The sequence below is a fragment of the Ambystoma mexicanum genome, chromosome 2p (genome assembly GCF_040938575.1).
Source record: "Ambystoma mexicanum isolate Mex_15411 chromosome 2p, UKY_AmexF1_1, whole genome shotgun sequence".
Classification (NCBI taxonomy): domain Eukaryota; kingdom Metazoa; phylum Chordata; class Amphibia; order Caudata; family Ambystomatidae; genus Ambystoma; species Ambystoma mexicanum.
This window is the reverse complement of record NC_090923.1, coordinates 1,236,164,273-1,236,236,361: the sequence shown is the minus strand read 5'-3', so window position 1 is coordinate 1,236,236,361 and position 72,089 is coordinate 1,236,164,273.

The following is a 72,089-nucleotide window of genomic DNA, read 5'->3' as shown; positions in this document are numbered from 1 at the left end:
AAGGAAAATCTAAATATCTAAATTGGATGTTGTGATTGTAGTGGAAGCTTCGTCGTCTCCCTGAAACACAGCACTTGCGTTAATAGGGAAGAAAGTATAGCAAATGGAATCACGTTATATGATCACGCATGATGGAGCTGTCAGTATCCATACCTCGTGCTGCTGAAGAATATCTATGGATGTTGCAAATGTAGTGCGCACTTCCGAAAGCTGTTGCGCCGATTCGTATACGCATGGTCCCGCTTCCACTTCCCCTGGAATTACTTGAATGTCAGGCTCTGCATCAAGTGCAGGGGTTGACACTCCATCAACTGCTTGAAACATAGTACTTGCATTAGTGAGGATTACAATAGTGAAAACATAAAACTCACCTGGGGTCGACAGCACAGGTACATATCAACGGCTAACCACGAATGAAACATTGTGTAGAACAATCAAATGACAAGAATTCCAGCTCTGATGATGACGCTCGATGGAGCTGTCAGTATCCATACCTCCTGCTGGTGAAGAACATCTAGAAATGTTGTAGATGTGGCGGACGCTTCAGCATCTCCCTGAAAGACAGTACTTGCATTAGTATGGATAACACTAATTATAACTGAAAACAAACACCAGTGGACGATAACTAAGGTGTATATCAATTGGAAAGCACTAACCAAACATTCGGTAAAATAATTACACAATAGAATAAAACTATTACTTGACATGCATAAAACAATTATGTAGCGGATTAGCCTAGTAAGATTACCTGATATGCGCTAGAAGTGGTTGATAACTGCGACCACGTCAAGGATGTAGAATGTTCTTGCTTCAGATTCAAGGGATAGTCAAGAAGTTGTAAAGGTCAATTAATGATTGATAATGAAATGCCAATATTAAAAATAGCCATGTAAGGCGACAGAATACTTGAAAAATGCTCAATAAAGCACAGTTCCCTGTTCCCATATATATATATATACATTGCATTTGTGGGTTATGAAATCGAAAAAGAATATATTGATAAATGTCATTATTCAAAAAACTATACACTCATATCAATATCGAAATTATTACAAGGGATAGAACACCTACAATATCAATGAATCCATTCGGCTACCTACACACTACCGCAAGGCATAAAGCTAAATCCGGACACTTGACTCACCGGTGGCAGAATGTGGACGAATAGAGTGGGAATAGCGTTTTCGAGCAATTTCCGTGTCGTTCGCCGTTTATTCTTCTTTGTTACCCAAGATGTTGTGTACATGTCCAAGGAAAAGTGCCAGCTGCAGATTCGGTATCGATCACCCCTCTTGTCCTGTAAGACTTGTTGGACTCTACTTTCCAGCTCATCCAGTGGATATCTGCAATGTCTGACCCATTCTCTTATTCGATAACAGTTTTCGGGAATACATGCATTGTAGTGCCTTCAGATTTCGCATGGGTCTTCGAAGGGCAACCGCTAATCGAACAGGCAGGCGTTGTTGATAAATCTGAAAAGTAAATATCGACATTATTATACAATCTTCAAGAATAAAGATTTGATACAAAAGTAAATGAATCATACAATGATCAATGCAAGGTTTGTTTTGGTTGCAGGAACTATACCAGTTCATTATGTGTGACTTAGTATTTGCATAAGTTGCAGAAATGTGTAAATGATGTGACTAAAATCTGAACATGTGACTCGTCCCTTGGATGTTCTGTCTTGCACGAGAAGTAAACATGCTTACATTATAGACTGGACCCCCGAAGGATGCAATTCGATGACAATAGACACAGATGAAAATAAATAGATCTATTGATAGCATAGCAATGGAAACTCAAGTCAATAGCAATGAGACCAATGAACATAGCACTATTGTGTACTCTACTCGCAAATAGATAGAAATTTAAAAATCTGCGAAATATGACTAGGATACATGGCCTTACCTTGACCAACAAACAGTTGGATTCAGCAAACAGAGCAGTATGTTGCAGGAGAATAGGTGGGTGGCCACAGGTAGCACACTGATGGGTTTGCTCTAAGCGGTCACAGAAGTTCACGGATAGCACGACGACGAGCAGATTAGCGTAGATCTCAGTGGTTGCCAGGTAGCATGTTCAGGAGTTGACTTGCAAAGCAAAAAGATGTTCTCATGAGACATATCAAGTGGTTTATAAAGTATTAGAAACAGGGGTGCGTTTGTGAATGAATGACGTATGTATGTCGTGGTTTTAGGGGGGCGGCCTGTTTGAAGGGGAGGTCTGGCTGGAGACGCGGGGTCTGAGGAGGCCATGTGACCGATGGCCCCTTGGCGTGGGATACCTTTTGAAGTGTACATGCAGTTTGGCACCTTGGCCTTTCGCGCCCCTGGCAGCGCGCATCCCCGGGTGCGAACCGCCTTTGATAGAGGGGGTGGGATGGATGGGCCTGGGGCGTGCAGATAAGGCACAGGAAGACTGCTGAATGGAGACACACTTATGTGGATTGCAGGGGGGCGGCCTGCTTCAAGGGGAGGCCTGGCTGGAGACACGGGGTCTGAGGAGGCCATGTGAGCAATGGCCCCTTGGTGTGGGATACCTTTTGAAGTGTACATGCAGTTTGGCACCTTGGCCTTTCGTGCCCCTGACAGCGCGCATCCCCGGGTGCGAACCGCCTTTGATAGAGGGGGTGGGATGGATGGGCCTGGGGCATGCAGATAAGGCACAGGAAGACTGCTGAATGGAGACACACCTATGTGGATTGCAGGGGGGCGGCCTGCTTCAAGGGGAGGCCTGGCTGGAGACACAGGGTCTGAGGAGGCCATGTGACCGATGGCCCCTTGGCGTGGGATACCTTTTGAAGTGTACATGCAGTTTGGAACCTTGGCCTTTTGCACCCATGACAGCGCGCATCCCCGGGTGCGAACCGCCTTTGATAGAGGGGGTGGGATGGATGGGCCTGGGGCGTGCAGATAAGGCACAGGAAGACTGCTGAATGGAGACACACTTATGTGGATTGCAGGGGGGCGGCCTGCTTCAAGGGGAGGCCTGGCTGGAGACACGGGGTCTGAGGAGGCCATGTGACTGATGGCCCCTTGGTGTGGGATACCTTTTGAAGTGTACATGCAGTTTGGCACCTTGGCCTTTCGTGCCCCTGACAGTGCGCATCCCCGGGTGCGAACCGCCTTTGATAGAGGGGGTGGGATGGATGGGCCTGGGGCGGGCAGATAAGGCACAGGAAGACTGCTGAATGGAGACACACTTATGTGGATTGCAGGGGGGCAGCCTGCTTCAAGGGGAGGCCTGGCTGGAGACACGGGGTCTGAGGAGGCCATGTGACCGATGGCCCCTTGGCGTGGGATACCTTTTGAAGTGTACATGCAGTTTGGCACCTTGGCCTTTCGCGCCCCTGACAGCGCGCATCCCCGGGTGCGAACCGCCTTTGATAGAGGGGGTGGGATGGATGGGCCTGGGGCGTGCAGATAAGGCACAGGAAGACTGCTGAATGGAGACACACCTATGTGGATTGCAGGGGGGCGGCCTGCTTCAAGGGGAGGCCTGGCTGGAGACACGGGGTCTGAGGAGGCCATGTGACTGATGGCCCCTTGGCGTGGGATACCTTTTGAAGTGTACATGCAGTTTGGCACCTTGGCCTTTCGCGCCCCTGACAGCGCGCATCCCCGGGTGCGAACCGCCTTTGATAGAGGGGGTGGGATGGATGGGCCTGGGGCGTGCAGATAAGGCACAGGAAGACTGCTGAATAGAGACACACTTATGTGGATTGCAGGGGGGCGGCCTGCTTCAAGGGGAGGCCTGTCTGGAGACACGGGGTCTGAGGAGGCCATGTGACCGATGGCCCCTTGGTGTGGGATACCTTTTGAAGTGTACATGCAGTTTGGCACCTTGGCCTTTCGTGCCCCTGACAGCGCGCATCCCCGGGTGCGAACCGCCTTTGATAGAGGGGGTGGGATGGATGGGCCTGGGGCGTGCAGATAAGGCACAGGAAGACTGCTGAATGGAGACACACCTATGTGGATTGCAGGGGGGCGGCCTGCTTCAAGGGGAGGCCTGGCTGGAGACACGGGGTCTGAGGAGGCCATGTGACCGATGGCCCCTTGGCGTGGGATACCTTTTGAAGTGTACATGCAGTTTGGAACCTTGGCCTTTTGCGCCCATGACAGCGCGCATCCCCAGGTGCGAACCGCCTTTGATAGAGGGGGTGGGATGGATGGGCCTGGGGCGTGCAGATAAGGCACAGGAAGACTGCTGAATGGAGACACACTTATGTGGATTGCAGGGGGGCGGCCTGCTTCAAGGGGAGGCCTGGCTGGAGACACGGGGTCTGAGGAGGCCATGTGACCGATGGCCCCTTGGCGTGGGATACCTTTTGAAGTGTACATGCAGTTTGGCACCTTGGCCTTTCGCGCCCCTGACAGCGCGCATCCCCGGGTGCGAACCGCCTTTGATAGAGGGGGTGGGATGGATGGGCCTGGGGCGTGCAGATAAGGCACAGGAAGACTGCTGAATGGAGACACACCTATGTGGATTGCAGGGGGGCGGCCTGCTTCAAGGGGAGGCCTGGCTGGAGACATGGGGTCTGAGGAGGCCATGTGACTGATGGCCCCTTGGCGTGGGATACCTTTTGAAGTGTACATGCAGTTTGGAACCTTGGCCTTTCGCGCCCATGACAGCGTGCATCCCCGGGTGCGAACCGCCTTTGATAGAGGGGGTGGGATGGATGGGCCTGGGGCGTGCAGATAAGGCACAGGAAGACTGCTGAATGGAGACACACTTATGTGGATTGCAGGGGGGCGGCCTGCTTCAAGGGGAGGCGTGGCTGGAGACACGGGGTCTGAGGAGGCCATGTGAGCAATGGCCCCTTGGCATGCGATACCTTTTGAAGTGTACATGTAGTTTGGCACCTTGGCCTTTCGCGCCCCTGACAGCGTGCATCCCCGGGTGCGAACCGCCTTTGATAGAGGGGGTGGGATGGATGGGCCTGGGGCGTGCAGATAAGGCACAGGAAGACTGCTGAATGGAGACACACTTATGTGGATTGCAGGGGGGCGGCCTGCTTCAAGGGGAGGCCTGGCTGGAGACACAGGGTCTGAGGAGGCCATGTGACCGATGGCCCCTTGGCGTGGGATACCTTTTGAAGTGTACATGCAGTTTGGCACCTTGGCCTTTCGCACCCCTGACAGAGCGCATCCCCGGGTGCCACCCGCCTTTGATAGAGGGGGTGGGATGGATGGGCCTGGGGCGTGCACATAAGGCACAGGAAGACTGCTGAATGGAGACACACTTATGTGGATTGCAGGAGGGCGGCCTGCTTCAAGGGGAGGCCTGGCTGGAGACACGGGGTCTGAGGAGGCCATGTGAGCAATGGCCCCTTGGCATGGGATACCTTTTCAAGTGTACATGCAGTTTGGCACCTTGGCCTTTCGCGCCCCTGACAGCCCCCCATGCCAGCGCTCGTCCACTGCGCGAACCGCCTTTGATAGTATATCGTTGCTTATCAATAACAAATGCCACATACCGGAGATTCTTGTGAGCACAGACCCACACTTCAACCGGTGTATTATAGTGGTCAAGACCCTAAGGCCTGTATAATCCAATGGTAATTGTTAGTATAGATATATGTGTGACTTTTATAGAGACATAACCTACTGAAAGACTTTGAACAAGTGTTATTTAGTGCATGCATTATCGAGAATATGTTATGTTAGCTTAGATAGATAGTGACCACCCTGCTTCACAGCGACCAGACCTTCACCCATTCGGAGCACAGATGTCTGACGTCCATCCTTGAATGGAGACACACTTGATTCATTTAAAAAATCGAAACAACCGTTGTTAAAATATATGTGGTGTTTTATTTTGTATCTTATTTTCATGACACAAAAATACAAGACTTTAAAGATTATACAGGTCCGGTTGCAGCACAGCGAGAGAAAATCCCCTGTACTGACCGCTGTCACTCGGGAACGTTTCTCTAATGGCACGAACGGCACAGGCGGGTATCACTCTTCGAATGCGGTGTCCAAGCCTCCCGTGGAGCCACCATGTAAAGGAACGATAGGCCACCAGCCTGTACCACCTGTGAAAAGGAATGAAACAAACTGTTTTTAAATGACCAAGATAAGTTTAATAAACGTTTGTTGTCAATGACAATTCTTGTAACTAATGGCATTCTGCACGGACAAATGCTATCTAGACAATGCACACTATTGAACGACTTACATGTGTTACAATGATATGTAGATGCAATTTTGGATATAGTAGAAGAACATGAAATAGGAGTGGCATGACAAGCAGAGTATACTTACTCGTTACTCGGATTACGAGGACGAACAGTTGCGCGAAGTTCGTGCATAAGCACCATCATTATCTTCAACACGGCCCGTGTGAGGCACGCTGCCCTGAAGTCTGGCTGATTGGTGATGCATTGGGGTCGTGGCTCGCCTTCCGAAATGTAGGCCAGGCATACCGAGTTTTCTCGGCAGCAGCAGTTCTCCTCCTCGGTTGGCATTAGCTTGCGCCGATTGCATGTGCACCAAGTGGAGACGCCGTCCATGCGACTAGGCCCAGGCTCTTCATCTGTTGATTCGTCCTGCCAACTGCCGTCCGAATCCCCATCGTTTTCACGTGCTTCCCTTTCCAGTAGTTCCTCCTCAGTATACTCGGGCTCGAACATGTAGGGCATTATTGTAGCCATTGTGTGGTAAACAAAGTAAAATAATTTACCGAGATGGTACAGGTGTTCACACGGGCTACAAGCGGCGAAGGTAGCTGACCAGAGCACAGAAACGAGTCACAAAATACTCTAAGTAACACAGAGAGAGGAATGGAATCTAAAATCTGCTGCTGTGTGTTGTTAAACGGTCTGTTTATACTTATTGAGGAAAGAGGCGTCCTGCCATTTCCATGGTGAGACGTCATTAGCTGAAGCGCAGCGAATGTTGACACAAGATTTGCTTTGGCGTTGGGAAATGGGCGGTACGAGTCTGCTGATGACAGGCTCAGAGGCGGGGGATATGATTTAGTGCCGCAAAAGCAGGTCAGGCAGGGCTATGGGGGAAATGATAGGATTATCACAAAATGGCGGCTCCCTGGTGCCTGTTTTCGCGTGCGTTTAATGGACGAAAACTCGGGTAAGGTCCATAGGAAAGTTTTCTAAAATCGAGCCACTTAGGCTTAAAAAAACAAGGCCGACCCGTAGGGACAATAAAAAATTTTACTAGACCATGCCTTTAATTACATAACACAGGACTCAAATTAGATATACTTAGATGGGAGTATAGAAAAAATAAAAGAAGGAAAGACGGAAGGAAAGAAAGAAAGAAAGAAAGAAAGAAAGAAAGAAAGAAAGAAAGAAAGAAAGAAAGAAAGAAAGAAAGAAAGAAAGAAAGAAAGAAAGAAAGAAAGAAAGAAAGAAAGAAAGAAAGGAAGGAATAATTACATACATCAGAGCCTATAATAACTGATAGAAACGGATTTTGGTGCATTGTGATCTCTCTCCCATTGTGATGGGCTGACATCAGAGGTAAGACAGCCTGCTGTTATGCTGCTCAGGCTTACAGGAGTGCAAAGACATTGCTGCCATTCATCGACAGGACTGATACCTTATTGCTCTGTCCATGATATTGAGTGACAGCAAGTAAGGCTGGTCCCCCTTTATTGAAAAAAAGATTGGCATGGATTTCAGTTTGTTTTGTCAGATCCTCCGCTGCATCATTCACTGGAATATTCCACAGATATGCACAACAGGAGCCAGTTAAACGTCATTGGGCTTGTGTTGTTTATCAGTTCAAAAAAGAAAATTAAGTAGGAATGAAAAAAAGAAGGGAAGGGAGAAGCAAGAGACATTGAGATGCACACATTAATGATGGAAAAAATGAAAGAGAGAGTGAGAAAAAGAGAGAAGGAAGGAATGGGAGACAAAAAGATAAAGCAGTAAAAGGAGAGCAAATATGACAGCAAGAAAGCGAATGTGAAAGAGATTGGGTGAGAACGAGAATACGAGAGAGAAAGAAAGACACAAAGCAAAAAACAATGAGAAAGAAAGAGAGAATGAAGGTAAGAACAATAGAAAGAATGATGGCATGTAGAATGGAAAGAACAGAAAGAATTATGGGAAACAGAGGAAGCAAAGACGTAGATTCAATGAAGGATAGAAGGAAATGAAGAATGAAGGAAAGAATTGTTGCTATAAAAAGGAAAAGAAAGAAAGAGCATAAGAAAGTTGAAAGGAAAAAAGAGAAAGAAAGAGGAGATGCAACGTAGGCAACAAAGTAAGAAATAGTGAGAGCATGGAAAAGACAGAACGAGAGAAGGAAAGAAATAGAGAAAGTGAAAGAAAAAGCGAGAAAGAGGAAAAGAAAAAAGAAAGGAAGAAAGAAACAAAGAGACAAAGAAACACAAAGAAATATGAAATGAAGGAAATGTGGAACAAAGTAAATAAAATCAGAAATAATTATGTAAAGACAGAAAGAACCAAAGAAATAGATTTAATGAAGGAACAGAAGAAATGAAGATTGAAGGAAAGAATGATTATATAAAGGCAAAGCAAGAACGATAAAGAACATGAAAGACAGTGCCAACCTTATGAGATGGGCAGGGACATCTTTGATTGTTCTGAGGGACTAGAACTCGCCTTCCGCCTCCAGAAGGTGGAAGAAGAGTTGTGGTGTCGACCCCTTATGAGCTGCCTACCGATGGCTAGAATTGATTTTATTCTATGGGCACCCGAGAAGAGGTCCAATTATGAGAACATGTAATTGCCATCCTCTGAAAGTTATGAAGACCCCTGAACAATACCTAAGGAACTTTAGAGAGCTCATGAAGAAAAGAAGTCAAAACTTTGAGGAGTATGCACATCAGTTCCTGAAATATGTGAGTGGATCGGTCACAGGTAACAGAGTTGACACTTTTGAGGCCATGCACAATTTGATTGAATGCAAAAATATGCTAAGAACCTTAAGATGAAGTTATGCCAGCATTGAGTAGACAAGAGCTTCACAGCACCTAGAGATCTGGTGAAAGCTGCTGACAAGTATGTACGCCACCACTTGCACTTGACACCGGCTGGCCGCACTTTTTACTTATTGCTTTTATTTATTCTATTTCTTTTTTCACTGTCGATCCCATGTTCTGCACTGCCCCCTTCCTCTGCACTTGCGCGATCTCAATGTCACCTGGCCTAGTAATATCGCTGTCTCTTTCTTCCCTCTGTTCCCTCTCCCTTGCCTCGTTTGCACCTTGTAACACTTGTGTAAAGGCGCGTTAAAAATGCCATATCATATCATATACGCACTTGAAACCAGAAAAAAAGCAATCGCACATTAGGTGACAAGGCACCTAATAATAACGAACTTCTTTGATGTAATTACTCATGCTCTTCATTCACTGACGAATGCAATTTGCACCACCTGCATTCCATTATGTGGTGTGTATGTAGCAACACACCCCATCGCTCTTGTATTTATGTATTTACCCTATACCATGATGTATGTATGTATTTACTTGCCTCACTGTCATGTACTCATGTATTCACTTTGCCAAGATGTCTTGCAATGCGCCCAGATACCTTAGGGTGTGGCGCGCTCTAGAAATAATAAACAAACAAACAAACTAGGAGGGAAAGGGCAAAGGTTCTGACCCTTCTTCAATTTAAGGTCCCCCAAAACATGATGGGAACTCCCAGTCCCATGGTAGGTCAACCCCCAGGGAAATGAAGAGTCATGTAATCACTGCCAACACTAAGATATTGCAGATGTATCATCGGGGCCCTTTTTCAATGCAAATCTGCCCCCGAACATTCCCAAAACTCAGCGGGAAACGTGTCAATGTTCTTCTGCGAGAAGATCAAAATCCCTCCCAATAAATATCGTAGGACTGACCAGAACCACCACAGAGCCAGAGGCTTTTATTTCTACCTCCAAACTAGTGCTCATGTCGGACTTCCCTACTCTATTCCAATGGCGTATAAATGAACGTATTCTCAGAGCAGGTCCTGATCGGCAAGACCATAAAAGAGAGTATTTCCACACTAGACCCTGCTCCAATTTACTTACCAGGTCAATAGATGCTTGACAACGGTTGTTTTCCTCACCCCTTTAAGAAGACCAGTGTCTCTATTCTCAGAATAAAGCAACCAATTACCCAAAAATTCCTACAAATGACCTCTTCTTAGCTAACATACCCTTCAACTTCAATATCCTTGAAAAAATGGCATGACAACAGCTGTGGGTGTGCCCTGACTGTATTATTCTCCTGCATAATCACCCATCTGGGTTAAGTCCTTCCAGGGGTATGGAATCATCTCTTCTTTATAAGGGATGACATCTTGGAGTCTCTGGACAAAAACACACATGCTATTCTCATTCTCTTGGATCTCCGAGTGGCCTTCAACACAGTCAACCAGCCCGTCCTGCTCAGTCATTTAACAAACTTCTCCATCAATGGTGGTGTCGCCCTCAAGTGCATTTCTTTCTTTCTGCCAGGTGGAGATCTTCAAGCCAGGCTTGTCTCTTTCCTCTCTGAACCTACCATTACTAACTGCGGCCTCTGCCAAGGATATAGCCACCTGGTTCTCAATGTTTTCCACAAACATCTTCCAAACATGGACACTGATTTCTCTGACGCTTTCCAAATCTATGCTGATGATGCTTAGGTTGCATTCAGACTCAGAGGCTTGTCTGTGAGCCTGCACTGCATCTCCACCTGCCTGCTTCAGATCCAAGATTGGAGGACTAACAACAATCCCTGAATGCCTTGAGAAGAGAGATCCTTTCATGTTGCTCTGTCATCTGTTATGACCCTGGCACTCCCTATCTCCTGGCCTCTAACACTAGGGAGTTCTCTCTCTCTCTTTGACCTTCGGCGAAGAATGTGGAAGCGGTGTTCAAAGGGCTCCTTACCATCCCTCAACTGATGAACAAGGTCAGTCAGAAATCTCACTTTCTATTAAATGTTCTTAAGCACACCCTTCTGCTGTTGAGTGTGTCACAGAAAGGTCAAGTAACTTCAGCGATGATGATCTTGCAGGTCACCACTGCAACAGTCTCTAAGTGTGCCTCCTTAAATGCCTAATACGTCAACTCTTTGCAATACAGAGTGATGCGACCACTGTGGTCCTGAGATGGAAACCTCAAGACTTGCTGCGCTGCCGATTTCCCAACACTGGCTTCCTTTTGCAGCCCACATACACTTCAAGGCACTTTGCATCACACAGAGAGCCTTCTGGATTATTGGCCAGGGCTACCTAATACAAAAGGGTATGCAGTGATGTTATCCAATAGAAAACAAAGAATGCATTTTTGAATGAACCCAAAACATCTATTAAAAAAAACATTTTTTTAGAAAACTATATATGTGGGGTTGGGGAAAAGTATTAAAAAACGGGGGGCTTGGGAGAGAGGGGGACCCCCTCAAAAACAACAACAAAATGATCTTTTTTGTAGATGTTTTTTTCTTCGTTAAAATTAATTCTTTGTTTTATCATGCGATAAAATCGCATAAAAGGTAAACAGTACTGTCCATCCAGGCTCCTTGGGCCCCTACATCCAACATCTCAACAGTGACAACCTTAAGGAAAAAGAAACAAAGTGGAACAAAAAGGGAAAACATTGGATGTAGCAGGAGAAGTGGCTTGGAATTATCTCCCAGTGGTCTGCAGATCCGAAGAGCATTGGCAGTTCCAGGAAAGACCCGAGACCCTTCTCTTCCAGAAGGCTTGTATGCGTGACTTGTGGTTTACAGTTAGTTCTCTGGAACTCCTAGCCTCCCCTTGATGCACTCCAACTACATCACCCTTAACCGAACTTGCTTTTGGTCTAGCACGGTGGCATGTCTTTGCTATGCTGCAATCGCAACGGGAGTCTTTAATGTGCCTCACGTACATCGCGTCAAAGTATCGTGCAGTAGGGGTAGTGCAGGAAGGTGAGTCTATGAGTGGGTTAGTGGGTGGGTAGGGGGGCAGGCTCAAGATCTCAAACTTCCAATGCAAATGAGGAGGAGGTGGGAGATCGAGATAAAAGAGAGGGGCGTGGGGCGGGGTGGTCAACAGGGTGGAACCCACCCTTCATGAGTGAATGAGACTGGGGTCTGGGGTCTGGGATTGAAAGGGCAGCGAGGGAAAAAGATCCAGTGTATTTTCTAACTGGAAAAGACCACACAGTAAATACACGTGACGAGGCAGCACATACCAGGGTTTCCCCCGTGAGACATTTCTACCTGAGTTTGCACTTATGTGTCTTTTTACACTGTACTGCGCTTATTTAACACAGGTTTATTGGACTTTCACCTTTCCCTTCACCATGGCAGTTTCCTTATCTGAATAGTTTCCAAAGCTGTGAGAGATCAGATGTTCTGTACCCTTAACCTTTCGTTGGGGGTGGCGAGAAGCAACTGTACGTGGATGGAGCTGGCACCATATACATCGTCAATAATAAATATATGCATGGTGCATTTAAGCAGTGTATGCTGTAATGTATATCATTTGGGAGTATAAATATGCGTTTTCTGCTCCTGGTCGGACTTGAACTTCCTGGAAAGCAGGAGAATCAAACCCTTGGACCACAAATGTGGTGCTCAATGATTGGCCAATACAGTGATGCGCAGGCCATCATTTGTGTTGGCATTTCGGGTTGTATGTGTATCTGGTGAGGAGGCGGAATTAGGCAGCAACAGGGGACGATGAGTTGAGGAGGAAGAGGTTAAGGAGATTGGGATGAATTGACGGGTGGTGGTACTGGCTCTGGGGATCCCATGGAAGGGGGCAACTGCTATAACCTGGGCATTTGTCCATATTTATACCAACATCATTGCTTAATCCATTCGCTACCCTTACCAACCTCCTTTGGAAAAAGGTGCAGAAAGAGACATCTTTCTTTAGTTGGCATTAAAGGCCGCAGATTTATTTTCACAACATTGCTAACAACTACTTGCTTCTAATCACTGCAAACCGAACTTTGTGAAAATAGTTCTCAAGATGCGGCGACCAGCCGACTGTAACATGTCCAAACCTTGCGTCCCCCTTTTCCAACAAAGTCCACTCTATGCCAAAGCTTCCCAAGCATTCTTGTCTGCGCCCCACCTGCCCTTGCAGGTGTTCCTGGGCTGGAGGAGTGCCGTTTTGCCAGGGGAACCCTAGCCCTCATCGATACCTCCAGTGCCCTTGCCGCTAGGCCTCAAAGGGCCGCTGAATGCTAGAAGAGCAAAAACCGTTCACACTTTCCCATGGGTAGTTAGTAGTTTCTAGATTGCCACTGGTCACAAAAACACTGCCACACCACAGGAAGGTTCTTGCCCTCCGTGGCTCCCCCCCTTCCTCGCTCATAACTCCAGCAGCTTTGTGCACAAGTTCCAGGAGAACAGATCCATGCCTGCAGGCAACAAATGTGCCCCGTCCCTCTCGTAGTACTCGGATGACTTTAGGTTGATCAGACCATGCCTGACCGGAGTGAAACCTCTGCCCCTGCAGAACTTGGCCATTTCCCCATTTAACTTTCTCCTTGATTTCTCCACCGCTGCATGACTTTCTGCTCCCCTCCATTCTTCCTGTAAGGTGCTCATTATTTCCCTCTCTGCCCAAGCTTGTCAGGTAATTTACACCTAGGTGATGATCAACACGTCGGGTCTGTGATGCATGCCTAACAATATATCCACGTGCCCTTGCAGCTGTGCCCATCTCCTTCCGGGCACCCTGTGCACCAGTTCCGATGCTCGCCAGCGGTCAACCTCTCTCTTTCCATCGTCCATTTAGACTTGGCCCTTGTCACAAAAGAATGACCCACCACCCAAATGGACCGTCTCCTCCTTCGAGCTGCTGTTATTTGGGAGGAGATGAGAATGTGGTACATTAAAATTACATCTTGTCTGGCCTTATATACCTCTTGAAACAGCCAGACTTCCAACCCCCGATTTCATAATTGCCTCAGGTCCCATGCCCTGCTCTGCCGCTGGCGTGGCTGCTCATATTCTAAATGAGTGGGTTGCAAAAACCCCCTCTGTCACTCCCATGTCTTTTAAAGCCATGCCCATCACACTCTTTAATTGGAACCTGCTCAAGGCCGACCCATCAATGTGCAAAAATAAAGGTGACCCAGACCTCACCGGCTGCCTGTCTCGAAGGTAAGCTGCTAGCCCAGTGACCAGACAAACTGTGCTTTCCTGGATACTATAGAGGGTGATCGCTCTCTCTTTCCCTTTTTGATCCGTTTTAGACCTCCTTAGGTGAATGTGCACTTGATCACCAGTCAACTCCACATCTTCCAGCATCAAAAACCCTGAACCCCAGCCATCCCTATTCTCTGGGACCAGCTTGCTCACTGTGAAAGCTGCAAAGGTGAATGCAGCTGTGAACAGAACCCTCTCTTCCTCACTCCGGCAAGTTTTGGGCAGGGTTCCTATTGAACTGTGCAGTTTTACAATATCCATGGGACACCTAGGGTCGGGCTTCCTCTCTGTGCGTTTCGCCCAACCTTTCAACACCATTGTGATGTAATGTTCTTTAGTTGGGTCGGGCTTACCCCCCAGTTTATGGTAGTGTGCTATAGCTGCCCAGTGATTAGCTATCTAGGATCTGGTTTTCCCGGTCTGCCAGCCCCATCCAACAAATGCACGTACTGGTGACCCCCCTCGATGCTCAGTCAATAACTGCTCCTTAAAAGTCAGGAATTGCTCCCAACACACTTTGTACCTCTTTCCTGTGTCTGATGCCAAAGCTGTGTCGATCAGTGAGCTCAGATCTTCCCAATCATGCCCCATCACTGGCCCTTGAATGGGGTCATCCTTTCGTTTGCCTCTGGACTTCTCCCCTGAAACCTTTCCCACTGTAAACGAGAGAGAGTCAGCTGCCACGTTCTTTACCCCAGGTATGTGTCGTGCTCTCACTTCAGAGTTTAACTTGAGCAAGCTTGTTGTCAGCTCCCTAAGCAACCTTAGTACCCTCAAGTTGCTGGAAGTCCCCTGATCTTTGATTTGTACTACTGCCAGGTTGTGTGACCAAAGAATCACCCTTTTATTAGCCAGTGCCTCCTCCCATAGCCTAAACGCCACTAAAATAGGGGAAAGATCCAGCAAAGTGATGTCCCTGGTAATGTGCTCCTTATGCCATGCCGTAGGCCAAGCCTGCCCACACGACTCATTCCCTAGAAATGCCCCAAATCGGTGGGCGCCTGAAGTGTCTGTGAAAAGTCTTAGTTTCTCGCTACTGGCCCACTGTTCCCGCCAATGTAGAACCCCATTGAAATTATCCAAGAAGCCATCCCACATCTTGAGGTCCTCTTTTATGTCGGCACCCAGCCGCACATACTGGGATAAATGTTGCAGCCCTACAGTTTTCAGCTCAATGCTCCTGGCGAACACCTTTCTTGCTGGAATCACCTTACCGGCAAAATTCAAATTCCCCACCAATGATTGAAGCTCCCTCAATGTGGCCTTACTTTGGCCCCTCAACTCCTTGATGGTTTCCTTAAGTTTCTCCACGTTGGCCCTTGGCAGCCTTGACTTCCCTTCTACTGAATCTATCTCTATTCCCAGGAATGTCAACCTTGTGAGTGGACCCACTGTCTTTCCCTTAGCCAGATGCACGAAAGGTGTAGATACAGTGGGTACATTTTCAGTGGGCAAAAGAGTTTCAAGAGGACATACTTCTTCCATGTACCAAAATCCCAAAGCAATAACTATTGTGAAACCGGTTAACATGATTACAAGAAAGCAATACGTTTTAAAAGACCATTTGATTGTCCATTGTCTTTACTGGCCACACTGTCACTTGTTTGTTCCCTACGGGTGGAGGCGGCAGCAGGCATTGTTTCTTGAAAACGGAAAGCTCCGGAGTTCATTTGCTGGCGATCTCCTGATCGCGCGTTTTCTTAGTCCTTCCCTATCCCTAGCCAACAACTTTCCTGTGCATGCAAAAGACAGGGCCAAAAAGACAACCCCTATGATGGTTTTCCTGGTGGCACAGCCGAACCGTGCAGTAAGTCTAGCTCCGTAGATGCAGATTGCACCTTGTGACTCCTGGTACGGCGTGATCTGCGAACAACGTGTCGTTGCTTCCTGATGGAAGTGGTGAATTTGCAACAGAACCTAACAGTGGTGAAAAAGGTTCTGTAGGAGAGTTTGGAGATGAAGCAGCTGTTTCCCCAGGGCCCACGGGCTCAGGGAGTGTCTCCGAAGCACTCTCAGTACTGCTCAATGCTGAGTGATCGTTGGGAGCAGAGCAGGTAATATTTTCCGTATCTTCTGTATCGTGTGGCAAAGGGAAGGGAATCCTCTTGACATGCGACGCTTGTATCTAGTGCCTCTTTCCTTCCACCTTGATCGCAGTCTGTGTGGCCAGGAGGACCTGGTGCGGGCCTCTCCAGCGGGATGCAAGACAGGATGCTCATTCAAACGCTTTCACAAGCACCCACTACCTAGGTCGAATGCTGTGACCTGGCCCCTCATACTTTACTGGAAGGGCTTCTCGCACATGTTGGTAAATCAAATACAGATTTTTTGTTAACCGGTCACAGTAGTCAGAAAGAAGTACATGTTCAATATCCCTCAGGGCCCGGGGCTTTGGGACATTCCAAATGTTAGCTGGCCTACCCATGACCACCTCATAGGGGGAGAGCCCAGTCTTAGTCTGTGGGGTGGTGCGCATAGATAGTAACACTATCGGTAAGGCGTCCGGCCATTTCAATTTGGTGCCGGCACACGTCTTAGCGAGCTTATTTTTCAAAATTCCATTGTGTCTATCTACCAATCCAGCACTCTGAGCATGTCTAGCCGAATGGAACCGTTTATCGATCTGTAATCCCGTGCATATCTGCAGAATTACAGCAGCGATAAAATGTGGACCATCGTCTGACCAGATGACCCTTGGCAAACCAAACCTAGGAAAATATTCCTTAAGTATGGCGCAAATAACAACTAAGACGTACTTAAGATTATTACAACGCTCCATTTCAATGAAATCAAAGTGGATGACTTCGAAGGGGACCGAAGGTGGGCCAAAACTACCCCTTGGTGTCGATGTACCCTTTCCCATATTATGCTCTAGACAGATCATGCAACTTTGGACAAAGCGATCAGCTATTTTTGAGATTTTATCGTTCAACCAGACATTTTCTAACATTTGCAAACCTTCCTTGCACAGATGTGGGTGGGCCCATGAGCCGTTGTGACCATCATTGTAATGTACGCGTCTAGCAGCATCCATTTTCCCTCTAACTTATCCACCCAACACCCGTCATCATCCAACCTCGCCAAACCCTCAGCCCATTGCTTAGTTTCTTCTAACGTGGCATCAGCTTGGATATTCTTTACAGATTCAATACCCTCATCTATGGTACAAACATTTGTGGCTTCCCTTGTAGTGTACATTTCTGAATAGAGATCAGTGGCAGTTTGTTTGGCTATCTGGTCAGCGAAAGCGTTCCCTTTTCCTACATCATTTATGATATGCTGATGTGCTGCACATTTCATGATCGCTAACTGAGTGGGGAGTGCAAGCGCTGAAAGTAACTGCACTATCCAGGAGCCATATTAAATCTTCGTTCCATGTGAGGTCAAGAAACCTCGTTCTGCCCAAAGTCTGCCGAAGTTGTGAACTACCCCAAAAGCATACTGACTATCAGTATATATGTTTACTCTAAGCACTTCGGAAAGTTCACAAGCTCGGGTCAATGCAATAATCTCTGCGGCCTGCGCAGAGTTATGCGTAATTCTCTTGGCTTCCACAATCATACTCCGTGTGGTAATGGCATAAGCAGCTGTGGATGTACCATCCAGAAGTTTGAAGCAAGAGCCATCGCAAAACAGCTCCCCTTGTGGGTCATTCAAAGGTGTATCTTTCGGTCAATCCTGCCTTTAGTCTCTTGTTCTGTGGTGTAAAGGCAGTCATGTGACATTTCGTCACTGCAGGCAGTACCTTGCGGGAAAGGTAATAGTTCAGCCGGATTCAACACATAACACCTCTTTATTTTTATATACGGTGCAAACAAGATCAATTCATATCTCGTTAATCGTGCGGAGGTGAGGTGTTGTGTTTGTGTTCTATTTAATAGAACATCTACAGAGTGAGGTACCAACAAGGTTAAAGCATGGCCTAGGACCATACCCTCTCTCTGTTTTACAGACGAAGCAGCAGCATCGACAGCTCTCAAACATCTTGGCAAAGCGCATGTGACAGGATCAAGGGTGGAGGAAAAGTAACCGCACGGCCTATTCTTCCCTCCATGCTCCTGCGTTAATACAGTCAAAGCACATCCATCACTTTCATGCACATACAACTCGAAGGCCTTTTCATAATTTGGTGTGCCCAAAACTGGTGCTGAACACAGTGCAGTCTTGAGCAGATCAACCGCTTTCTGGTGTTCCAAGTTCCACGGCAATGGCAAAGAAATGCCCTTCTTTGTCAAAGCCAACATTGGTTTAATCACTAGCGAAAAATTGGGTATCCAGTGCCTACAGTAAGAAGCCATTCCTATCAAAGCTCTGACTTCCTTCTGTGTATTTGGGACGGACATGCTAGAAATGATTTTAATCCGTTCAGGCGTCAATCTTCTTCCCTCCTTTGACAGGCGATAGCCTAAATAGGCGACCTCCTGTCGACAATATTGAAACTTTTTCAGTGAAGCTTTATGTCCTCCTTACAGGCACTCTGTGAATCAGCAGCTAAAAGAAGATCATCTACGTATTGAAGCAATGTACAAGTGATAGGCAACTCGAGTGTGTCAAGCTGCTCTTTAAAAGCCCTACTATAAATGCTTGGACTTTCCGTGTATCCTTGTGGCGCACGGGTGAATGTAAATGAGTGTCCCCCTAAGGTGAAGGCGAACAGGTATCTGCTATCCTTGTGTATAGGAATGCTAAAGAAAGCATTCTTAAGATCTACGACACTAAAATGAGTAGCAGAAGCTGGGATCATAGTTAATATTGTCGTTACATCAGGCACAATAGGAAATTGTGGAGCAACAATCTTATTGATAGCGCGTAAATCAATGATAAAACGAAAAAGAATTGCATTATCTCCTTTCTTATACACAGGCAAAATCGGACTATTGCACAAACTACCTGCAATTTCTTCAATTACTTCAATTACTCCACGGTGTACAAAATCGGAAACTATACACTTCAAAGCTTGTTCACCACCAACCGAGATCTTATACTGAGGAATACGTGGCAACTTTACTCCAGGTTTCAAAATGATTTTAACAGGATCAAAATTGTAGAACACCAACATCATTGTCATCAATCGCCCATAAACACTCCGGAACATCACTAAATTCCAGCGGCAAAGGTCTAGTCAGGAACTGTGAGGCATAAAGTTGCTGTGGTGAGATAGTCAAACGCACTCCATCCGAAGAACAATGAATTACCGCATTTAATTCCTTCAACAGATTCAACCCCAACAAATTCTCTCCACAGTTCGTTGTCAAAAGAAATGGACAGTGATCCGTGAATGGACCCAGTGCAATCGGTACCGGTGAAGAAACCGGACTAACCATTGGTGTACCAGAAAACCCTACAGAAACATTGGTTTGCCCTGACAGTGGAATATTTGGAACACGTGAATGGTCAATGGAACACTTCTGCGCTCCTGTATCTAACAAGAATAGATGTTTCCTATTTCCCACTATCATTTCAACGTAGGGACCTTTCTGATTAACGGGAATAGGCATTGGTTCTGACCCCTGCTTCGGGCAATCCTAGCGAAACAATATATCGTCAAAGGGAAGGTCTTCAGAGAGATATGCAGTAGAAGGATGATCAAAAATGTTTCTATTCTCCACACTCGGTGACTGATTGTCCTGTGAAAAAGGCTGTAAATTCTGAGAAAACTGGCACCAGGACCCCCTGCCCCTGGGCGGCCTCTGAATCGTCTACCCATAGTACCAAATGTGTTATTCGACCTCTGTTGGAGGATCGCGCATTGTGCTCGTCAATGACCCTCTTGTCTGCAATAAGCACATTGGTCCGCGTGTACAGGACCCAACGGCGAATTACCTTGTGGAGCATACTGTCCCCTAAATTGTGTATTATCCCCTCTGGGGCCTCTAACAATCTGTTGCAATAAAACTTTAGTTTTCAAGTCTCCCTTTTTCTTTTCGATTCTCTCTTTTTCATTATTGACTCGGTTTTCATAATACTGAGCCATATGTAATACTTCAGACTGAGACTTAGCTTGCCAAGCGCTCTCAGAAGTCATAATTTGCGACTGGATGTCCGGTAACAATCCACGCACAAATTTGTCTACAAATAGTCATTTTCCAGATTCTGTGCTCAAATCTTGTCCACTGAAATCAGAAAACACTTGTTCAAACCGATTAAAGAATTCAGTAGCACCCTCAGACTTTCCTTGGACACAAGCAGTAAGTTTGTCCCAGACAATCCTTCTCTCAGGAATTAAGACTTTCAGTTTTGTCACTATTCTATCAGGCAAAGTCAGTATTACCTGTGGCGGTCTCTCGCCAGCTGGTCTATCTCTATGTTGTCTAACCATATTATCCCATCTGTCCCCTAACCCTGCTGCATCATCCACTGTCCTAATCTGTTTCCACAAATCAATGGGTAGGAGCACAGGAAATAACAAATCTATATCGCTCAGAGTAAATACTGACGACTGCAAGATAGATTCTATCTCTTTATAGAACTCTATTGGATTCTTTCTAATATCTGGGATGGATTGTCTAATAGTGTTCACTTCCTGTCTCGAGAACGGGACGTGAACAAACTGTGATACATAATGTGCAGGAATGTCGTACGCAGCAGTACCTGTTGCAGTATTAGCTGGAACCTCAACCTTTGGGACAAATGTCGGAGGAACCTCTGTCATAGGCAACTGAGAGATAGAAAACTCTGAACGCTTACTGAGCAACAGAGCTAAATCGAGCGCTAAAGCAGCTCAAGGAGTGTCAGACAAAAAGGCTCTCTTGTAGATATTCAATAATTCTTCGGGACAACAAATCTTTCTTTTTATACATTCACCCTGTAGGTATTCTACCATAACCTGTATCACTTTCCTCTGCATTTCTGGCGTATACTGACTATATGTGTCATATACTTCTAGGGGAGATATCGACATGTCTGAAATCCATCTAATCGCATCTTTTGTGCAAATTTGTGTTTCCTCACTCATCGACTTACAAAGAGGAAAGAACTGTTTCTGTACAAAAATAGCACTCAAGCTATCACCATCAGTTTCTTCATTCCGTAACCTTTCTAACTCCCTTCTACACTCAAAAACCCTCTCGACATGCTCATATTCTTTCTCCGCAGTATCTCTTGAATACGCTAAAACATTCAAATCCCTCAACCCTTGTGGGCAATCTACATCATTCAGTCTGTTCCACATTAAACATAAATGAATTCCCAGTCCTTCGATAAAAACATTTTTCTCAGGAACACTTTCTAGATTAGAGAGTGTGGAAAAAACATCAGATTGTTCACCCTTCTCCATGCACTTTTAAGCCCATGCATTCAAATCACGCTTTCTCTCTTTAGACACAGTATCGCGAGTTACAATCTTTGATTCCGCTCCCTTATCTACTACAAGCAGAACAGAACCACTTGGAAGAGAAAGAGTAGAAGAATCTTGTACAATCGGTAACAAAGGTACTATCACTGGTGCAGAAGACAAATCTACCAGACCCGTAACAATAGAAAAAGGCAGAGGTACAGGTGGAGGAGCAGCGATAGGAGGAATAACAATAACCAGAGGAAGAGGAGCAATACGAGGAATGATAGGAGGAGCAGGAATTACTACGGGAGGAGGAACAACAGCAGGAAGAGGTAAAGCAGAAGGAATAGGTACATACAGAGGTGGCGCAGTGGCACCAGGCCTACGTTCATTTAGAAGTTTGTAAATTAATTCATCAGACACATGAAAGTCTTTAGACGGATATATTTTCTGAATACCAAGTTGAAAAGCCCTATCCATATTTCTAACTGACTCTGACTGTTTACTTTGATCATACAACAACGCTTTTTCGGCGTTGGACATATGACGGCAGCATGTTTCTCTCTACTTTTAAATTGCTGCATAGCTTCTGTCTTCCAATTTTGTAATACATCAAATGCTGCAGGTCTCACTTTTTTCTTTAACAATATAGACTCTAAATATTCTTTACGAGGGATCTCAAAGCTACCATTGACTGGCCACTGAAGTTCGGAAGCATGTCTAGTTTGTCTGTGCCAAATATCATTAAACACTATGCTACCAATGCCGTGTTTACAGTACATAGTACATGCCGGCGACCCCTCCTGTGGGGCCGGATGGCCAAATTCCAAAGATTGTCTGTCCCTGTGGAATAATGCCCTGAAACAGGCAGACAATTTCTCAGGCATATCAGATTCCTGGAGTTACCTGGTCAATAATTGTGCTCACGAGTACAATACGCCAAATGAAATTATCAGGATACTTAAGAATTGGGTCATGACTCATCTGATCAAAGAACTAAAGGAGGTCCGATCGGCTTACAAAGGACAACAAAGGACCCTCGTGGTTGGTGATTTCGGCAAAACTGCCCGCCTCGATATATGGACCCTCGTCAAGATGCTGTCTCGGACCGCGGGCTCACCGTCCAGGGATCGGGTCGTGCAGTACTGTTGAGGTATCGTGTCTCATCCAAGAAGGGGTCCCCTTTCTCACCGTCCGATCGCGGTCCAATAGCCACGTCAACACTTCAACGAGATGGCATCAATCTTGAGGGTCCCTATTCGGGCGCCATCTGTAAAAGCAAGGAAATATCAAGGCTGAGTACCACAAAAGGAAATACACCAAACACGGGCTATACAGATTCAAAGATCTTTAATCTACTGTACAGTTACAAAGAAACAGAAATACAGATAGCTATCTGGCTCTCAATACATCACAATGAGTACCAGCCCGTCAGAGTGAGGAGAGAGAGTGTTGGACATCTAGACATTTGGCTTTTTATACATTTCAGTAATATTGTCCAGCCCCTCTACAGGTTAATAATCCGTGGTCTAGAGTTTGTGCCGAGTTCACATATGGCTCATACAATAATATGCACATGGATTACATAGGTTTGCGTTTCCAACAAGTTACAATGGCAAAGTGTATTCCCGGCTTTAGCAGTAAGCCTTAGCACATATCCCTTCACAATGTAGTTCTACCAGTGTCCACGCTCGACATTTGCATTACATTGTCCTCGATGTGTGTTCGTGGATGAAGCTTATTAGTGCAGACAATCCTGGGACAACAAGTAAAACTTAGTGCAAGGTCGCATTACCTAAACTAGACAGTCGGCCCTCGGACAGTCTAACCATTAATGAGGGCTCAAAGTTCGGGAAGGCTCGGTTGCAAGTTAAACACAGTCCACCATTTTAGAACAGAGAATTCACATATTAAACAGAAATCAAAATGGCGGATGATCCTAAAATGGCGGTGAAGTCGATCCAAAATCGGAACTTTGCAACGCGGTTTTCTTCACAGAGCGACTGGGCTTAGGCCAATATATATCAGAAGGAGGTACAATATGATTTCCCGTTTAACAAATCCTCTTCTTGTATGCCATAGGCATATGCCACACTAATGCGTTCCCCGCCGCCCGCACTGGTGCAAAGCCGGGCATCCTTCTCCCATACTGAGTACCACTACCCAAAATCATACCTTGACCCTGATTGCCGGCCGGCGTTGTAGTCGCCTGCTGCAGCTGGCTGACCACCCCTAGAGAAATTTCCCTAGGCAAAGCACTGGATTGCCACTGGATGCCGGGGCTCATGGCCACCTCCGAATCGCTCAGTACCCTTTTCTGGACTTTCCCTTGCCGGTGTACTGCCTCAGCATTCTTTCCCAATTGATAAAATGCATTGACATTCTCACACAACAATTGACCTTTGTCACCATTGCCCCATGCTTGCAAGCAATGCATAACCATACCTTTGACTTGCTCCAAGGATGCAGGTCCCTCTGATGCCGCCGCCTTTTTGGCTGCATGCGTGCAGGGTCCACTGCTGCTATACCTTGGAACCTCTGCAGGCAAAGCCGCTGGATTGGCAACAGGCCCCTGCTTCTTCCCTCTGCCTTTGTCTCCCCCAGCTGCCTTCTGTGTTTTGCTGCTTCAGTCTGCTGCCTATTTGCCTTCGCTTTTGCAGTCAATCTCCTTCTCCTTTTGGATACCAGCTCTTCTTCTTCAATGGTCCCAGTTTCCTCTTCCTCAATGGCCAATAGTTCCTGCATAACCTCTTCTTCTGAGCACGTGGGGAACAACAAAGGGGACCGTGACCTGTTGCTTGGCCCAGCCACTTCCCCATCAAGCTCAGTTGCCACCTTCTGCAGCCAATTTGCCTCATGCCTGGCAGCCGCCATCCGAGCCATCTGTATGAATTGCTGCATGTCTTTCTCGGGACAGTTTGCTCCTGGTATGCCCCCACCTTGTGTGGACATCATGCACTCCTGCAACGGCCTTTGTGGCACACGCACTGCTCTGTAGACCTAGCAGCGGTCCTTATGGCACACTCATCACGTAGGTTTGCTACTGGCTCTTCCCTCTACCTCCTGTGCACCACACACGCACTGCTATGAAGTCCCTACAGCAGCCTTTCAGGCACACGCACTGTGTACTTTCAATGTCAATCCCTTGTTTTGCCTTTCAATCTTGTCCTTATACCGCCGTTCCTGAAACTATTAGCACAATGTAATATGCAACGGAATTCCGTTTGTAAAATCTTTGTTAAATGGCCGTTTCACTCACCGCCACGGCCCTTTGAAGTTTAACAGTGGCAATCAAATGTTTTTGCTGCGGCAGCCCGGAGTGTCAGTTTCTTTTAAGTGGGAAGTTTCGAAGCTGCACGCCTTCTCGTGATGCAGCAGTCAGCTGCTCTTTCTCCCTCTTCCACTCCCTCACTCACCTCAAAGTCCTGTTCTCCTGCTTCTGCTACCAGCTGCTTCCAGCAGCTTCCCCTTTAACACACACCGGTATGTGCTACTTTCAGAACACCAGTCGTCCTCTCTCTCTGCCGCAGCCCCTCTCCTAACATGGCAAAGTAGGTCCTCCCGGCGGCCTCCTGGTAATGCCCACCGCCCTCACACTCCGCCGCAGTTCTGCCCCTTACGAGGCAAAGCAGGTTCTCGTGGCGGCTTCCTGGCACACGCACAGTGCTCTGGCAAAAAAGCCTCACGACCCTCGACGGCGCCAAACTGCTCCCGACTCTGCTTCCAAGAGAAGTGGATCATGGCACGAAGTGAAAAACTGCTCGATCTTCATGCGGATCACAGCATGAAGAAAAAAACTGCTAAAACTACTTGCACCTCTTATCTTCCACGTCTTCTGGATGCAACAATGGTGCTGCCAGTCTTTGTGCTGTATTTATCGCCCCAGGCATGCCCACCTCCTATTGTAGTCTTTTGCAGGCTTTCCGGCCCATTTGTCGGGGTTCCAGCCCCTTTGAGCCTTTCCTAGGCTCACCCTCTAGGTTCCCGGGCTTTTGCCCAAAACTCGTCCCCCTTAACCAGGGGGTAGGAAGGAGGATGCTGCCCTGTTCTCTAGGCGCCTCCTCAAGGGTTCCACCCCATCAACACCTCCAGAAACTTGGTTGGGTGTGGTGGGACAAGATGAATGAGTGGGGGCAGAGCCCCTGTTTAAAGGTAGAGGCAAGAGGTTAGGGAAGAGGTGGGAAGGAGAGGCAAAAGAAGAAACGAGGTTTGAGGCAGAGCCTCCAGTTACAGACAGAGAGGCAGGAGAGCTGAATCTGTAAATCTAATTCAGTGAAGGACTCCCAGAGAAACAGGCTCCGTGGTCAGGATTCAGTGAGTCGTGCTTCGGACAAAGCATATAGATACTAAATATGGCCCTATCGACTATTACATTTTTTTTTTGATAAAACAATTTATTGTATTTTATGACATAAACAAAACAACCACAAGACAAGGGGGTGGTAACAGAACACCCATAAGATAAAGTACACGAAATGAAACGTTTAGAAGCACTCCAAGCCAGCACCTTCAACTGCAAGTTCACATAGCATTTTCAGTAACACAATCCACCATGGCCCGCCCGCCCTCGGTTCCCCCAACCATCCACTTCCACTGTAATCACCATCGAGTCAGGTTGTCAAGGTCCAGTCTCTTCCTATTTCCTCCATATCTTGGAAGCCTTGGCCGGGCATCCGCGTGCGCCATAAAGCCGGTGCTCCATCATGTCACATGAATCCATGTCAAGTATCCATTGTTCAAGTGTCGGGGGGTTGGGCACACCCCATTTTTGCGCAATGTTGCGCTTCATCAGGGCCGCTGCAGTGTTCAATAACAGTTTTTCCCATTTATTAGAGTCAGATGTGTCAGTTACGCCCAGAATTAGAACTTTCGGATCAAGCTCAATGGTAATAATGGCCCTCCTGCTCCATTAGCCAGTATACGTGTTCCCCATTAGTTAGCATATATTGTAGGAGTCCCATTATGCAGTATAGGTAGCCATCGCCCCCACAGATATACGTATGGTGCCATCAGACTGGACAGGCAGAACGATTCCTATCAGGTGGTTGCTGTGACATGGATGGTGACAATGACACTGTTTCTTCCTATTACCCTGGCTCCAGCACTGTCTCACGCCATATACATGCCCGAGCCCCTAGCTGCACAGTGCCGCAGTGAAGCTATACATTGGCTGTGCAGGCAAGGCAATGCGAGGATGCAGAACCTTCAGAGCTCTCCAGTTTCCTGTGGTCATGCTTGAGAAGACCATCCAGTCCTGTTTTGCTTCCAATTCTGGGACTTGTAGTTTTCCTAAATTTCAAATTGGGAGAACAAAACTACAAGTCTCAGAATCCAAAGGGTAGAAAGCAGGATTGGATGACCTTCTCACTAATGGCCATCGAAAACTTGAGAGCTCTGCACCATAACCTGCAGGAAGCAGTGGCTAGCTTTATATGCGGCCTCCTGCGATCTCCTGCTTTAGGCCGACTGTACTGTGTCTAAACGGGGCTGCACAGCGAGGCCTTAGAGAGGCAAAGGAAGACATCTCTGCAACTGGGGGCTAAAGCTTCCTGTTGCCACTTTCCCATTCCTGCGTCCCACTGTACAGTGGAATACGAACATTGTACAGAAGGGGTTCAAAATATTTTTTTATATCAAATGAAAGGGTGTTGGGGAGAAAGTAAAATGCATTAGGAGTGATGGGATTATCTTAAATATTAAATGATCAGAGCTACGGCTGCTGCATAAATGAGGCAGCACTGCACCACTCATTGCACTCTTGGGGCCTGATTTACAGAATGTATTGCGTGCGGGAAAGTGACTGTGCACACTGTTAGGTGTGCAAAACTCCTTTCGTTGATGGAATTGACTTTGCGTGCCTTTCCGGGACCTTGGAAGGACTCTGCACAGGTCCGTCACGACCTTGCATGCAGTCGAGCACTTTGCGCGACACTCCATGCAATATGTGGGACGGGCCTACGCAGAGAAATACATACTGGGCGGGACATGCATTTTCCTCATTTTCCTGGCAAAATGAGGAAGAACGTGGGTGTGTTGAGACACGGGCCACGCATTGTAATCGCACACCCAGTCAATGCAAACCAAACCGAATTCATGGAACACAACGTGCAACCTTACTATGATAAACGTTACACGCAAACCTTCTCTACTCACCACCACTTGATAGGAGGCACAGAGCACTAAGCACATAGGATCCAATGTGCAGAGGCAGGGTACACATAGCAATTTAGGGGTGACGGCACGTAGTTGAGGTGCCGGTTGAAGTTAGGAGTGAATGCATGCAGATAAGCGGGGTGCAGCCATCATTTAAGGGGGTTCGCGCGCATATATACTGGGGACTGACTTGATTTACGTGACATGTAACGCTATTTGCGCCTAGGGTTATTTTGCAGCTGAAATATCATGAATATGCGGAACCAGCATTGCATTCTGTTGCGTGTAGGTACTTGCAAAGTGGTGTTACGCGCAGAGTACTTTATGGGGTCTACACGCTTATTCTATAAATTGGGCCCTTAGTTTCAAATCAGAGGCACTGCACTCCCCGAGTCGCTACAGTCCTGACATTGGCATAGCCCTGGATCTTTTCCACACCTAGCAAGACCCCTGGACACCCGCAGCGAGGAAGTGTCTATACTCTAGATGCAGCGACTGATGATATGAAGTGAAGGCAGAGCCAGAATCAAATCAAAAGAGAGATAATGATAATGATGTGTTATTTATATAGTGCCTTTATCCAAATTGCTTTACAGAGCACATATTTACATACAATATCACCCAACCGAAATTGGTACTCATTTATCGACTTCGGAAGGATGAAAGGCTGGGTTGGCCTCGACCTGCAGATCACGCTGAGATCGCAACCCGCTGAGCTATTTTACCGGTCGGCCCCAGAGGTGAGCAGGACCCAGAAATAGGCGGTTTATATTTGAATCTTTCCACTCGTCCCTGCAGCTTTTAGATGTAATTGATGGAGGAAGCATCTTCAGAAAACACGTATTTTTAAGGCACTCGACATTTCGCGAAGAGATAAATGGCATCTTATTTGGTAAAACATCACCCGCACTCTGTTTTATCTGACCTTCGACTTGTTCTTTCATAGATCAGGCGGGCATATATTGTCAGTTGGCCAGATTTCTCATTAGGTTATTAAATTAGAATGCGCCGTATACATTGATGGATGTGCTTTCAGCACATGAAAGGGGGATTTAGGCAGAGCAACAGCTCGCCAATCCAATTGGTAAATACATTGTTTAATCCATGTTGTGTGCGTCCTATGAACAATAACCTCTTTCATGTTGAGAAAGCTTTATCTTGTATTTTTTTAATTGTATACAGTTTTATGGTTTGTTTTTCCAGTGCTGTCCAATTGGAATTAATCAAAATAAAAAGTAACAGGCTGTTCCCGCCAAATGATACCCCCATCTAGTCCCCTCTCTCTTTCTTGCCCTCCTCTTAGCCTGTCTGTGAGAATCTTGCTGAGGCCTCCCCCATCTCTTGAAGGCATTCTGGGAAGCGGGATGAAGAGGGGCTGAGTAGAGCCAGCTTGTGTTTTAGTAAGCTTTTGTGGTCTGGGACGTGAGGTAAGGAGCCACACTTGACTCACATTGACCGAGAGGGGGCGCCGAGGATACATATGTAGGGTGACCCCATTTTCGGAATCAAGAACTGGGGAATGCCACAATTATAAAAGTAGAATTATAATTTGACAGTGGCTACCAAATAGAAAAGTAGGGCACGCTATAGGAGCACGTGGAGGGGACGTTTCAGACATAAGAAGTTCTCTAGTTTGTAAAACCGTAACTTTGTCAGCAATCACATAAACGCTAATCAGAGGCATCTGCATACAAAATAAAAAAAAGATGTGCAAACTTGCTAACTGCAAGTCATGGCGTACAAGCATAATTACACTGAATTTAAAACGCTATGTGTACTTGTCTTTTACCTTGTTCATTCGGGCACGTGTGTGGGCAAAGAGCCACTCAGAGAACTAATTGGAAGTGGCAGCTGTTCTGTTCCGCCCTGCGTCGCAGACCATCCACCCGTGTGTGCGTGCAAGTTATTTGGGCCCCCGCTGGCGCTGCGCCACAGGCCGTGCGGCCTAGCTTACACCTCCAGCCCTCGTGCGCGCACGCAAAGGGCTGGGACATAACAATGGCGACGAGGTGGAACGAGGGCAAACACGCGCTCAACGTTCACAGCGCCTAGATGGCCTGCAGCCATCGCAGCCAAATTTTTGGACACCCGGTGGGGGGGGGATCGCACACGTGACCCACCCCACCCCAAAAAAAAATCTGTCAAGTGATGACTGGACGGTGTGACGCCATCTCACATCTGGTATCGCACACCAGGGGCCCCATCACAACGTGGCATCGGAACCACATGGAAAAACCAGCACCTGAACTCTTCGATACAGCGTTTGGACACCAAGGCACCTCAAGGGAAGGCCCAACTTCACCGCGCTAGTGGTTGCCTGAAGAGATCTCAACAGCACTGAACAGGTACACGTCGACATGGCGGCCGGCACGTCCACCCCTGGGCCCACCACGCCGTCCAGAATTGCGGCAAACCTATCGCTGACGTCCCCACAGCTTCGCACACAAGGAGGCTCATCGACACTGGTCCAGCCATTTGACCCCTTTACCGACCCATCTTCGAGTGGACCCAGATGGCAGCTGTGGATCCAGAAATTCGAGATGGCGATGGAGTGCAAAGATGTGACGGCGGCCAGGAAGATGAAGGCGCACCTACTCCTCAGTGTGGGTGACGAGGTACTGCGCATTTTCAACTCCTTGGATGTGGCCGATGGCCAAGATGCGTACCAAAACGCAAAAGATGCCCTCACAGCTCACTTTCTCCCCCAACTGAACCCGGACTATGAGACTTTCATCTTCTGCACCACCATACAGGCAGCAGAGGAGCCCCTTAATGCCTACCACACTCGGTTAAAAATTGGCCATGTCCTGCGAGTTCACCAATGTTGAGAGGGAGATCAGGAGGCAAATCATTAACGGCGTACACTCAGAAAAACTAAGGCGCCTAATTCTCAGCGAGAGAGGCATCCCCCTGCAACGAATCCTTGAATTAGGACGACAAAGGGAACTAGCCCAGACCAGAGCGGCCAACATGGAGGCCACTCTGCACAGACTGCAACCGGTCCTCAACACAGCCATGGTGGCCCAGATCACCAACAAACAATCCTCAAGGGATGAATACAGTGGGGGCTATGGCCAGAACAGGTGGCAACCGCGCATTCCTGGGCCCACAGAGTGTGGCGGCCCATGACATGGCCGCCGCAACTGTCCTGCGCAAGGCACCACCTGCGGCGCCTGCGGCAGGAAGGATCATTATGCAAAGGTGTGCAGATCATCGGGCGCCTCCACGCAGCCCCCACAGAACATGTCAGACAAAAGCACACCCAAGAAAAAGAAGCAGGCCAGTGCAAGGAGGGTCGCAGTGGCCAACTCTTCCACGGAGGAAGAAGGGGATGATATCCCGACAGGGCAGCAAGATCCCGGCAAGGACAACGAGAAGAAAGGAAGAAAAATATACCTCGTGTCCGCATTAAGCCAAGGCCAAGAAACACAAAGAAAATCTGTCCGAAGGCGCAAGTGCATGGTCACTGTCCAAGACCAGCGCATTCTCATGACCATTGACACCGGCGCTTCGGTGAACGTGATGCCCACAAGCATATTTCAGACTCTGAAGCCTCAACCAGTCCTGAAAAGCACAGATACGCTGCTGTATGCCTACGGCAGCCGGAAGCCCATACCTGTCATGGGCAGGTTCCGCACCACACTAGAGCACGCCGAAAACAGACTGTGGTCGAAAGTATACGTCGTAAAGGCAGGAATCGAAAGCCTCCTGAGTGGAGACACCGCAGAAGATCTGGGAGTGGTCAAATTCATCTGCCACATTGATGAGGCCGAAGAGGTGGAGAAAATGCTAAGTCAATACCACAAGCTGCAAGATGGAATAGGCTGCTTGAAGGGCAAAACCATCCGGCTGCACATTGACGAAACAGTACAGCCGAAGGCCGTACGGCATCTGAGGACACCTTTCCACATGAGAGAACAAGTGGAGCAGGAACTCAAGGCTCTGGAGGAAGCAGGCATCATAGAGGCGGTTACTGGGCCCACACCATGGGTCTCCTCGATGGTCGTCACGCGAAAGCCTAAACAGCCTGGAAAGGTCCGGATTTGCATTGATATGCGTCTACCTAAAACTGCCATCAAACAAGAACGGCACATCACCCCATACGATCGACGAAATCGTGGCAGACCTCACAGGGTCTTGTGTTTTCTTGAAAGCAGGGTATCATCAACTCAAACTCCACAGAGACTCGCGCTACATTACAACATTCTCGACGCATTTGGGTTTAAGAAGATGCAAATGCCTGAGCTTCGGGATCTCGTCTGCGGCTGAAGTATTCCAGCAAACTATCCAGGAGGTCATCAGGGGCATCCCTGGGGTCCTCAACGTGAGCAACGACATTCTGATTCACGCCCCCGACAAGAAGGAGCACCTCAAGAGGCTTCATACCCTACTGGGCAGACTACAAGAGGCTGGACTGACCATACACAGGGAGAAGTGCGAGTTCCTCAGATCGGAAATCACTTTCTTTGGTTACAAGTTTGGCAGCACGGGCATCTCCCCTGATCCCCAGAAGGTCGCAGACATTCAGGCGGCAAGCCCACCGATGACCCCCACGGAAGTACGCAGTTTCCTAGGGATGGCAACCTACTGCGGGAGGTTCATTCGAAACCTGGCCACCCTATCTGAGCCACTACGGGAGCTGACAAAAGCAAACGCCAAGTGGGACTGGGGGCAGAAGTGCCAAGACTCGTTTGAAAGTATTAAAGAGTCCCTGTCCGTCGACACCAAGATGGCGTACTACAACACCGAGCTGCCCACAGAACTATTCGTGGATGCAAGCCCCGTTGGGCTCTGTGCCATCCTGATGCAGGTAACGAGAGAAGGGGGGAAAAGACCGATAGCATACGCCTCGAGAGCCCTCACGGAAACCGAACAGAGGTACTCCAACATTGAGAAAGAGGCCATCGCAGTGCTGTGGGGGTGCAGGCACTTTCATCTGTACCTATATGGGCGGCGGTTCACAGCAGTCACCGACCACAAACCCCTACTACCCATCTTCATGGGAACGTCGTCACACCCTCCGGCACGGATCACCAAATGGCTACTACATCTCCAGCAATACGACTTTGATCTCATCTACCAACCAGGCAGTGGAAACCCTGCGGACTTCCTTTCGAGGCACCCGCGAGCGGCCACCCAACACGAGATCCAAGTGGCCGAAGAGACAGAGGAACATAAATGCCAAGTGGTTTGTGCAATGAGACCAAAAGCGGTGAGCATCGAAGACATCGAGGCAGAAACCAACAAGGATCCTTGCTGCAATCTAGTGAAAGATGCCATAATCTCAGGGGACTGGAAAACCTTCATGAGACACACACACAACGGAACAGCGGAAGCAAAAAGATTTCTGTCCGGCATGTTTACCGCCCGGCAAGACTTGTCAATCACAGAAGGCGGAGTGATACTAAGAGGTAACCGCATCACAATCCCTCTCAGAATGCAAGACAGGATAGTGGCCCTAGCGCATGAAGGACACCAAGGGCTGGCAAGGACGAAGGCCCGCATACGGCACAGGGTATGGTTTCCCGAGATCGAGGAACTGGTCGAGACACTCATCAGCACGTGCCTAGCCTGTCAGATAACAGGAGCCCCGCCAGAACCAATTCTATCGGCGGCACGTGGCCGCTCTCGGTGGGAGGCCATCAGCATTGACTTCTACAAGCTACGGGAAGGCCTCCACCTCTTGGTGGCAGTTGATGACCACTCCCGATATCCGGAGGTTGAAATAGTCGAATCCACAGCAGCGGAAGTGGTCATTCCAGCCATAGAAAAAATGTTCGCAACTCACGGACTACCAACATCCATCAAAAGTGACAATGGGCCACCGTTCACAGGGGAGGAATTCTAGAACGATCTGCAGGACCTCAATATAAAGTATCACCACATCATGCCGAGGTGGCCCCAGGCCAACCGGGACGCCGAACGCTTCATGAGAACCATTAACAAGGTGCTAAGGGAATCCAAGGCGAACGCCAGCCCATGGAAGATCGACCTCTACCGATTCCTCAGGAACTATCGGGTTACCCCCCACAGCACAACCGGCATACCGCCGGCGGATCTCATGTTCGGCACCGTCATCCGATCCTCGATTCCGCACCATCCAAGCAGGACCCCGGATGAGGTCAATGAAGAACGCACAGAAATGAGGAGAAGGAGTGCGAATGCCCACATGAGCAACAAGAGGAGTGCAAGGCAGTCTGATCACCAAGTGGGGGACCAAGTTGTCATGCTACGAAACCCCACCAAATCAAAACTCGACACCAGATAAGAGGAACTGCCATGGACCGTCAGCGATCGGCACGGAACCATGGTGACTGTGACCCGAGGACACCGTCAAGTGATGAGGAACTCATCATGGTTCAAGGCGGTGCCTCGCAACCTGTGGACTGACAGTGAGTGCCATCTGGAAGAGGAGGACGCTCAGCCCAGCGAAGACGAGCCTAGGTCCATCCCGGATGAGACAGGAGCGGCAGATGGAACCTGGGAACCGCTGGAGGCCTCGAGGACATGACCAGTGAAGGTGAGCCAGATCAGGATCCGGGGGGGTGCAGGCCCCGAGAAGGGCGGTACGGTCTGAGAGCGGCCACGAGACCGCCGGCCAAGCTAAATGACTATGTGTGGTAGTGTGAGGTGCCTGGACCATGGATCCTGTGGCCGGACAATTATTGGTGAAGAGCGTGAGCAGATGTTCGCACTCACAGTTGATGCAAGTTAATGTCATGTTTGTTTGTTTTATAATAAAGGAGGAATGTTATGTTCCGCCCTGCGTCCCGCTACGCGGTGACGCAGGGCGTGCCGAATAAAAGCCCCGCCCCCGCGCTCGGGAGGCAGTTCCGGGGCAGACCATCCACCCGTGTGTGCCTGCGAGTTATTTGGGCTCCCGCTGGCGCTGCGCCACAGGCCGTGCGGCCTAGCTTACTCCTCCAACCCTTGTGCGCGCACGCCAAGGGCTGGGACATAACAGCAGCTATTATGGGTGTCCCACGTGGCAAAAGGTGGGTCTTGCAGAGCCCCCGCACCTCCTCCTCTGCATCCCCCCTCCTCCCTTATCACCAGTGCCGGATTCAACCACGTGGAGGCCCCTAGGCAATCGAAAAGTGCCCCCCCCCCGCCCTCGCAAATTATCTCCTAATTCGTTTTAAATTTTCTGCAACGCTTTATATTTTGATCCATTGTCGCAGGGGCCCTAAGAGGAGTGGGGCCCATATGTGGGTGCCTGCTTGGCCTTTGGGGGCCCCATTGCAATAGAAATGTCACCCCCCCTCGAGAATGATGTCCTAAAACGTTTTTAATTTTCTGCACCGCTTTATTTTGATCCGTTGTCGTGGGGCCTACTTGGCCTAATTGATAATCCGGCACTGCTTATCACACAATGTTTGCTAGAGCCACCCCTGCTCTTGCTGACAGCAAATCAATCAGAGAAAAAAACATTGAGGGGTGGGGAGTGCTGTATTTTTATGGCTCAAAGCCAAATTGAAAGCAGACTCAGTGGCACCCCCAGAGATGGAGACTGGCCTGCCTCGTTGGGTTAGTCCTGCAGGAATTATGCTATCGCACTGAGGACACATTGGGGTTCATTCCGACTTGGCCGGCATACGGTAAAAGTGCTGGTAATAATATTTACAGCCCATTTTGCCAGACAGGCAAAGTATGGGTGTGCCGGAAAAAATTAGCCGGAATAACCGACGTCGCTATCAATGCATCCAGAATTTCCAGCACTGGTATTACCGACACCGAAAATACCGGATGGGCATGAAACCTACGCCGATAAAACAGGTATCAGCGGCATATCCCAAGCCTGGATTTGCCAGTAATAGTGGCTGATATTTGCTGGTAATACCAGCAAATGCTAGGCGGAGATATCTCCACCTGAAATCAGGTGGTAAATGCATTTAGGTGTGGGAAATGAGGCCACAGGGGCACCCAATGCACCCAGGTGCATCCAATTCACCCTGGAATACAAAAAGGCGACAGCTTCCCCAAACACGCTTCCCTGCACCACCATACTGCTATTGATCGCAGTCAGCATTGAAATGCAGCTGCTCCAGGCCAACACAGAGCTGCAGGGGCTGGAGGACCACCAGAGGGAACAAGAGGCACTGGAGAGGAGGAGGAGGATGATTGCGAGGAAGAGACGCAAGGCATGCACCCATACCCCATGTAAGGGCCACACCATGGACCCACACTGACACACGCAAATCCTCACCTGGCTCACCTCGACAGGGAGAGCATTGCATATCTCCTCAACCTGATCCAGGAAGACATAGGGAGCAGGATCGGCATCTGAACAGCCATACCAACACTGGTACAGTTGGTCTCGGTCCTGCACTTCATTGCCCCAGTAACATTCCTGCACACCGTTAACCAGCTGCATGGCATTTCGTAGTCTGAATTCTCCAAACTGCTCGGTCAGGTGCTGGATGTACTCCTGCGGCATGTGGGACAGCACATTGCAATCTCCACCACTCTAGCACAGGTGAATGCCACAAAGGCAAGATTATATGCCATTGCACACATGCCCAATGTGGTGGCAGCCCTGGATTGCATACATGTTGAGCTGGTGGCATCTTAGCCCTCAGAGGAAGTCTACAGGAACCGGAAGCAGTTCTATTCACTTAATGTCCAGGTCACCTGTGAAGTCGACCTCACCATCACCCACTGCTGTGCCCGGTTCCCTGGATCAACCCACGATGCCATGGTCCTGCGGAACAGCATGCTGCCAGCATACATGGTAGGGCACAGGGGCCAATGAACCTGGACATTGGGTTAGGGCATGTTCCATAACACTAACCTTGCAGTACAAGTGGCATGCAGTGGGGGGGTCACCCACATATAGAGATTGCATGCCCTGACAAGGCCATGTGCAGGCAGGACCCACCCCCAACCTCAACACATGACATGCTACAACCCACCAGAGTAGGACATGACTCAAGATGCAGCAGAAAATGGCCAAGACATGCTCCCCCAACAGGCCAGGCACACATACATTGGACTACAGGTACCATAATGCAACATCACACATCCCAGTACATGCATGGTCTGCACGAGTGGGGTGCTGGCCACCTCGGGGTGTCCAAAGTATGAGATGGGGTGCCCCAAGAACCATGGAAGAAGTTTGAAGATGACAGATGGCAACATACCCAATGACCAAGGTTACTGTCCATGGAAAGGCAAGCCACCCATTACAAAATATACACCAGGAGAGTATTTTCTACTACTAAAGCACGGTGGAAGTCCACACAGCCTGGCAAACCCCAGACACCCTTGTTGCGAGCTGAGGGGGGTGGGGAACAACCAGGGGAACCAACACAAATTGAGCCCACGCAGGCACCGTCATGTCAAGGCCTGAAGAACACTGCCATACATGTATGACATCCTGATAAACTGCAACTAAGGGACACGACACTGACATTTGACATGGCATGTAACAAGGGCAACATGTATTTGAATCCCTCAACTGATCCACACGGATGACCTGCACATGTAACTCAGACCCCCATCTGGAACCATGCATGTGAGCAAATGCACAACCCCAAACCAACCAACATGGCATGCTGCCCTGTCAAATAACGACCATGGAAGCTAGGGCTGTCGGCTGTGAGCTGTGTGCAAGAAGTACCATGACAGACCGAACCCCCCGAGCGCACACCATTCATTGTTCTGCAGAGGCCCCCTGGCTACACAGGTTAAACAACCAGAGCCTTATTCAAGAGCGCCCTTCAACAACTAGCCAACCTACAATCTTTCACACACGCCTTGAAAAAGACCCCTGTTGGGTCGAAACACGTGTCGGCTTCAAGTGTGCTAATAAACCACTTCTCTACTTATGGGAAAAAAACGAATGATAAGACTTTCATTAATTGCGTTAATAATTGCAACCAATTGTAGTTACTACATCATCAGTGATCCAGCGCCTAGGTGACCCTGGCTCTTATTCATACTCACAGCAAATTTGCCAAGACTTATGAAAACAGTCTCCTAAGAACCTCTTGCCGGCTACAGGATCAATTCATAAACAACCATGATCAGTGGAGTGATCTATATATTCTAGTGCTCTTTCAAAAATGTTGTGTATTGACAGAAAAATAAGTTATTTAAAAAAAGACATGGTTAAATGGTGCTAAGATGGTAAAGTGGCTATTTTTCTGTTTAAAATATGTATTGCTTTTAAAAAGTAGTACAATTCTTTAGAACGAATATCTTCAAATATATTGGAACAAATGCAATGAATTTCATTAGAACGAATACACAGAAATAATTAATAATAATTAATAATTCAATTGGGCAGTTCCTTGAAGCAATACGTTGTATTCTGTAGCCACAGGTCACATACGACTAAGGGGAACACCAAACAGTGGTGTATAACAATCCTGGGATATTAGATCTGACCCTGCACTATTCCTCCACATAAGACCCATTGCCACAGATGTCCCACAGGGTGCTTGATTATGCAGTGCAGAATTCATGAAGATATCAGAGCAACATAACAACAGAACCTTAAAACATCACACCAGGGCCCGAGCCCTAATCTGACCATACACCACAACCCAGCGCTGTCTACCATGTCGTTGGCATTCAAAGTATTCACTATAACATGGGGCACTGCTGGTAAAGAGCCAAGAAAAGATCAAAGTAAAAGTGGCCGATAGACAACGTGGTACATAGGGAAGGACACATACAGAGGGGAGAAAGAGACAGACGGACGACGTAGTGAATCGCAAACCTATATCACCCATATTCTTAAACAGGTGTTCCATGAGTAATGGGGCATCCCTTGCTACCATGCCAGCGACCAGTTTAGAGGAGAGTGGGGTAGGGTTGGCAGGCTATACCTACCCCTACCCTAATCAGGGCCCTACTTTACAAGTGGTGCTCAGAAACTCCTCTAGATGACAACAAGGCCAGGCATCCAACTCTGAGCCCAACGATTCCCTGCTTAGCCAAGCTTCCAACCGGTGTGTATACGCCACCTGATTCCACCAGAGTACCACAGACAGTTTGGACAACTCTTTCCAGTTTGATGTTATGACTTTCAGTGCTATGACTAACAAGGCATCTGTCAGGTTCTCACATTTTGTACCTCACTTTGACAAGGTTCTTAGGAGAATAGGGTATGTCAAATACCATTCCACCAAAGTTAGAAAGGGAAGGTGGTTGAAATATTAAATAAATTCTGTTTTGAGAATAGAGCATTTCTTTTAGTTTGTTCTATTTCCCTTTACTAACTTTCAATTAGAAAGATGAAATGCCCTCAAGCCAAGATGGTGGAACATTTTCACAACAGTGATTGGTTCAGTTCACAGCATTTAGCTTTGAAAGGAAAGAATAAATTTAGTCCCCGTTTTATAGGACCATTTGAAGTTGAAAATGTATTCTCCCCAGTTACTTTGAAGTTGAAGATACCATCTAGTATGAAAATACACCCTACATTTCATGTTAAATTTTTGAAACCATGTGGAAATGACACTAGATTAATGGGAGCACCTGGTCCAGTATTTTCTGATGATGATTCTGAATATGAAGTTCAAGCTATTTTGGATTCTAGAATTGTTCGAGGTCAGTTGCAATATTTAGTGGATTGGAAAGGTTACGGTCCAGAAGAGAGGTCATGGGTTAAAAGTGAGGATGTTCATGCCTCTAGATTAACTAAAAAGTTTCATCGCTTACAACCCTTTAAACCAGGCCCTGGGACAGGGCTTTACGGGGGGGGTACTGTCAGGTTCTCACATTTTGTACCTCACTTTGACAAGGTTCTTAGGAGAATAGGGTATGTCAAATACCATTCCAGGAAAGTTAGAAAGGGAAGGTGGTTGAAATATTAAATAAATTATGTTTTGAGAATAGAGCATTTCTTTTAGTTTGTTCTATTTCCCTTAACTAACTTTCAATTAGAAAGATGAAATGCCCCCAAGCCAAGATGGTGGAACATTTTTACAACAGTGATTGGTTCAGTTCACAGCATGCAGCATTTTGATGTCAATAGAATGTTAATAACAATTCTCAACTGCCTTTCATTAAAGTATGCATCAGAGTAGGTCATATATTAGCTCCAGTTAAATTCATTTAAAGTTTTCATTTTTAAGGAGTGTAGTATCCTTTTGAGAGTTCCGATAATATAGTAGTAATTGTAGTTAAGTAACAGGAGAAGAAGTCTGCAGAAGAGGAATTCCAGTGAGATTCTGTTTGCTGAGCCAGAGAAGAGTCTAGTTCCATGAACATTGATAAGCTAAGTGGACTTCTGAATTTTTAAGTGAAGACTCAAATAATTTTGAAATGTTCATTATTTAAAGACTTGAAATTGTGCATTTCGTTTTTTGAACAATAGAATCCTTTATATAATTTATTTAAGAAGAAAAAGTCAAGGAATCTTTAATGAACAATATATAAAGAAGGTTCAGCAATTCATTTTTGTGTACATTTTATCTTTGTTTTAATACTAATAAGGCGCGCGGCTCGTATCGTCGTGTTTTTAACATTTAATCTAAATCCTTAATATATATTAAACTAACTTCAGGTTTGTTTTGTTTTCGAACTTGCGTCGCGTATTTCAGTGGACTTGCAAGTGCGGTTTAGAGGAAAGGACCTAAAGACGTCACGCGTGCGTCCCGGCCATCTTGGATTTTCATTGTTTTCCTCATTTTTTATTCGTTGCTCGTAACGGAAGAGAAAACGATTTAAGGACAGCGTTTTGAAGCCCGATTACACAGCGTTTAGCGAGCAATTGTTTTCCTCATAGATTAAGAGTATATTAAGAAGAAATACATGTGTTAGCAAGAGACATTTATTGGAAAAGCACTCCGTACGTGAAATTGGAGTATAAAAAGTTTACAGCAGAATATTTTACAAAGATTCTTCTGAATACAAAAGGTAATTACCTACACATATTTATAGAGTATATGATTCCTAGAGCATACGGCAAATAGGTATAATAGACAATAATAACAACAATATTTTTGGGTATATTTTATTAAAAGAAAAAGATTATCAGATACTAAAGAGATCAAGAGAGCAGAAAGACAAATAGAAGAGATATCGCTAAGAGTATCTACAGTCAACATACATCTTTCTGAAGCAGCCTATTGGCAAATCAAGCTTAGGCAACAGGTAAATGTAAATGGAGAAAATATAATATAGAGAGTAGTCAGTAGTGATCAGAAGACTGATTCATTTAAAGTTGTATTTCCGTTTTAGGAACATCCCATCTGAGTCAAAACTTTCCGAGAAGACGGTCTGAAGTACCTGCAGTAGGAGTTATTGTCTTTTGTTGTTTTCTCCATTCCCCTTTCCCCTTGGGTTTGCCTGGCCAATAGTTTTAAAGAACCAGAATTGTTGAGCAGGCAGGTTTAGGGGGCTAGGTGGGCCAGCTTCACTCCTGCAGGATCCCATTACTTCAGTTTCCTGACAGCATCAAATAGTCTCCCTTGAGTATACTTCCCACTAAACGTGGGGTGTGCGCTCTCCATGAGTACTGTTTCACAAGAGAATTGCAGTGCTACTTCACAAATCTGGGGCATTTTTGGACATATCTGCCCAAAACAAACTAGAGTATTTACACCAAAATATCATATGGGCCAGGGAGCCAACCTCTGCCCTACATGACCAGCAGAGTGTGATGTCCCTGTCCTTATTCAGCTTCCTAAAATCTGGTGGGGTGAAGAGAGCCCTATCATATATCATATCATATACCAAATACAGCATCTGTGATGTGGTATGCCTGATTTTGGGCCTTATACTTGACCATGCTTTCTCCAAAATCGTTATTCCACAATTTCCATTCCATGCAGCTACTGTTTTCCTTCTGGGATTAGACTCAGCACTCTGGCTCAGTATAGCATACACAACAGACGCCTTACAGCACTGTCCTATATAATATCCCGCTCCCTGCTCCCCCATTATCCATCTTTGCCATGCGGCTAGTCAGCTGAACATATCTTAAAAATGTGTCAGTGGGCAGGCCAAACATCTGCATTTCCCCATAGGGGAGGACCCCAGAGGGAGTACTCACCTGATGGGAATTCAGTATTCCCGCTTCTTCCACATAGACCAATTTAAGAACTTGCCCGCCGTTCCCAACCTTGAGTTGTATCATAGTGGTGTCTTCCCACTCCAAGGCTACTCCACCCTTCCACCACCCTTCCACTAACATGCCACATGGGTAGCGCTTTGCATGCAAATGTTATGGAATCAATCTCTTGCAGGGACGGTTTAGCCTGTATGTGAGGTATATCAATTACGTGAGAGGGGTAGGCTAACAATGCTTCCATACCAACTGTTGATCACGGCTTTCCTCAGGCAACTACTCCCTGCCTTGACATATACCAAATGCTGCTAGGTAACATTTAGAATTGGGGAATCTTCCTCCCCTCCCCCCTTCTGACTAGTGCAGCTGCAGCCTATTGAGGAATATCCTAGGTATCTTCCCTTTCCAAAAAAAGGGTAAAACCTTATATAGTCCCTCAAAAAAGGAAGAAGGCCATCGAAGGGGCAACATCACTAGAAAGTATACAAGTACTGGGGAGATACACATTTTAACCATTGAGGAGAGGAGTAGTGGGGACCATTTATTTGAGAATTCCTTTAACTTGGACATGATTCTAGCACAGTTTTGTTTTAGAGTATCTGCTACGTTGATTAAAAAAATCGATTCCCAGATATGTTATATGATCCTGCTCCCACTTGAGGCCTCTGCTTTACTTAGATGGAGTTTGTACCCAGACACTTTTTAATATCTTCCACCGCATGCAGGAAGGGGAGAAGTGATGTCTCCAGATCCTCCAGGTAGGCCAGAATGTCATCTGCATAAGCAAACTTGACTTTGAACCTTGAGGTGCCCATCCCTTTAATTAACTAATTCCCACAAATCTTTTGCAACAAGGGCTCCACTCCTAGAGCAAAAAGGATAGTGCATAAAGGGCACCACTGCCTTGTGTCTCTGTGCAATGGAAGGTACTGGGTGAAGACACCATTTACATATACTGTAGCTTGGGGCATTTATACCAAGCCACAATCAGGGATATTATTGTAGGTCCGAAACCATGGCATATCAAGGCCCTCTCCAGGAAATCCCAACTCCCCCAATCAAATGCCTTTTCTGCGTCCATAGCAGCTGCTGCCCAGGGTTTGGCTGCTTTTCCCAGCTTCAATACATTGCAGAGCAGCCTCGTATTAGCCATGGCAATCTGCCCTTAACAGACTCTGTTTGATCCCTGTGAACTAATCCGGGGAGCACTGGATCTAACCTGAGAGCAAGCATTTTTACAAATATTTTTGCAACCACAGTGATCAAAGAGATGGGTCTGTAGCTCTTGACATCCCTACTATTTTTCCTGGGTTTAGGGATGACATGAAGCATGGCCTCAAAGAACGTCCCCATGCAAATCTTCCCTTTAGTGTAATGCAAATACAGTTTCAGTAGACTGGGTGCTTGCTCCTCCCTAAATGTGCAATAAAAGTCACCTGGTAACCCATCAGGGCCAGGAGCCTTGCCTTTCTTCAGTTTACCGACAGCCACCATTATTTCATCTATCGAGATTCCGTGCTCTTGCGAACCATATACTTCTTGAGGGATATCCTCCAGCTGTGAGTAGAAGGTTCTGTTTAGATACCCCTCAACTAGAGAAGCCATTGGGGAATATTCCGGGGAGTAAACGGATTCTTATTATTATGCAAACTCTGCTACAATCCTGATATCCTTGCACACCGATTTGATTCGATAAAGATTTATTTCGGTCTATAGAACCATAAAAGCAATGGCACAAACATTTCATAATTCGGAAAAATAAATGATATAATACATTGTAAAAATATATATGCACAAGTAAAACACCATGCACTTATCCACAAGATTAAAAAGATTAGCATCATAAGGAAGTGCATCACACATTGCTGTCAAAATAACCCAAAAGACAAGAATAAACAAACTAAAATGAGACTTCTAAGATCATCAAGCTCAGAAAGTGCAAAATACTGTTATTAGCAATTAAAAGAGCCTAAATTACTTTAGACCCAAGAGAAGCTATATTCCATTAAAACATCAGGCTCAGGTTTGTGCAACGAAGCAATAGCAGTTAATACAATGCAATGTTCCCCTCAGGCTTGTGCAAAAATACGATGTCAATTAATACAACAGAGTCTTCCCCTCCATGCCCAGGTGAGGTAGTTTACAGCCAACTGTACTGCCAGATCATCATTTGAGTTTACACACAATGCTAGTGCTTGTTGAGTGGTTCCGACAGCTCGCATTCTAAATAACGGCTTCCAATGGCTTTTCCTGATCTACAAGTAGTGGGGACATAATAACAGAAAATGTGTCATTCTAAATGTCATTCTCGCAGGAGGGACATTTATTGGAGGCTTCGCTCTTCCATTTATCTCATCATTCAGCAAGTGGTAAGATGCCCAGGCGTAGCTTGAGGTACAATGCCCTTGAAAATTTGGGAGATACAGCATTCGGGTACCAAGGCTTTCCTCTTCTCCCAATATCTCATTTGACCCTTGCTGCTTTCAATATCTACAAAAAGTCTGTATAAGGGCATATTTAATAAGTGGTTTAAAACTACAGTTAATGTGCCGGGGCTCGGTCCAACGCTCATTACGTCCTAACAGAGTATTATCAAGTTTCTAAAATCTGGGGAGCCCAGCAGATCTGTATTCAGCCGCCATCTCCGATTCCCTGTCGCATACCCCCCACTCCAAGGCCGTGATGACCGGGGCATCATCCAAAAAGACAATGGATGATATTTCAGCTCTGACCACCCTCTTCACCAAGCCTTTGCTCACAAATACATAATCAATTCTCGAGTGGGAGGCACGGACCGTAGAATAAAATGTATATTTCAACACGGAGGGGTTACATAGTCGCCTGACATCCTCTAAGCCATTGTCTTGAATTACCCGGCTGAATTCTTTGTGCACATTAGAAGGTTTAAAACCAACCTGTGACTTCCTAAGAAGGGATCCACCGGAAGATTACAATCACCTCCTATTATCACATTCAAGGAATGTAAGCGCTGGAGCATCCTGCTAATCTTATGCCCAAAAGCATGGTCCACTTGATTGGGTCCATAGATATTCTATATAGTTATTGGAATCTTGTCAACAGTACACTCAACCATTGCCCATCTACCTTTGATCCACACATGTATTGCCAATGTTAACTGAGAGACACTTATGAAAGCGGATTGCTACTCCCCCTCTGCGCCCTGCAGCTCGAGAGGCACATAGCTTCCCGACCCATTGTTTCTTCACCTGCTCAGCATCCTGTATTGGGAGGTGCCCCTCTTGTATAAGAGCTATCTGTGCTCCCAGTCTCCTCGGGTGTGTAAGGACATGCTGCCTTTTGATGGGGGCCCGCAGCCCATTTACTTTCCATGTTACAACTTTAATCATATGGCAGCCACTTTACTGATAGCAAAACCTCGCCCCATCCGTGCCTAGAAACACTTGTGTACAGGCATGTTATGAATGACTTATCATATCATATCTGACAGTAGACTGAAAGCTGGGTATCCGCCAGCTGACCAACCCTATAAGAGCATACATAATCCCCTCCAACCCCATCCCCCACCCCCGTAATTCCATCCCAGAAGATTCGCTACTAAAGGAAGACTAGACATGCACAGACAAGAAGGATAAAGACACAAAACCCCCAAAATATGAAATCACACTGTGTAGCTACGATCATTCCCACTTCAACACCTCGTCCGACCCCAATACCTGTGCACAGCCTCCCCACCTGCCATCGACAGAGGCAAGTCTCAACTACAGCCCAAATACAACCCCATATCATTGAGAGCTTTCAAACCCTCAGCTTCACCGGGGAGGCCCAGGACTAGGGGCGGTAAACAACCTGCTTCGCCCCAGCCTTGTACACACTCCCAAAAGGTACAATGCAAAATGATGGTAATGCAAGTTGATTATGTGCAGTATTCTCCCTGCTTCCCTCGATTACCAGCCTTCTCATGGAACACTCAGCCTGGATTCGGCTCTGGCTCCACCTTCTTAGTGGACTTCAGTGGGGATCTGGATTCTTCCTGTGGCCCTTGGCCTTCCACCTGTGCAGATCCAGTGTCTTGTGAATCAGGCTTAGCTCTACACATGGGGCCCATCTGGTATCTGTATCTGGAAAGTCTGGCTTCAACTTCTCGGGAGGGGTCTGAAAGATGCACTGACTTTGCCGCCACAGTACTCCATCCTGGTCATTGTTTACCGGAGGAGCAGTGTCCATGGGGAGATCCAATGTCAGTTCAAAATATCTACAGAGGTCATGTGGATCATCATTTTAGCAGGCTCCTATAGGCCATAACTCAGACCCTTGCTGTTCAGCTCCATGCACAGAGCGAGGTTCACTGTGCATTTTGAAAAGTCCTGAGTTATGTAGATCTGATGACCCTCGTAGGTCATCTTGCCTGACTTTTTCTTAGCCGCTTCCATAATCTAGACTACCTGGTTGTGGCGAAGTAAGCAAGCTGTTAGGGGTTGTGGTTTCTTCTCCCAGTTACTCACTGGCATGCGCACTCTGTGTGCCCTTTGGATTTCCAGGTGTGGCATTAAGTTGAGTTGGAGTGTTTGGGCAAGCCACTACTCCAGCCATAGGATAGAGTCCACTCTGTCCTCCTTTTTGGGAACCCCAAATACTCTGATCTTATTCTGGCAGTTCCTGTCCTCCAATTTGCAAACTCTGCCCTGGATCTACTCCAGACCTTCATCCTATCCTCCAGAGAGGATATCCGCTCCTCTGCATGATCCATATGGCCCACAAAGACCCCCTTATCCTTCCTAAAGGACTTCATCTCTTCCTGGACATCTTGGATGCATTTGTCAATTGATGATACTGTTTTCTGTATCGCTGCCCATTCCGCTATAATCATACTTAACCCCCCCTTGTAATGGCTCCATAGACATGGTGCAGGACGTTGCTCTTTGGGGCAAGGTAGGTGGTGTTCTTTTGGCAGCATCACATTTTAGGGCTTTCTTGGATGACATATCAACTGGAGGCCCCTCACACATTGTGTATAGGCGCTATATATATAAAGTATCATATCATATCATATAATTCCCTGATCGTCAGAAGGGCTCACCATGCAGCAACAGCAAGAGGATCTGCCGCACACGGTAGGTCTTCATGCCCCTCCCGGGTGGTCCCAGATGGTAGCCGTCCTCACGGAAAGCTTGGCACTCAGGACTGCATCTCTTATCCAAAGGTCCATGTCGCCATCCACTCAAGGGTGCTCTTCACCCATCACTCAGTGCACAACGTCACCTGTTCCACAAACAAGGGATTGGCTGTCCAAAATGGATCACGCAGCTATCTGAGCCGAGTAACCAGGAGCAGGAAGCAGACTAAGGTAAGTGCCCATAGAAAAAAAGCTTGTTTACTTTGTGGCCATTTTGTTGGCAGCTGGCCACGTTCACTTCCAGTATATACTGTAGTCATAATAAGAACAGTGCATCGTACTGAGCAAAGCACATTATCAAAACCTAGAGAAATATATACATTATTTCCAATTGTACTCTTTTGAAATACCACCAAGAGACAGGAGACGGGGCAGATAGCACTAGTGTAGGTTCCTGGCTGCCTTGTGTAGCATCAAAAAGCATTTTGAGGATTTACAAATGAACACAGACCTTTATATTTGAAAATGTGCCTGTGATAAGAATGATTGTTTCCCTCAATCACTAAGTACTTGATGCACAATGAGCTTATTGCTCATTTCATTTTCATAAAACTCACCCTAACCATGAACCGTGTATATTCGTTCAGACAGCCACAGGATTTGGATGCGAGGATAAAATGGCTGCAACGTTCACGGGCCATCCCTCTTCTTTAGGATTGAGTCTCACTGAATTATAGTCTTCAGTCGAGGAGAACCATCTCCGGTTCCGGAAGCACCTCAAAACCTTCCTCTCTGCTTCTTCGAGGAGAACCATCTCCGGTTCCGGAAGCACCTCAAAACCTTCCTCTTTGCTTCTTCGAGGAGAACCATCTCCGGTTCCGGAAGCACCTCAAAACCTTCCTCTTTGCTTCTGCTTTCTCTCTCCCTCTCCCCTGCTAAATTCTTCACTGAAACTGACTAAATCTGCAACTGGGCCACTCTCACCGACCTCGGTCCTGGGCCCAGCCACTCTCCACTTGCACTGCCTCCCTGGCAACCCCTGCACTGCGGGACTGTCTCTGTATCCCTACAGCCCCCCCTTCCCAGCACTTGTCTGCACTTACCTTGCACTTGCCACCAGCTGGCCCTATTTATTTATTTTTATTCTACTTACTTTGTACTGCACTTCCCCCCTCCCCTTCCCCTTGCACTTTTTCCCTTCCCCCTACCCCTGCACTTGCGCGATCTGAATGACACCTGGCCTAGTAGGATCGTTGTCTGTCTTCCCCTTGTTCCCCCCACCCTGCCTCGTCGCGCCTTGAAACACTTGAAACACTTGTGTATCGGCGCGTTACAAATGCCATATCATATCATCATATCATACGCAGCCACCAAAAAACACCTATCCTTATAGAATTATATGTATAGTATTGAATTTATTTGTCATAAATTTGATGTAATTAATATATTATGCCATATTATTGTAATTAATATATTATGCCACATTATTTAAGGCAGAAATTACAGCCTGCATTGCAAACCCTAAGTATCTAGTTAAACTGTCAAGAAACAAGTTGCGTTTATAGAAAGGACTACCAAATATCCTTTCATGTCAATAGACACATGTTCACCCTTGCCCTTTCCTTTTAGATACTTTTCCACGCCTGCCCTTTCATTTTACAAAGCTTTTAAGCTATTGTTAGAGTCTGGTTCATTACATGGCAGTGCACGAATTCTACCATCCCAGAAAGGAAAGGACCAGAAAACAAGCCTCCTCTGCCTTCTCCCCAAGTCTATGGAGCCTCCTCCCCGTCAGCATCAGACTTGCCCCCACGCTCCAACAATTCCGAAAAGAACTCAAGACCCACCTCTTCAAGGAGTTTCTCCTTCTCAACACATAGGCCATCATGTCGCCCTAGCGCCACTTGACTCGCTATGACGCCGTCTGCCCCTCTCCTCCCACCACCCTGTACAGCTGTACCCCTCCTCTGTGCCCCTCTGTATCCTACCCCTGCTGTACATCTGTTCTGTTATTACCTCTGAAAAGCGCTCCGTTATGCATCTGTACTGTTGTATACCTCTGAAAAGTGCTCCGTTATGCATCTGTACTGTTGTATACCTCTGATAATCGCATTGTTGCTTCTCGAAGCTATAAATATAATGATAATAACAAAAATAATAATAATAATAATAAAATGTAATAGGTTATGTGATGAATACCAGGAGTGACATCTGGTAACCCTGTTTGTGGTCAGTATGACAGAGAGTGATATTCACTACTATAATGGGGTTCAGACAATACAGGGGAACACAGGGCTAGGTTAGCATTTAAAACAAGGTTCCAGAGGCTTCGCAATCTACACCCACAACCTTAAGAACGTGTTTTCAGATGTCTGAGAGAGACTCTTCAGTGTTATGCATTGGCATTGTCACTGTGTCCTCCAGTTGGGAAGTAGATTCGTCGGCGTGCTCGGAAACAGCCTTGTAAGCATTGCCAAGCAACAAAAGCTGCACACATTGAAAAGATCAAAGCGGAATATTCCTGGCTTCAAAGCTCTTTGAAGGGGCACAGCTCAAAAAGAGCCTCTCGTTCAGGGAAAGGCTCTTACGGAGCTCATCATGGTGGACGTGCTGTCACACAGGCCTTCTGACTTCAAATGAAACACGCGTATAAGGGTGCGGCAAGAAACACTGCCCCCTTGCGGATGAAAAGGAATCCCACTTCTGATCCACGAAACCTGTTGCCTCCAGTAGAAGACCCGAGCGGGCTCTAAGGTCAGGAGGCGTGTCTCTGCAGCTGGTTACCTTGGCCTGCAGGGATGTCCAGGTATTTGTCACAGGTCTCCTGACAAGTCATAATAAAGAGCATTATGCCCTCTACAGATAAACCTAACTGATAATGACTGCAATGGAACAAAGAAGGAGATGTCTGGGAGCAGCTGAAATTGTCACATGCTTCCTTATATCTGATTCCCAAAGCCTAAAACTGGAGCAACCCTGGAGATGCCTGAAGCACCTTTGTGATGTTCACGGACAAATGTGGTTCACAAAGATCTGCTCAAGAGCAACTTGTGTGGTTCAGCCATTAGTGGGGTAGGTTGCATGTTTGTGGCGCGGAGGAAGAAGGCAAAATCTTGTGAAGCGGGGGCTGTCATAGGATATCTTCCTCTATGGGTCCTTTTATTTTTGGTGCAAGTGTTGAAATGTGCTAGAACATCCCATCACTTGCACCAAATGAAAAGGAGAAGCCCAATCGACAAAGGACACCTGAATAGGCACATCTTATTTGCCCACATTCAGATGGCCTTTTCCACTGCTTTGCGCATTTGCGCCAGTCAGGTGGGTTTTTCTGTGCATTTAAAAACACATCCCAAATTCACAAACAGGATGGCTTTGAAATGTTCCGAAAACTAAGGCAACCACAAGCGCCTGCCTGGAATAGGTGCAAGGGGGTCCGCATTGCATAGGACGGTCTTTCCTGACCCTGTTATGCAATTCTTTTTTAAGTGCGACAGCAAAATGAATTAAACACTTCTATCTCCCTTTCTCTTCCTCTAACGGGATAGAATTATTTTTTTAACACATTTTATAGTGACAGACTCATAAGGCCCCATCGCTGTGAAATGCGCTGGGAGCCTTTAGAACATTTGGATTGGCAGAGCGCTACTGACACTAACGCATTCAAGGCGACTGGCCCGCGCATCATTTGCGCTGCAGTTCGGCCCCCTGGAAATGTGCAGGATAAGGTGACCTGATCAATACCAAAAATGGGTCATCCATAGACAGCACCTGGTCTGTTTTTAGATGGTAAATGTTTGGAGCATTGGCCTAAAATCTACATTGTAAAAATAGTCACAACATCGGCAGGAAAAGGAGGGGGTGCGATGGGCAAGAAAGCACAGTTGGAGCAGTGAGCCAGAGGGGGAAGCGGTGGGTAAGAGAGCAGAGGAGGGGGGGGGCGGCAGGCCAGACAGCATAGAGGGAGCGGTGGACACCCTGCCTTGTAGACACGCTGCCTTTTTCTTGCAACCTGCCAAACGTACACCCTCCAATCAATACAAATCAATACAAAATACGCAGCATAAATGTTGCAATTAATATAATTTTGTGCCGCAAAATGTGCTTTTTTATGCTGCAAAATGTTCAATTTCATGCCGCAATCTCCTGGAGGATCTGCTTCTGGAACGGGAAGCTGAGGGTAGTACCCCTTCCGCCCTCGGTTCTGCTGTTCCTATCCGGGCCTGCTCATTGGAAAGACAGTCATTAACAATGGCTGCTTTTTAGAAACCTGTGTTTAATGAGTTGCCATTCTTCATTTATTTCCCAAGCTCTCACGTCATTAAACCCACCTTCACAATGGCAGTTCTAACAAGCAGGCCTCCGTAAAAACGTTCAGGTTTCAGTGAGCAGAGGAAGTGACCGACCAATTCACCCATGTAATGGCTTCTCTGGATTACGGCTGGGGCAGGTTTCTGAGGCATGCTGGGAGGGCCAGCACTGTGCCTCAACAGCAGCAGGCCCAAGTCCCCTCTCTCTCTCTCTGCATCACGCAAAGGTAATAACGCTGCGTCAATAGATCGGCACCCCTTAAACCTCTCACGCCCATTGTTCGATAGGCGCATGATCAGCAGTACTCCAGGTTCATACATTTTGGTCAGGCATTGCAGGAGGAGTCATCACAAACCTGTGATTAAATGGGATAGTTGTGTCACCGCTGTTTCCCCGAATGGGCACTTTTCCGCACTTTAAGTGCTGGTTTTCTCCTTGAAAAATGCTGCTGCTTTTTGCAATGGACATTTCAGGGAGATGAGAGATTCGGAAGCAATTGTGGGTGTCTGTTTTTCCTATGTCATTTCTTCATGGAAGCTGTGTGATAACTTAGTTTTAGAATTCATTCCAGGTTTTAGTGCAGCCATTTTGTTTAACCAATTCGCCCACGCTCAATTCAAGGAAGGCTGCCTCCTAGTTCTTTGTATTCGTCTTCCCTTTACCAAAATACCAGGGGCAGTGGAAATTACATCACATCACATCTCCAGTGACATCACAGGATACTGGAAGTGGCGCTGCAGATGTAAAAAAACAACTTCAATAAGTTATAGAATATACAATAAATACTAAAGGAGACAACAAATTCTATTTTAGTAACCAGTCATATTTTAACTAGGGTGCTACATAGAAACGCCATCGGTGGGGTATTGATATGAAAGGGTATGCCAGGCAGAAACAACATGAGCCAGCAACAAATCCTTCAGAAACCAATATAGCCAGCTACAGTCACAGGGCCTCATTACGAATTGGGCAGTATTCTGGCGGGAAATCCACCAGAATACCGCCCAACGGAATTACTGTTACCACCACTTGGACTGGCAGATTTACCGCTGGATTACAAGTGCTGGTGGCAGTGTTAGTCCCCATTAATTTCATGTCCATAGGACTCCATTGGGGATTTTGGCAGAATTACCGCCAGTGGAATTGCTGCTGCATTAATTCCACCGATTTTGCTGATTTTTCAATAGAAAGTGGGAGGATTTACATCCAGCATGATCCTGGAGGTAAATCCCCCACTACAGGGAAAAATTGATAGCATGGCGGAGCGGGAAAAGTGGCAGTAATTCTCTTACTGCCACTTTTTCCCCACACCGCCATACTAGTAATGAGCCCCATGTATGCCAGTTACAGCCGCACATGCAGTACATTCATTGTATGGTAAGCACACCCCTACATTCCCATGTGCTTCATAGTGCAGCAAGGGAACCTTTCAATAAGCAGGTAGTCCAATCACATCCCTACTAGAGCTTCTAATGGCAGGTATAGTCATAATATGGGTATAACGTCCATTCAGCGAAATGCATTTTTTTGATGTTTTTTTTCTCCGATTTGTTTCTTCAAAAAAAGAACATTGAGAAAAAAGGGGGGCTGTCGGGAAGGGCATCTAAGGGGTGGGGGTCGGGAATAGTGTTAGATTCATAAAGGGAGGGATGCGGGGGCAAGCCCGCAAAAATAAGAAAAAACATTTTGCTGTTTTTTTTCAGGAAAAAACATTTTGTCAAAAATAAATCGAAAAAATGCACGCCAATAAATGAGATGCTGCATAAAATACCCCATTAATGCCATCAAAGGGCAGTTTCACATGCCCCAATATTGCTTTCAAATGGCAGTGAATGTCTTATCTGCATGGCATAGTCAGCAAATGTCAGGAGCATCCTCAGACCTGCAAATGCGCCTATCATATGCTAAGTGCTGCCGCAAAAGCCCCAGTAAGTCGGCCCGACTTTTGCATCGAGGGATTGATCCCTTCAAAAATCTGACTCATGGTATCAAAACCAGGAAGAGATAAATGATTTGCAAATATGAGCAGGCCTAACTGACTGGGACCAGCAACCAGCCAGCATAACACTAAGAGAATGGGACAGCTTGATATCGACTTTATTTGCAATTGATGATCTCTAGCAATAGCTACGGGGTGAACCAAGTCTAAACTGAGCTCAAATACTCCAAGAAGAATACACATGCACACAGCAGGGATACTCAGATAACAGATGAAATTGCCTTGAAGACGACCAGGGGTCGAAACACGTGTCGGGTATTTCGATATCAGAATTAAACATACATATGTATAATACATTGAGAATTTTTTTACTATATTGGATCTTGAGTGGAAGAACGTCAGAGGTTATAGCACAATTATCAGCATCCTATGTTCTACAATAATATCTATATATATATATATATTCAATTGCACTAATAAAAACCTATGAAATTCAGTAAAAAAACGCTGTCAAAAGGACGTTATGGTTACAAGTAAAATGGAAAAACCCCTGAAAATCGCCAGTTATGGTAAGCTAAGCAACCATAACTCCCGCCATCACAGTGCACTGCTAAGACTAACACCCAAGACATCAAAGATGACATCACAAATATCCTTGGAGGTGTCCCGGTGTAGGAAGGAAAATCCTTTTCCAAGATGGCCACCATGGAAAGGGAAGGTGGGGTTCCATACAGGGCCCCTCTTCAATTTCCATGGTAGCCTGCAGAAGGCGATGAGAAAACCCTATGACCATATTACTACGAGCACATTTTTCTGCCCTTTCAAACCTATCCCAATTTCGAACAACTTTCCCACAAAGCCGGTCCCAGGTGGACATGGCCACTTTAACCCCATGTGTTGTCCCTCGTGGTCATGGCCAGTAGCCAGATTGTCCGGATCATGACCTTATTCCATGACCCGGACAATCTGGCTAATGCGCCCATGGCTACTGGCTATACCTCAGTCACCAAAAAGGTATATCACTATTTTTTGTAACTACATTATGACACTTGTTCAAAAATAAAACACGGGCACATTTGCAAAACCATGCTTTCAGATCCTTGCCAATGCTCCTTCCACAAGTTTGCTAGAAATCCACACATGTTTTATTTTTTCAAAAGTGTCAAATGTATGCACATACAATAGTCATATAACCTAGCCCCCACTTGACAAAATCCATGTAGACTTTATGAAAACATGTATATCTAGATATAAAATCTTTTTGCAAACTTGTGTAGATTCGTCAAATGGCACCACATGTATAAGCCTTTACAATATTTTGGGACCCCACCTCTAATTTTGCCCCTCCTGACAAAATTCAACCAAACATTGCTAAAACATGTATATCTAGATATACATTGTTTTTGCACACCTTTGTATAGATTTGTTAAATGGCACCCCATTTATAAGCCTTTAAAATAATTTGGGACCCCTCTCTAATTTTGCCCCCTCTTGACAGAATCCCACCAAACTTTGTAAAAAACATTTAAATCTAGATCTATGATCTATTTACAAACCTTTGTGTAGATTCGTCAAATGGCATCACATTTATAAGCCTTTAAAATAATTTGGGACCCCCTCTAATTTTTCCCCCTCTTTACAAAATCCCACCAAACTTCGTAAAAGCATTCATACCTAGATCTATTATCAGTTCCCCAATTTACGTTTAGATTAAACAAATGGCACCTCATTTATAAGCATTTATATTATCTTGGGATGCCCTCTCTAATTTCGCCCCCTCTTGACAGAATCCCACCAAACTTTGCAGACTCATTCGGAATCTGGTCAAGAATATAAGTGCAAAATGACATGGAGTTTAATTAAGTGGCGCCAGTTATAAGCCATCCAAAAACTGTTTTTCACCAACCCTGTAATGCAGAGGTGTCCGCGAACCTCACAGGATTGTTCGCGAACATCTGAACTGTTTGCCCGTTTTTTTGCCTCTTGCAGCCATATCCCATCCCATCCTGATCACCCCTCACCTCCCCAGAGATTATTTGATAAGTTTGAAAAGTTCAAAGTTGTGTTTTTTCATATGTTTTTACCGCAATGTCTGCGGACACCGGCCGCTGTCCGCGAATCCAAGATGGCGGGCGCACCGAGAAAATGTGCCGAGAAAATGTGACGCACCTCACGCTTCACTCCAACCAATCAGCGAGCACGTTGCACGTCCGCGGATATGATGTAAGCTAATTGGCCAATCGGTGGGTGTCCTGTTCGCGGATCGAACAGGGAAGTGTGTCCGCGGAGCGGACATAGATATCACTAATATTTTGCCTTACATTTTGGTTGTTTAAAAAAAAAACTACTGGATGGATTTACACCAAATTAACAAAAGCACGCTTACAGGACCAAGCCACCGCTCCTGCCGCACATTTGGTGAAAATCCATCCAGCAGTTTGGGCTGTAGCCGTGAGCAAAGTTTTGTCTATGGGAAAAAAAAATATTTTGGGACCCCCCATATAACTTTGCCCCCGTTGACCAAACCTCACCAAACTTTGCAGAAAAATTCAGAATGGGCCATATACTTTTTTTTTGCAAAGTTTGGTGAGGATTCGTCCAGGGGGAGCAAAGTTATAAGCCGCCCAGAAAGTGCTCTTCCTATGGGTTTAGCAGCTTAACCATAACTACATGGCCGCTACCGCAGGCCATGTAAAATCACATACTGAACATATCCAAGGTACAACCTCTCACATGTAGGTGCTGCCATTATATGCCAAGGGGTGTCTCAAATGCCCCAGTAACATCATCAAGTGGCTGCTGATGCCTCATTTTTAATGCCTCAGACCGGCACTGCCCTTCTGGTCTCCCTTCCCTGACTAGCTTTGTGGGCTGGGCATCCCTCCCGAGTCTGATCCACCTCCAGTCCTCGCACTTAGATGGTGGTCCGCCCCTGGCATCCTCTGGCACTTGCCCCCACTGGGCTTCCCTCAGCAATTGTCTAGCCCATAGACCCTTTTTTCCTTCTACCCCTCCCCACTTCATTTTTATGCCCCCTCTCCTGACCGTCCCTTACCACCCCCATTTGTCCCCCCCTGCACTTCTTGTTACTGCACTTGCATGATCCCAATGTCACAAGGCCTAGTAGGACTGTTATTGTTGTTCATCTCCCGCTGTTTCCCGCCCTTTTTTTGTCTTGTGCTGCCTGGGAACACAATTTTGCTGCATAGTGTGCCTTATAAATATCCATAAAATAAATAAATAAATCTGCATGTTATGGTCGCCATACTTAGAGCACATCCTCTAATGCATAGGTGCTGCCATCCTCTGCCAGGTGCTGCATTTAAATTCTCCAGTAATGCCATCTGCTGCTAGTTATTATATTAGATGCATAGCATAGCCACCACATGTATGGCCTAGCCTCACATGGGCAGCTGCTGCATCACGTGCCAGTGTAGCCTCAAATGCTGCATGAATGCCTTTCAGTTCCAGTTAATATCTCATAGGAAGTGCATAGTTGCCACATCTAAGGCATAGCCTCAAATGCACAGATGGTGACCTTCAGTCCAGCCACCATGCTTAGGTCACACGAAATGAGATGAATAAAGCCCATAGGAGTTAGAGACACTTCTGTAGGGAACTGTAAAGTAAGAACCTTCCAGCCTTCTTAGAATTACTTGTAAGGTTTATTACAGCTTCTCAAGTACCTTTACAAGCAGTTAATTTGATTACAAGTCAGTTACATAGATAGGACAAGACACCGGCTCCATCACCCAGGCAGGGAGGCTTCCTGACTGCCTGGCTTAGAACCCTCACCCATGCATTCTCAGCATGTTCCTGTTGAGTATGTGAAGTATCCCACTACTTCACATGGCAAGGCACCAGCAAAATAATGGAGCATGTCACCGCAGCCAATTACGCAAGTGCCAGTGTGAAAACTCAGCACCGCACCCGGGAGAAACACCTACACAGTAGGCAAATATACATTCTGCTACAGCACCGAAACAGTGCCTCACCGTGTGGCACTAGCCCAGTGGGGCCAATGGCAATCATAGGCCACACAACTACACGAATCCTAAACATTGTGCTAGGAGACCTATCATTTAGATCACATCATTATTCCTGTGCAAAAAGATAACATAGAATCAGACCTGCCATGAGATTCCCGTTGACTAGATAGGTCAAAGTTCAGCGCACTCTGTCAATTTAAACCTGGTAATTTCCACATTTCCAAGCCTGTTTCTAATTGTTCCAATGAATCACATATATTCGCAATGTCTTGCCAGTTTCAGCAGTCTCATGCCTGCCGGGGATTTTCTGTGGATTTTCTCTATAGGATAGTGCTGTTTTTTGTAACAGATTGAAGCTTTGCAAGTACATTTGTTGATTTTTGTGTTATTACCTGCCAGAGCTGTAGCTGTAAAACAAATTATCATGCTGGTATAACATTCGACCCGCTATTAAGGGGGCTTCCTGTGAGGCACATGTGTTTTTTTTTTCTAGCAAAGTATCACGGGACCGCCCCCAGAATGCACCTTCAGTCAGGGTTCCCCCATCTTGCGTGCCAAATGAGTGACCCTTCAAAGATAAGCAAGAAATAGGGGTCATAGATATAGGTGTGAGCGGAGCCAGTTGAAACCCCGACCCCTGTCTTCGGAGGGTTAAGCTCAGTGGTCGAAGTGTACGAAAAACGATATCCTGTGCTGAACTGTGCCCGCTCCCCACAAACCCTATCACCGAATCCCCTCCCATGAGCAATCCAAACCCCCAAACACGCCTGCTGTTTAAGGGAATGTTCAGCGCAGTGCACTGAAGTGCACGTTTCAACTTCTTCATACACTTTTATTTTAGAACTAAAACAATACGGAATGGTTTATTTTTCAAATAAAAGTATCAGAACAGTAACACATTTTTAAAAAAGTAGAGAAGCACCTCTCCCAACCACTCCCACCAACTACGACCACTGGTTAAGCTGGTGCTCTGTGCCTGAGGCATAGCCAGGATTGTCTAACAAGTGGGGCCTTAAGCTAATGCAGTTGGACCCAACGCAGCGCCATTAACATCTGTAAATGCCAACACTGTGCTGCTGATTAGGCATTTACAGATTATGGGTGGGTCTTGATCCTGCCTCAGCTGGAAACGTGGTGCCACATTGCCAGTCGCACCACCCAACGACTCACTGCCGCAGCCCAGGATGTTAATTACCCCTTATCCTCAACGTATGGCGCGCCGACCACCAGACGGTAAATGGTGGCCGTCGCCCTCAGTGGGGGGTCCCACCCAGCCATCCAAGGAAACAAACCAGGGCCGACAGTAGGCCCCTGATTTGCAAGAGGGTGCGTGGGGAGCGGCACAAGGATGCACGTCACAAAGGGGCGATGGGGGGGAGCTGGACCAAGAGAGGTGCGGGCTATATAAAGCCTCCAACCCCCCAGGTGCACCCTCTTGGTCCTGCTCCCCTTCACAGAATAGTGGAAATCCCACCCACCCGTCCCACTGCAGATAGGTTCTTTATTGGTTTAATAATTGTTTGTGTTTTTCTGTTTCAGAAACGCCCAACAGAGTTACATTGTGATCCCTTAGAAAAAGTACTGACAGATCTCATAAGGGACTGCACAGCCAATAGCTTAGAAGTAATGGCACCCAGTAGTACTAGACTCAGGGGAGGCCACAGGTAAGGGGCTGGGGTTAGGGGGCTTGGAAGTCCTTCCAACCCCAAATGCAAAGGGGGGAGGGAGAATCGAAACTGGGAAAAAGGGAAGGGAAGTCATAGGGGAACGCAAAGGTGTTACAGTTAGGTTTAGGTAAAGAAAGAAGTAGGGGTATGGCTAAGGAGAATTGGGGAAGGGGAAGTACCTAGGGGAAAGGGAAGAGACGGGGACTGAAAGGGCTCGGGGGGAGGGTAAAGGTTGGCAGGGCTGGGTGGAATTAGGCAGTTGGGGAAATAACTTGCTGGGGATGATGGCTAGAACCAGGATGAGGGAGAGGCAGGCAACTTGTGGAATAGACAGAACTGAATATGGAAGGAAGGGGCGGTGGAAAGGGAAGAAAATGGATGGGGGAACACTGTGGGAGGAGGCAGAGACTGTGGCACAAAGGGGGGGTTGGTAATCGGGTGGAGAAGGAGCCTGGGTGTGGGGGGGGAAAGAATGGGTAGGGTTTGGAATTAGAACGAAAGTAAGATCAACGAAGACGGGTAGTATGGGAAATCATTAACTGGGAATTGGAATAGAAACGTACTAGAAAGAATAAGGGAATAGAAAATAGAAGTGAAGGAAAGTAGTGAACACTAAGCACTAGAATTAGAATGGTAAATGGGTAGAACAAGGTAATAGAAATTAGAATGAATGGAGGTATGGGAAATTAGTAACTGAAATAAAGAAATGAAGACAAAGCTATACTGTGAAAAGTGTACTGTGAAAAGTAAACAAAGAAATGGCCATGGGTAGAGTGGGAAATGCGTATGGAGGGACGGTATCCAATATCCCAAAGGAGGAGATGAGCTTGCCAATGGAAGAGTTATTTAAGGAAGTGAATTAAGAGGGTTAAAAAGACTATGATCACAGCATGAGAGCTTTGTTACAAGGGCAGAATGCCATTAATAGATGTATCCATTTTGTCCTTTAGCGACAGAGTCTAAGTGCCCTTTTACTTTACGATACCGCGAAATCTAGATGCAGTATCACGTTCATAAGGTATGTTTCTTTACAGCCAGGAATGACACAAGCATGCCTTCAAATCCCAGAAGTTACTGTCAGTAATTTAGTCAGCAAGTGAATCTCTTGCTTCAGAGCTAGAGCTGGACAAACAAGTTTAGGGAGAACCGGAACCACCTGAATTTCGTTTATTTTTGGGGTGGTTCGAGGCCCTGAAGACTTTAAACCTTTTGGGGAAATTCCTCAAGAAAGGTTTGATGTTCACATGCATGTCAGCAATTAGGGCTGGTGCCACCCAACACAATGCACTAAACATGGACGTATAACTTGTCTCCATGATCTACTGGGCCCTCGAAGACCACCATCAAGGGAGTGAAGTATGTTATGTCATGTTAATGGGCATTTGTATGGTATCCAGGAATTGATTCTGATACATAGTTTCGAAGGCCAAAGTTTCGGAAAACAATGCATTGGAAAAATGCATTTTTCTTGTAGGTAAAAGTTTTTTTTAAAAACTATAATGGATTTTAAGGGGTAAAAAAACAGGGGTTTGTGGGGACCCCCCATAAAAAAAATGCATTTTTTCGATGCATTTCTTTTCGAAACTTTGGCATTCTAAACTTTTGTATTCGATACAATCACTAAGAACCCATTTGTATAGCACTTTTCACCATTGGTATTGTCTCAACACGCTGTAGGTTGAACGACCTCGGGAGCTGGAGTACACGTTTGTGGAGATAGTCAGAGCAGTAAATAGTGCGTGTGTGCACTCTGTATGTAAGTATGCAGCTAGACTGACATTTTTGCGGTGGATAGCTGAATTCTAATGCTAGAAGTAGTGTGCATGATTTCTGAGACAGGTAGAATGTGTGCAGCTAGACCGAATTGTCATGGAGGTAGCTGCATTGTAGTGGAGGTGGTGCTAGTATGTGAAATCATATGTGCAGCTAGGCCGAATCGATGGTTCCGGATAGCTGCATTCTAAAGGTTGTTGCAGTGTGAAAGGTGGTATATAATTATGTGTGCAGCTAGACCAAATTGATTGTAGCTGCTGAGCGGAGAGTCGGGGTAGTGGGAGTATGCTAAGCATGTTTTTATATTCAGCGCTCTTACACTAGAAATAGGAAAAAAAGTTGTCAACATTCTTAAGGTTCTCTTGGGGCGTGGGAAGCTATGGACTACAGTAGGCTTGGTAGAGGGTGCAAAGGTGGCCCACAAACATTCAAACTTTTACATCAATGGCCGTGAATATTCTTGTAGGATTTTCGGGGAGGTTCACCTCGGATTTCCCAAACCCTGCATGTTCACCCTGCAATCACAGGTCTGAACAGGGTCCGCCCTTTATCATTTGCTGGGTTCTGCTTCTTAGTGCTGTAATAATCCATGCTATTTATTTATTTGTTTGTTTATAGAGTGCTAACATCCTGCAGGCACTGTAGCGCTATCACAGAACATCTGCAACATACAATAAATCAAAACATAGAAAAACAAATAGAATACAAAGCCAACACAACAACCACAATAACTCATGGTGCAAAACCTAGAACAAGGTATGAAACCTAAGCACTAATCCACAATAAGGTTTAAGTACGAGGAGCCTTTAGACAAATATTTACATATGCTAAGAAAGAATGGCTGGTTGCTGGCCCCGAATCCTACCAAAACACATTGCCTATTTTCCTGGGTGCACCAATCATCAATATCAAGGCTATGTAGAATCTTCAAATCTGAACTTCGCACTACTCCTGGCCCAGTTCTTTGACGAATCAAAGCCAGAACGTAATGCCTCTCTCGGTTCTTTCCCACATGACTTCTCAATGTTTGTAATAATAAAATTCCTGTGGTCCATGTCATAATCTCTTATAGTCTTGTCCCTAAGCACCGGCACATATGATTTCCTCACTCGTACTCCTCTGAGAATAGATGGAAAGATACAAACTTTCACAGATTTGTCCAAACCTGAATACCCTGGTTTAGACTTCCTTACATCCACCGGTGGTAGGATGTTGAGGCCTGACAGGTGCTCACCTACTACTGACGGGGGCCAGGTGGCATTGCCGTTGGATGAGAAGTAATTTCGGGGCACTGACAAGCTGGGGTTATTGGTGTAGATTGTGAGAACTGGACAATTTTCTCAGGTTGATGGCCAGTTTCTCCACAGTTGTCCATTTGACATGAATGATGTTGTGTCAATAGAGGAAGTGGAAAATCTGTTTGATAGGAGTTGTCCACCTTAATCAGATGATAGTTACCCACACAGTTGTCCAAAGAATCCATCCATGTACAAATGTCTGAGAAGTTATTACACAAATTCAATTCTTTAGTTATGTCGGCCTTTACTAATATCCATTGATCAAAGGTGATATGCCTCTGTGGGCTATCCTCGAGATCAGTCAATGGCAGTGCTGCAGGGGGGAACTGTGGCTCAATATTTGCCTTGATCCCCCTTATATGTTTGTTTGTTTATTTATTTATAATGCGCACCAGACCCGGGGGTATCAGGGTGAAGAAAGCATAAAGAGGTGTGTTCAGCTTAGGTTACATTGCTGTAAAAGTGTATGTAATTTAGAGTTAAATTACATTACAATACATTAGATTACAATGATGTATGGTGTCATACAATTTAAACATATTATGGCAGGGAAACATCAAGAACATTTATATACAATAAGTACAGACAGTGGTAGGTGATGTGAGCAGAATATGGTAAGGAGTCAGATGTCGTGTTCCTTAATCCAGTGGATGAGGTTGGATCTAAAGCGTAGGTAGGGGTAAGTCTTCCCTTGAGGTAGGTGGGAGTGAGTTCCATTTTGGGCGGCTTTGACCGGGGAGCTACTTCCACCCGTCTTCATGCGTTTAAATCTGGGCACTAGTAGAAGGTTGGCAGTCGCTGTTCCCGAGGGGCGATTGGTGGATTGTCTCGAGAATCTGGTAGTGAGGTATTGTGGGGTGGCCTGGTGTCGGCATTTCTGAGTCAGGGAGGCTGTTTTGAGGAAAATGTTGTCTTTTATGGAGAGCCAGTTGTTGAATCTTCTAAGGTCGGATATGTGGGCTTTCTTGGGAATATTTAGGGCTGCTCTCAGGGCATTATTTTGTAAGATCTGGATCTTATTGATGATGTATTTGTTACTCCCTAGATATAAGGCATTACAATAATCCAGTTTGGATAATACAAGGGCTCTTGCTAAGGTAAAGCAGTTATTAGGTGAAAGGAAGGGTTTAGCTGCTCTGATTAGCTTGCAGGTATACGCAGTAGCTGAAGCCATGGAGTTTACTTGTGTTTTGAAGGTAAGAGTAGAGTCTAAATAGAATCCAAGAGTTTTGACTTCCTTGGCTACTGTGATGATGTTATTGTCTATTATGAAATTCGAGTAGAGATGGCCCAGTTTGTTGAGGTTAGCCGTGGTACCGACAATGAGGAGTTCCGTTTTGTCATCATTCAGGCATAGACCATGAGATGCTATCCATGCCTGGATGATGAGGTACACTCTATTCACAAAGGCCAAATCCTTGTTGTAATCTCCCGCTCATCAAAAAGGCGCTTTGTAAAGATGATGTAAAGAGTAGGCGAGAAGATGGAGCCCTGGGGCACACCACTGGTAATAGGTATCGTGTCAGAAGCTGCCGAGGGTGAGAAAACCTGCATAATTCTATTGTCGAGGAAGGATTGAATCCATGCTATGGCTTCTTGTGAGAAGTGAGTGGCGGAATCTAAGTGGTAGCAGAGAGTCTTGTGGTCGACCAGGTCAAACGCCGCTGAGAGGTCAAGTAGCAGTAGAAGTGCTGTTTTACCATTGTCTCTCAGGGTGTTTTTTTGTGCTTTAAGGTCGATCGGCGCAGTTTCTGTTCCATGTTGAGGTCTAAAGCCTGACTGGCGCACTCCTAGAAGGTGGTTGCATTCCAGATATTTTTGGATTTGGAGGTACGCCACCTTGTCTAGGAATTTAAGCAGGAAAGGAACTGTAGTAATGGGGCAATAGTTGTTGGGTATGGACGGGCCAAGTGTTTGTTTTTTAGAAGTGGGAGGACCCACGACTGTTTCAGAATGTTAGGAATGTTGCTGGTGGAGAATGAGGCATTTATAAGCTTGCTAATGAAAGGGGAAAGGTCCCGTGCTGCATATTTTATAATTTGTGCTGGGCAAGGGTCGCCGTGGCAGTTGGACGGTTTGAGAGTTAAGATGACTTTCTTAACTTCTGGGGTGGATACTTTCTTGAAGTTGAATACAGGTGTAGTTAGCGTGGGAGGGGCGGGAGGTAGGGGGTTCAGGGGGAGCGGAGCAGTGATTTTATTAGGATTAGAAGCATGGAGGAGAGATTCTTTTTTATTTTTAATCTTCGCCTGGAGGGTCGTTATCTTGTTAGCTAGGGCACTCTGGATGCTAGTGCACCAGTATTTGTCCTTAAGGCAGGTGTCTGGGGCTTGGATGGGCGTTTCTATCTCTTTGAGAATAGTCAACAATTCTTTTGTATTTGAATTAGCTTGGGTGATGCGCAGGTTGTGGGATTCTTGTTCGGCAAGGATTAATTCTTTTTTGTACAGGGAGGCTAGTTTAGTGAGGTTATTTTTGTTAGTATCAGATGGGTCTAGTCTCCATATTTGTTCGCATTTGCGTTTCTCTAGTCTAATGGATTTTAGATGAGGAGAAAACCATGTATCCACATGTTTTTTCTGTTTGCACTTTCTAATTTTCAAAGGTGCTATTGTGTCTAGAGCAGATAGCATTACATTATTGTACTCTTCAACCAAGGTGAATAGGTCTGTGAGGGCAGGAAGAGAGTTCAAGGTGGGAAGAATCAATGGAATGAGTTTGTCGGCTATAATGTTCTTTTTAATTCTAGTGGGAATGGCAGGAGCTATGCTGTCAGCATGTCAGGGAGCTGTGGCTTCTAAGGAGAAGGAGATACGATGGTGGTCGGACCAGGGCAGAGGTATTATAGAGGTGATGGATGTCTGGCAGTTGTGCTCCGCTATCCAATCAAGGGTTCTACCTTTGGTGTGGGTGGTGCCTGTTACCTTTTGGGTAAACCCTAATTCCTCGAGGGAATCGTTAATATGCGTAGCGTTAGGATCCGATGGGTCTTTAAAGCCGAGATTGAGGTCTCCTAAGAGAAGGCATGGTGAGGCATTTTTAAGGTTATCAGATAGGATATTAGTGAGATCTTCTTTGAAGGAAACTAGAGGACCCGGGGGTCTGTAAATGAGGTGGATAGATATAGTCTGGGTGTCCGAGATGGTCAGTTTGGTGGTCAGGGACTTGCATGAGTCTACATTTAGTGGAGAGGTGAGTCTCAATGCTAGGCTAGTTTTAGCAATTATGGCAAGGCCGCCGCATTAGGAGATGGTGCGGTCTATTCTTAGGAGGGTATAGTCCTCAGGGATGGCTAACATAATCACTGGGCCAGCTGCTGAGTGAAGCCAGGATTCAGTGATAGCGAGGAGGTCAATTTTTTCTGTTAGGAGTAGATCGGCTATTTCTGTGGCATGTGCCACCATAGACCAGGCCTTTATTAAGGCTCCTCTTATACCGATCTGTGTAGTCTCCATAGGTAGTGCCAGAGTGTTATGGTGGTGTTTTGGGTGGGTAGTAGGGTCTCAAATGAGTCGGCTGTACAGTGTATGCACAGGCAACTAAGATCAACATAGGCACAGATGACTAGGAGCAGTGCAGGCTAGGTACAGTGTATGCACAGGCAGCTAAGATCAACATAGGTACAGATGACTAGAAGCAGTGCTGGCTAAGTACAGTGTATGCATAGGCAACTAAGATCAACATAGGCACAGATGACTAGGAGCAGTGCTGGCACAATGGTCACAGAATCATAGGGCTAGGATGGAATGTGGCTACATTCAAAATATTTGCAATTGTTGGATTGAACAGAGCATATAAGGCGCACAGAGTTATAAATGGATTTAGGGAGTAGCCATCAGATGGTCAGCAGGGTTAGATGCCGGCAATGTTAGAAAGATTGGAACAAAGTGGCCGTACTTGCATAAATGTAGGTTGCGTATGCAAGGTAAAGTGGAGACTTGCGAGTGGAGAAGTTTACTCGTAGGACTTCGTTTGACTGTACTGCGGGTGACGGTGACCAAGTTATTTCAGAAGCAGTGTCGTGTCAGGCAGGGGAAGTTTTGCAGGGAGCGCTACTTCGAAGATACACGGTCTAAAATAGTGCACATGAGCAGGGTACAAGGAAGATATGAATTATCATATGAATGTGAGGCAGATTTTACCGTATGGGTGCCGGCGTGCGGGGGCCATACGGCTCCAGACAGGCTGACGACAGGCGATGTGCCTTTGTGTGGGCCGACTCGAGCCTGCCGGCTCACAATTGGTTGTGGGAATATCAGAAGAAAGTACTTCAAAGGGGGAAGGCACTGTCATATAATTTTTTGTAGTTTGAGCATTTTCATGGTTATCAGCCTCCTCTTTTGTTAAATTAACCGACACGCAGGGCAGCTTGTTACTTCCACCCTGCAGGACAATATCATCACCAATATCGGGCGACAAATCATCCCTCGCCGCACTCAACCTCTGCCTTCTGTGTGAGCTTAACACCAATACCGTAGATAAGCGATCCTCCTTAGAAGACATAAAAGTATCCCCGGAAGTAACAGTTGTATCCTCCAGTAGCCGGGCCTCATCAGGGACTAGAGAAGGGGCCATAGGCGCAGTAGCTAAAGATATGACTTCTGGGCCCTTTCTTGGAGGGTGGGGGGGGGTTGGAAAAGGTTTTTCATTTAACTGACAAACCACAGGCTTTTACGTATGCCCTTTTTTTTAACATTTTTCCTGACCTGAGGCATGGTGTATTTAACAATAAGAGCACACTCAGCAGTAACGTTGCTTAGCAAATCATTACTCACAGAAGCAACACTTGCAGAGCATACAGAGCACAGTTACTTTTGTATTCAGGCAGCGGCAGCTTATTTAACCACCTTCCGAAATGAAGCTCCACAATGCCATGGCGCTCCGGGGGTTCCAGGATACGCTAGAGACTGATGTGAGCTCCAAGGCAACGTGACCGCCACAAACATGGGTGCAAACTCGACTGCTGGAAAGAAGCTGGAAAGAAGCTCACCCTCGGACTGCTCGTAGGCTTGATAGAGGAAAGGACCCAGAGTCTTTCGGGAAAGGTGTCAGGCCACACGTCAAGCCGCACTGCCGCAGTAGGTCACAGCCACTTCCGACTTTGAATAAATGGAGCTGACCAATTTACTGACCCCGGGACGCTTATGGGTGAAGTCGTATCGCCTGTATTGGGACTGCACAGCAGGCACCCTTTGAAGGTAAACATACCACAGCCTGCAATGCAGGCCCCATCAAAGGCGTATTTTGTGCTTCGAGAGCTTTTTGCATGTCGTCCCTGGCACGCCAATTTGAACAAACAGCAATTCCCTCTTTTATATAAACTCATTTAACAAATCTGTATGGCGACTATAATCACTTGTGGTTTATTCTGACGCTATTGAGGCCAACGTCCAATGCAATTAAGGGCTTTGCTCAAGATCAGACCGTTTTGTCAAGTATACTAGACAGTTTTTTGGATCCTCGGCCTTCACCTTACAAGTTGCCCTATACCCAATTTGAATTGTTGCTGCATTAATTCCACCGATTTTGCTGATTTTTCAATAGAAAGTGGCAGGATTTACATCCAGCATGATCCTGGAGGTAAATCCCCCACTCCAGGGAAAAATTGATAGCATGGCGGAGCGGGAAAAGTGGCAGTAATTCTGTTACTGCCACTTTTTCCCCACACCGCCATACTAGTAATGAGCCCCATGTATGCCAGTTACAGCCGCACATGCAGTACATTCATTGTATGGTAAGCACAGCCCTACATTCCCATGTGCTTCATAGTGCAGCAAGGGAACCTTTCAATAAGCAGGTAGTCCAATCACATCCCTACTAGAGCTTCTAATGGCAGGTATAGTCATAGTATGGGTATAACGTCCATTCAGCGACATGCATTTTTTTGATGTTTTTTTTCTCCGATTTGTTTCTTCAAAAAAAGAACATTGAGAAAAAAGGGGGGCTGTCGGGAAGGGCATCTAAGGGGTGGGGGTCGGGAATAGTGTTAGATTCATAAAGGGAGGGATGCGGGGGCAAGTCCGCAAAAATAAGAAAAAACATTTTGCTGTTTTTTTTTGGGAAAAAACATTTTGTCAAAAATAAATAGAAAAAATGCACACCAATAAATGAGATGCTGCATAAAATACCCCAGTAATGCCATCAAAGGGCAGTTTCACATGCCCCAATATTGCTTTCAAATGGCAGCGAATGTCTTATCTGCATGGCATAGTCAGCAAATGTCAGGAGCATCCTCACACCTGCAAATGCGCCTATCATATGCCAAGTGCTGTCGCAAAAAAGCCCAAGTAAGTCGGCCCGACTTTTGCATCGAGGGATGGATCCCTTCAAAAATCTGACTCATGGTATCAGAACCAGGAAGAGATAAATGATTTGCAAATATGAGCAGGCCTAACTGACTGGGACCAGCAACCAGCCAGCATAACACTAAGAGAATGGGACAGCTTGATATCGACTTTATTTGCAATTGATGATCTCTAGCAATAGCTACGGGGTGAACCAAGTCTAAACTGAGCTCAAATACTCCAAGAAGAATACACATGCACACAGCAGGGATACTCAGATAACAGATGAAATTGCCTTGAAGACGACCAGGGGTCGAAACACATGTCGGGTATTTCGATATCAGAATTAAACATACATATGTATAATACATTGAGAATTTTTTTACTATATTGGATCTTGAGTGGAAGAACGTCAGAGGTTATAGCACAATTATCAGCATCCTATGTTCTACAATAATATATATATATATATATATATATATATATATATATATATATATATATATATATATATATATATATTCAATTGCACTAATAAAAACCTATGAAATTCAGTAAAAAAACGCTGTCAAAAGGACGTTATGGTTACAAGTAAAATGGAAAAACCCCTGAAAATCGCCAGTTATGGTAAGCTAAGCAACCATAACTCCCGCCACCACAGTGCACTGCTAAGACTAACACCCAAGACATCAAAGATGACATCACAAATATCCTTGGAGGTGTCCCGGTTTAGGAAGGAAAATCCTTTTCCAAGATGGCCACCATTGAAAGGGAAGGTGGGGTTCCATACAGGGCCCCTCTTCGATTTCCATGGCAGCCTGCAGAAGGCGATGAGAAAACCCTATGACCATATTACTACGAGCACATTTTTCTGCCCTTTCAAACCTATCCCAATTTCGAACAACTTTACCACAAAGCCGGTCCCAGGTGGACATGGCCACTTTAACCCCATGTGTTGTCCCTCGTGGTCATGGCCAGTAGCCAGATTGTCCGGATCATGACCTTATTCCATGACCCGGACAATCTGGCTAATGCGCCCATGGCTACCGGCTATACCTCAGTCACCAAAAAGGTATATCACTATTTTTTGTACCTACATTATGACACTTGTTCAAAAAACAAAACACGGGCACATTTGCAAAACCATGCTTTCAGATCCTTGCCAATGCTCCTTCCACAAGTTTGCTGGAAATCCACACATGTTTTATTTTTTCAAAAGTGTCAAATGTATGCACATACAATAGTCATATAACCTAGCCCCCACTTGACAAAATCCATGTAGACTTTATGAAAACATGTATATCTAGATATAAAATCTTTTTGCAAACTTGTGTAGATTCGTCAAATGGCACCACATGTATAAGCCTTTACAATATTTTGGGACCCCACCTCTAATTTTGGCCCCTCCTGACAAAATTCAACCAAACATTGCAAAAACATGTATATCTAGATATACATTGTTTTTGCACACCTTTGCATAGATTTGTTAAATGGCACCCCATTTATAAGCCTTTAAAATAATTTGGGACCCCTCTCTAATTTTGCCCCCTCTTGACAGAATCCCACCAAACTTTGTAAAAACATTTAAATCTAGATCTATGATCTATTTACAAACCTTTGTGTAGATTCGTCAAATGGCATCACATTTATAAGCCTTTAAAATAATTTGGGACCCCCTCTAATTTTGCCCCCTCTTTACAAAATCCCACCAAACTTTGTAAAAGCATTCATACCTAGATCTATTATCAGTTCCCCAATTTATGTTTAGATTATTAAACAAATGGCACCTCATTTATAAGCATTTATATTATTTTGGGACGCCCTCTCTAATTTCGCCCCCTCTTGACAGAATCCCACCAAACTTTGCAGACTCATTCGGAATCTGGTCAAGAATATAAGTGCAAAATTACATGGAGTTTAATTAAGTGGCGTCAGTTATAAGCCATCCAAAAACTGTTTTTCACCAACCCTGTAATGCAGAGGTGTCCGCGAACCTCACAGGATTGTTCGCGAACATCTGAACTGTTGGCTGACATTTGTGGCAAATAACCCCCCCGTTTTTTTGCCTCTTGCAGCCATATCCCATCCCATCCTGATCACCCCTCACCTCCCCAGAGATTATTTGATAAGTTTGAAAAGTGCAAAGTTGTGTTATTTCATATGTTTTTACCGCAATGTCTGCGGACACCGGCCGCTGTCCGCGAATCCAAGATGGCGGGTGCACCGAGAAAATGTGCCGAGAAAATGTGACCGAGAAAATGTGCCGAGAAAATGTGACGCACCTCACGCTTCACTCCAACCAATCAGCGAGCACGTTGCACGTCCGTGGATATGATGTAAGCTAATTGGCCAATCGGTGGGTGTCCTGTTCGCGGATCGAACAGGGAAGTGTGTCCGCGGAGCGGACATAGATATCACTAATATTTTTGCCTTACATTTTGGTTGTTTAAAAAAAAAACTACTGGATGGATTTACACCAAATTAACAAAAGCACGCTTACAGGACCAAGCCACCGCTCCTGCCGCACATTTGGTGAAAATCCATCCAGCGGTTTGGGCTGTAGCCGTGAGCAAAGTTTTGTCTATGGGAAAAAAAATATTTTGGGACCCCCCATATAACTTTGCCCCCGTTGACCAAACCTCACCAAACTTTGCAGAAAAATTCAGAATGGGCCATATACTTTTTTTTTGCAAAGATTGGTGAGGATTCGTCCAGGGGGAGCAAAGTTATAAGCCGCCCAGAAAGTGCTCTTCCTATGGGTTTAGCAACTTAACCATAACTACATGGCCGCTACCGCAGGCCATGTAATATCACATACTGAACATATCCAAGGTACAACCTCTCACATTTAGGTGCTGCCATTATATGCCAAGGGGTGTCTCAAATGCCCCAGTAACATCATCAAGTGGCTGTTGATGCCTCATCTTTAATGCCTCAGACCAGCTCTGCCCTTCTGGTCTCCCTTCTCTGACTAGCTTTGTGGGCTGGGCATCCCTCCCGAGTCTGATCCACCTCCAGTCCTCGCACTTAGATGGTGGTCCGCCCCTGGCACCTCTGGCACTTGCCCCCACTGTGCTTCCCTCAGCAATTGTCTAGCCCATAGACCCTTTTTTCCTTCTACCCCTCCCCACTTCATTTTTATGCCCCCTCTCTTGACCGTCCCTTACCACCCCCATTTTTCCCCCCCTGCACTTCTTGTTACTGCACTTGCATGATCCCAATGTCACAAGGCCTAGTAGGACTGTTATTGTTGTTCATCTCCCGCTGTTTCTCGCCCTTTTTTTGTCTTGTGCCGCCTGGGAACACAATTTTGCTGCATAGTGTGCCTTATAAATATCCATAAAATAAATAAATAAATCTGCATGTTATGGTCGCCATACTTAGAGCACATCCTCTAATGCATAGGTGCTGCCATCCTCTGCCAGGTGCTGCATTTAAATTCTCCAGTAATGCCATCTGCTGCTAGTTATTATATTAGATGCATAGCATAGCCACCACATGTATGGCCTAGCCTCACATGGGCAGCTGCTGCATCACGTGCCAGTGTAGCCTCAAATGCCGCATGAATGCCTTTCAGTTCCAGTTAATATCTCATAGGAAGCGCATAGTGGCCACATCTAAGGCATAGCCTCAAATGCACAGATGGTGACCTTCAGTCCAGCCACCATGCTTAAGTCACACAAAATGAGATGAATAAAGCCCATAGGAGTTAGAGACACTTCTGTGGGGAACTGTAAAGTAAGAACCTTCCAGCCTTCTTAGAATTACTTGTAAGGTTTATTACAGCTTCTCAAGTACCTTTACAAGCAGTTAATTTGATTACAAGTCAGTTACATAGATAGAACAAGACACCGGCTCCATCACCCAGGCAGGGAGGCTTCCTGACTTCCTGGCTTAGAACCCTCACCCATGCATTCTCAGCATGTTCCTGTTGAGTATGTGAAGTATCCCACTACTTCACATGGCAAGGCACCAGCAAAATAATGGAGCATGTCACCGCAGCCAATCACGCAAGTGCCAGTGTGAAAACTCAGCACCGCACCCGGGAGAAACACCTACACAGTAGGCAAATATACATTCTGCTACAGCTCCTAAACAGTGCCTCACCGTGTGGCACTAGCCCAGTGGGGCCAATGGCAATCATAGCCACACAACTACACGAATCC